The sequence below is a fragment of the Notamacropus eugenii genome, chromosome 1 (genome assembly GCF_028372415.1).
Source record: "Notamacropus eugenii isolate mMacEug1 chromosome 1, mMacEug1.pri_v2, whole genome shotgun sequence".
In the NCBI taxonomy this organism is placed as follows: Eukaryota; Metazoa; Chordata; class Mammalia; order Diprotodontia; family Macropodidae; genus Notamacropus; species Notamacropus eugenii.
Genome location: NC_092872.1, coordinates 133,036,023 through 133,108,111, shown reverse-complemented (window position 1 = coordinate 133,108,111; position 72,089 = coordinate 133,036,023). Strand labels below are relative to the sequence as shown.

At 41.2% G+C, this 72,089-nt stretch overlaps 1 long non-coding RNA gene across 1 annotated transcript; it reads left to right on the top strand.

Moving 5' to 3' along the window:
- Window positions 1-24,332: 24,332 nt before the first annotated feature.
- Window positions 24,333-61,870, top strand: LOC140507260 (uncharacterized). Its single transcript, XR_011968271.1, has 3 exons — window positions 24,333-24,592; window positions 48,849-48,948; window positions 57,848-61,870. It is a non-coding gene; the product is annotated as an uncharacterized lncRNA (long non-coding RNA).
- The last annotated feature ends 10,219 nt before the right edge of the window (window positions 61,871-72,089 follow it).

Genomic DNA, 72,089 nt, shown 5'->3' with positions numbered 1-72,089 from the left:
GTCCGCCTTTTGCGAGCATGTTTATAGAATGCTTACATGCCAACATCTCTTAATCTCTCTGGGGCTCTGGCAAAGAAATAGACAAATATTTATATTCCATGCACACAAGATGGTTCTCATATTGTTTTCATGTTTAACTGATTTCAACTGAACTAAGATGGCTCTTAATGTGGTTACAAGAATTTGCCATTAATTTTCACTTAAAATTGGATCCAGCTCACTACACGTCTGCGACATATTAAAGTTAATAATGATTTGTTTAAAGAATGTGGTGCTGACTGCCGGCTGATTGGCACACATTCACTTGGTGGGACATCAGACTTCTATTATATTTAAACAATAATTAAGCTCAGGATATTACTCCTATTTTGGAGTACTTCAAGCACACCATTTGAGCTGATCAGCCAGGAAAGAGTAGGCAGGGCCCTGAGCAGCAACCACTGGGGACTCCATCGGCCTCTTCCACTGATTTGTCCCTGCCTTAGATATTATTTTAATGGGCTGAGCAAACGATAAAGCAGTTGCCAGTGGGCACAAGGCAGCCAGACCTTCAAGGGTTTTAATCTTTTAGTATTTCCCAACTGCAGCATCCTGACTCTTTGATGTGTTGGGAAGATGTCATTGGGCCCTGCTGTGTTTTCTCAGGCATAGATCTCACAATCTCTTTGCCTGGCATGGGAGGAAAGAGCCCTGGATTTGGAGTCATGAAATCTGGAACTGAGCCTCAGCTTTATTACTTGTCAGCAGTAGATTGAAAGTCTGAGAACTTACTCTACCTGGGGCATGCTTGAACAAGTCATTTCTACTTCTCTAGGGCCTCAGTTTCCTTGACTAGATGATCTCTAACCTCCTTCTAGCTCTAAAGTATGACACTGGAGTGGGGATTAGCTGTGTGATTTGGGGCAAGTTGCTTCCTCTTTCTGGGGAGGAACTTTGGGCCGGGTAGTCTTTAAGGTCCTCCCAGATCTGATGGTCTGGCACTCAGATCTTACAAGGTCAAATTCAGTGAGCGTTCTCCTACCTCACACAACTGCCTCGCTCAAGAAGTCCCTTTTGCCAGAGGAATAAAAAAAAAGGAATTAACAGAGAACTGATTCCAATAATCCTACAAAAATCCTACACTTCCCCTTTTCTAAATCCTTCCTCCATTAATGAATCAGCAGTTGTCAACAGACATATTCAAGGCAATAAAAATGACATGTACATGTTGTCTCTTTGGCAAAGGAGTTTTTAACCTTTTTTTTATCATGATAGTATGGTGAAAATCTTTCCCAAAAATGATATTTTTAAAATTATAAAATACATAAAAGGAAACCAATTATAATTAAATACAATTGCCAAAATATTGTTTTCACAGAAGTTCATGGAACCCAGGTTAAGAACCCTTTTCTCTAGAGACTCATTTAGATTGCTTTCCAGGTAAGGAGACTTTAAGTACCTGTTATAGAAAGGTCTTCTAGCTGGAGACACATGCTCAAAGTGACTTATCCATGGACTAGAATAACTCATCTCATTTGAAATCTTCCTGCCCAAGGGCATCTAAGTCCCATTGAGCAAAAAATCCCAAGGTTCTTCTTGCTTCTGGTCCCATTCCTATATGGCAAGGCAGGTAAGCATCACTTTTAGAAAATTCAATTTGTGAAGTCTGAATTTTCCAGACATATAAATTCAAGGTTGAAAGTCCACATTCTAGAGGGAATACTTTCCAAAATAGCCACAAGGCTTCTTTAAGTGGCTGGCTCCCAGGAGGCCTTCCCATGTATCTTTACAGATTAAGGGAGGCTAATATGAGGAAAGGGTTGGGAGGAAAGGATGGGTAGAGAAGCATAATGTTAGAAGTGGTTGGGAACCACTCTCATTGAAAACCCATCAGCAGTGAAGAGAAAGCACTTTGGAGGATTATAACAGAAGTCACTAGGAAAATCATATTCTACCGAAATTTGACATGCACTCTTCAGGAACAGAAAGTTAAAAGAGTGCTCACTGTTGTTTGAAAGTTTGATGACCCTGAGTCTTTAAACTCATCATGTCCCAACCTGAACTCATGATCTTTCTCCTCAAACCTCCCCCCTCTTAATAACTTCTTTATTACTGTTGAGAACACCAGGACCCTCCGTGTTCCCCAGGCTACCAATCTCTATATCAACCATCAAGGTTGATTCTCTTCATTCTCTTCATTCTCTTTCACCCTCTGTATCCAGTCAGGTGCCAAGCCCTGTTGTTTCTACCTTTGTGACATCTCTCATAGATTCCCTTTTCTTCTCTGACACTGCTACCACCCTGGTACGAATCCTCGTCACCTCATGCCTAGGCTATGGCAATAGCCTGCTGTTTGGTCTTCTTGCCATAAGTCTCTCCTTTTCAAGTTCATCCTCCACTCAACTGTCAAAGGGATCTTCCTAAAGGCCAGATCTGACCATGGCATCCCCCTTCTCCATAAATTCTAGTGCCTTTTTATGACCTCCAGGATCAAATATAAAGTTCTCTGTTTGGCATTCAAAGCCTTTTATAATACGGCCCCACCCCACTACCAGCTTTTTATTCTTCTTATGCCTTTTATACACACACACACACACACACACACACACACACACACACACACACACACACACACACACACACACACTCTTTGATTCAGTGATACTGATCTCCTTGATCTTCTTCAAACTAGACACTCCTCCCAGCTCCAGGCATTTTCACTGGTTGTTTCTCAAGTCGGGAACTCCCTCCCTCCCCATCTGCCCCATCCTGGCTTCCTTGGCTACCTTCAAGTACCAGCTCAAACCCAGCTTCCTAAAGGAAGCCTTCCCTGATTCCTCCTTAATGCCAGCACCTCCCCTCTGTTGAGAATTTCCAATTTATCCTGTACAAAGCTGCTTTGTACCTAATTGTTTTCATGTTTTCTTTCCCATTAGACTTACAGGTCCTCAAGAGCAGGGACTGTCTTTTGCCTTTCTTTGCATCCCTAGTGTCTTAGATCCTCCATGCTTGCCTTTCTATACCACTGTGCTGTAGGGTACGGTGCCTGGCACACGGTGAGAGCTTAATGTTTATTAACTGATGGATCGGTTGAAATGACCATTAGAGATTCATTCTTTTGGCTCTAGAAGGCCTTTCAGTTTTTAGGCATCTCTTTAGAATAGGAACTTTCCTTGGATGAGCCTACAATGAAATGGTCTCTTGAATACTTGAATGGTGGAGCTATAGAATTAAGATTTTTAAAAAATAATTCCATGCTAAAAGGGACCTCAGAAATTAACCTGTCCAAATTTTCCGTGAAGAAAGAACTCCTCCCTAATCTTTGATTGCCTCAGTTTTCCCATCTGTAAAATGGGCTGGAGAAGGAAATGGCAAACTACTCCAGCATCTTTACCAAGAAAACCCCAAATGGGATCACAGAGAGTCAGACATGACTCAGCAACAACAAATGTCCCTGACAATGGCCTATCAGCTTGTGCTAGAATATTTCTATTGATAGGGAACTCACCACTTACCAACTCCACCTTCAGACAACATGCACATGTCATTTTTATTGCCTTGAATACGGCCTTTGACAACTGCTGATTCATTAATGGAGGAAGGATTTAGAAAAGGGCAAATGTGGTAACCATCAGTGGCTTTGCCAGCAAAGAATTATGCTAACACTCATGTTGGGGAGATTTTGGCCAGTAGGCCCAGGTAGAGGGAGGCCTGGCAGGAATCCAAGAACAGAAGAGAGGAAAGCTTGAACCCCCTGGAGCCACCCTAACCCTGCTCCCAAACAAGAGGCAGGATGAGAAGAGCTTAGATGAAGGAAAGACTGGTGGGTGGACTGGCCAGATAACTGGCCTAATTTTCAGTGATGATTCTCACATGTTGGTTATGTTTATCGTTAACATTATCATTAACATCACTAATGTTATCTTTTCCCTTATAATGAATGATCACTTGTCCAACTCCTCATGCCTTAAATCTTAGATGGGGAAAGGGACTAAATGTACACAAAGAGAGACTTCCTAAAGCAGAGCTTCTTAACTATTTTTGTGTCATGTATCCCTTTGGTAATCTAGTGAAGTCTTCTCAGAATGTTTGTAAATTCATAAAATAAAATTCAGTTGCTTTTTGGTTTTTTTAGTCATGTCCAACTTTCCATGACCCCATTTGGGTTTGGGGGATATTTTTGGCAAAGATCCTGAAGTGGTTTTCTGTTTCCTTCTCCAGTTCATTTGACAAATGAGGAAACTGAAACAAAGGAGGTTAAGTGACTTGCCCAGGGTCACACAGCTAATATCTGAGACCAGATTTGAACTCAGGGTCTTCCTGACACCAGACCTAGCACTCTATCCACTGAGCCACCTAGCTGCCTTAAGGAAACAAATCATATTGGAATGTGATGTTCAAAAAAAATTTTTCTTCACCAAGTTCACAGACCCCAGGTTAATTTCTCAGAGGTTGCCACAGTCTAGAGATACAGCATGAAATAGGGAAAGAGTTGGTGGGACTTTAAGCTACCAGAATTGACCTGTTTCATAGAATTTAGGATGGGCTGCTGACTGGTCCCCAAGGATGATCAAAAGATCATCCAAGACCTGTGGAAGCTATGGATTTGGGAGTCTTTTGTTCTTGAACAGATCACACTTTGCCATGTTCTCAGCTGCCAACATCTAAGGTCCCTCCAAGTTCTAAATCCAATAATCAAGAGAGTAAGCTTCTATTAGGTAGCTAGGTGATGGACCTGGAGTCAGGAGTTCAAATCTAGCCTCAGACACTTACTATCTGTGTGACCCTGGACAAGGCACTTTGCCCCATTTGCCTCAGTTTACTCATCTGTCAAATGAACTAGAGAAGGAAATAGCAATTCACTCCAGTACCTATGCAAAAACAAACAAACCCAAATGGGGTCATAAATAGTTGGACACACTGAAAAAAGTAATTCAACAACAACAAAAAGCTTTTATTTGGTACCTAGTACTCGCCATTGTGCTAGACACTGGGAACTCCAACACACACACACACACACACATACACACACACACACTTCGCCTACTACCTTTGCAGGGATCACAGTAGTTGACAGCAAGCTGAAAGCTAGAATGGACATAAAATAAGCCCTTAGAGGAGCTTGGGCAGGGAAAGAGAGAAGGCAAATTATACCTAGTTAAAATTTTTGTTAAGGTCTGAACCAGCTCTGTGGGCCCTTCTACTGAATTACAATGTTCATCAATGCACCACAACACTCACTTGGTCAAAGTCTCTATGAACGTTCATCTTGAGCCTGTACCCCAGGGCTCAAATAAAGTTTTCACCCCAAATGTCTCTCCCCCCAGTTATTCAGACTATTTTATGAAGGAAAAAAGACCGTATTCAGAAAATAGGGACAAGAAATCATTTATTCATCAGTCGGCTTAGCTAGAAATGTACCCCACCAATGACAGCCTGTCCTTTAAAAAACTGTCAAATAGTGGGAGTTTCAGTAATTCAGGCTTTCCCTAAGTAACAAAACATCCATCTAATCAATCAATTAACAGCCATTTATGAAGTATTTTCTATGTTCCAGGCATGTACTAGTACTTGCTATTGAAAAAAAATAAAAACAATACTTGCCCACCAGATGCTTGAATTCTAATAGGGACCATTTACGGATACATAATATCTATATATTACATAAGTAGATGTAAAGTACCTATAGGGGGAACACATTCTACAGCTGCTGGGAGTAGGGATGGGGGAAGGTCAAGGATTCCTAGAAATGAGAGCATTTGAGCTGAATCTTGAAGGAAGCGGAGAAGTCTCAGACACAGAAGGAAGAATAAACAGTCCAGGCATAGGAGACAGCTAGCCAACACAAAGACAAAGAGACAGGAGATGGAGTAATGTGTATAAAGGACAGTTTAGTGGGCCAGAATGTCTGAACCCTAGAATTCGTGGGAGTATTACATAAGTAGATTTGCAAGGTAGGAAAACGTCAGGTTGTGAAGGTTTATAAATGTCAGACAGAAGAGTTCATATTGATCCCAGAGCTGATAGGAAACTAACCAGTGGTCTTTACTAATCAGGAAGTGACATTATCAGACCTGCAATTTGGGGAAATCACTTTAGAGTTATGGGAGAATGAGTTGGAAAGAAGAGATATTTAAGGGAGAAAGGTCAGGTTTAGCTTTAATCCAGGTGAGAGGTGATGATGGTCTGAACTAGAGTAGTGAAACTAGAGAGAAGGCACTGTATATGAAAGATACTGTGGAGACAGAAATGGCAAACTTTAGAAAATGATTGGCAGTGTAGAGTGAGTGAGAATAAGGAGTGGTGGATGACATCAAGGTTGTGAATCTCAGCTGAAAGAATGAAAGTGTCCTGGATAGTAATAGGGAACTTTAGAAGAGAGATAAGTTTTGAGGAAAAGATATTAAGTTCCGTTTTGGATATGCTGAGTTTGAGATATCTATGGAGCTCTGGAATGTCCAATAGGTGGTTGTTGGAGGACTGGAGCTCAGGAAACAGTCTAGGGATAGACAGGAAGGAAGGAAGGAAGGAAGGAAGGAAGGAAGGAAGGAAGGAAGGAAGGAAGGAAGGAAGGGAGGAAGGGAGAAAGGAAGGGAGGAAGGAAAGAGGGAAGGAAGGAAAGAGGGAGGGAAGGAAGGAAAGAGGGAAGGAAGGAAGGAGAGGGAAGGAAGATAGATTAGATAGATGGACAGACAGATAGAAAGAGATGAATAGAAAGATATACAGATATAGATAAAATGATCTGGGAATCATTTTCATAGATATGGTAATTGAGGTCATGAGAGATGATGAGACCACCAAGTAAGATAGTACAAAGAGAAAAGAGAAGAGGTCCCAGTCATTAGTGGACATAACATAGATGAATATTCAGCCTGTATGTGTGCCCCTAGTGTCTTGTTCAGACTAGGAAATGAAGAAATGCTAGTGAATTGATTGACCGGTTGATTGTTAAATACAACTATTGCATCTTCTGACGATCATCTTTTGTAAAGAGTATCTATCCTTATATATTTGTCTTCTGCTAAATACGAAGCCCTCTTGGAGAGGATGCAAGTACACTCTAAGCTGTTCAGAGTCTCCTAGATCTTACTGTGAGTTTCAGGGCATTTCTTGAGATCAGGTTTTGACAGGCACAACAAAAGGAAACTGGGAAACTAATGCAGAGTTAGGAGGGAAGCATCACCACTCCAGAAGAGATCTCTAGAGTGTCTGTTCCTCTCACACCCCAGGAAAGGGCTGCGAGGGCAGGTGCCTCTGAGTTCTAGGATGCGCTAATGTTATTCAGCTACTTTGTGTGTGGATTAAATCAGCTTTGGGGTGCTAGCCTGGAAAACTAACTCCCACTAAAAATGTTGTTTCCATTGGGAGAATGTGCTGATACTGAAAATAAGAGTTGTTTTATATTTTTTGCCTTTGTGTTTTCAGAGCCTAGTACACGACCTGGCATGTAGAGAGGGGTGGGGAAAGGAAGAGAGAACACTATGTGCCAAGCACTGTGCTAGCGACATTTGACAAATCCTCACAACGACCCTTTGCCATTACTATCTATATTTTACAGTTGAGAAAACTGAGCCAAGCAGAGATATTAAGTCACTTGCCCAGGATTTCACAGCAAATAAATGCCTGAGCCTGGATTTGAACTCAGGTCTTCCTGATTGCAGACCCAGTGTTCTACCCACCTCATCACCAGTGCCTCTAAAGCACTTTATAAACACTTATTGCCTGACAGATTGATTAGAAATGGAAGGGTTGGTCTTGCACAAACCCCCTCGTTTTACAGAAGAAGAAACTAATGCTCAAATAAATGAAGTGATTCACCTAAGGTCACACAGATAACAGAAACTATGCTTGCTGACTGCAGACCCTGTGTATTTTCCACTACATTAAAGCTGCCTCAGCCACATGCCTTATTACTTTCCAGGATCCTGCCCTTCTTCCTCCTATCAAAGCTAAAAGCAGGAGAAGGAGATAAAAATGAAATTGGAAGCACACACTCCAAAATTCATTTAATAGATATTTGTTGAGCAACTGGCTCAGGGCTAGGAGAAGAGGAGAAAAAGGCTGGTTTGGTCTGATGGGACAAAAGGCCTTGTAAGGTCAGTGGAGGCCCAGTTGTGAAAAGCCTTAAACACTCTGCTAAGAATTCTAAACGTATTGAACTTCATGGCATTGTGGAGTCAGTCACTGAATGTATTTGAACAGGAGCTGGACATGATCAGAGTTTTAGAAAAATGAATCAGGTATTTATGCCAAAATGGCTACTCCCATGCTAGATGGTGCAAAAGAAAGAAAAAAATCCTGACGTTTACGGCCCTCAAAAAGAACTAGGTACTAGGTAACTTGGTCTTCTTAAAGAAAAACAGAAAGAAACAACCCCCTTAACAACACTGTCATTTCCCTGGCCTTAAAAGGACAGTAAAGACCTACAATTTCCTAAAAATACAAGGGAAATTGGATTCCTGGAAAATATCTAAACATATAGCTGCCCACTGAGTGCCCCCTGGGGAGAAGGTGTGAACAGTCTGTTTCTCCTAGGACTCCATTCAAGACTGGCGACTGCTAGAAGAATTTAAGCAACTTCCTTTTCTTAGGGGAGGCTTTGTATGTGAACATAGCTCTCTCTGCCTGGAGATTCTCTACCAGAGTAAGCTATATGGGTAGGCAGAACTCCCTGCATAGGGGCAGCTGGGTGGCCAGAGGATAGAGTGCCAGACCTGGAACAAGAAAGACTCATCTTTCTGATTTCAAATCTGGCCTCAGACACTTACTAGCTGTGTGACCCCGGGCAAGTCTCTTAACCCTGTTTGCCTCAGTTCCTCATGTATCAAATGGGAAGCCGCTCTACTGTCTTTACCAGAGTATTACAACACTAAAAATGACAGAATACAAAGCTGCCTGCATAGGGTTATTGTGGAAGAGCCAAGAAGCTCCCCTCCTACATGATACAACCCCTAAAGTATGAATACTCAATGGGCTACAGCTACTACAATAGGCTCTACTGTGAAAATAAGGATAAAAAGTGGTGAAGGAAAAGACAGAAGAAATAGAACGAGTGGAGGAAAAGGTAAGACAAGGGACAATAAAGAGGTCACGGCAATAATCACTTAATTGAGCACCTACTATATTCAGATATTGTGCTAAGTGCTGAGGATATTAAAAAAAAAAAAAAAGGCAACGAAAAGTGCCTGTTCTCCAAGAGTCTAATGGGAGAGACAAGGTGCAAAAAACTATGTTTGTTCAAGAGATATACAGGATAAGTGGGAGTTCATCTCAAAGGGAAGGCCCTCGCATTTAGAGGGATCAGGAAAGCCTGCCTGTGAAAAATGGTATTTTGGCTGAGACTTGGAAGGAACCTGAGAGATGGAGATGAGGAGGGAGAGAATTCCAGGCACAGGGGTCAGCCGGTGATAATGCCTGGAATTTGGAGACTGAGTATTGTGGGCTGGTAAAGTATGTTGAAGGGTATCAGATATAAGAAGTCTGTAAAGAAAGGAAGGGCCAGGTTGTAAAGGAAGTCACTGGGGTTTATTGAGAAGTGGGGTGACATGGTCACACATGTACTTTAGGAAGATCAATTTGACAATAGTTTGGAGGATGGACCAGAGTAGAGAGAGAGTTGAGGTTGGGACTTCAACCAGAAGGCTATTGTAACAATCCATTGGTGAGGTGATGAGGGCTGTACCAAGATGGTGGCAGCGTCAGAGGAGAGAAGGTAAAACGTTTATAATAAGGAAGTGATTAAGATAGTTAAGAAAAGGATACAGTCCCAAGGATGAAATCTACCCTAATTTCCAGGCCTAGATAGAAAGGAAAAAGAACAGTAGGGTGAATATTGGCCTCCTCTCCCCATGAAATTATATTTGAGCTAATTCTGAACGTTCCCGTGTCCTGAGCTGAAAGGGTATCCATGGACATAAACAGGACTCACTATCCCTTACATTCCCTTGGACAAGCTAGAGTTTCAGAGAGTCACCAACTTTTTGCAGTGACTCATCATCCCTTTGTTCACTGATGGCAGAACTGACAATATGGTGGTGGGGTAGGAGGATGATTGAGAATCAGAAAAACCGAAGAAATAGATGGAAGACCTACTGTTCCCAGGAGATGCTACAGAAACTTTTCTCTTAGAAATCTTTTTCCCATGAAAGGAGAACAGGTATGGAATATTGGATATATTGTCAGACATGGTTGACGTGTTGGTTTTGTTGAACTGTTTTTTTTTTCCTTTTTTAAATCTTTGTTCCAAGGTAAGTTTCCCTGGGGGGTAGGGCCAGGTATATATGAGTATGTTATATGTAAATGTATCATTCAAGAATGGATATGGTCTTAAAAATAAAAGCTGTCAATACGAAAAGAAAAAGAAAACAAGCAATAGAAAAGCATCTTTTTTCCCCTTTCTCCGTCAGCATCTGCTGTGGGAAGAATGAGAAGGGAGCTGCAGAAGCCAGCCCAGAGCCCACAGGAATGTCAGTTTAGAAGAGTATGGTTGTTTTAGGAGGGCAGAGTAATGTTTCTCATTCTATACACAAAATATGGGAAAGTTGAAGGTGGTTGAAAGGATAGTCCTGCGGGGGAAGGAGGGAGGGAACACGGAAGGAAACAGGATGAGATCTCTCCTTCCCCTGAATGAATGTGGCTTCCTACACCTGTCTTCTCACAAGTCCCCATACTCCCTTGTGTTTTAGTTACCTACGGTCATGATCTCTCTCCCATACGCGGCATCCCAGGTGAGAAATAGCTTGGGTTTGTTGCAAGTTTTCTTTCCTTGGGGTTCTTCTGCATCACCCCCATCCCAAAGAAAAAAAAGAAACAGAAAGTATGCAGCCTAAAGGAATTCCTGTGGATGGAGATTAAAAAAGGTCCTCTTATATTCTGCTATAATGGGGGCCTTTAAAACAAAAGCAGTCAACTGCTTTGAATGAAAACACTCCAGAAGAGGCCCAGAGGACAAATTAGTGCAGTATGCTTGAGACACAGTGAGATTGCAGTACAGTGTAATTGATTGAGGGGTCCAGAATTTGGGGCAGAAGGCACACAGCACAGCGTAATGTCACCCTTCAGTGACCATCAGATTCTAAATGTCATCTGGTGATTGACCAGGAAGTGACAGTTAGGTGATATCGTGGATAGAACACCTGGTCTACAATCAGGAAGACCTGAATTCAAATCTGACCTCAGACACTTACCAGTTGTATGACCATGGGCAAGTCACTTCTGTCTGCCTCAGTTTATCGATCTATAAATCTGGGATCACAATAGCACCCAAGGTGGTTGTGAGCATTAAATGAGGAAACTCAGATAAATCGATTTGCAAACCTCGAAGCATCATATAAATGTGAGCTATGATATGAGAGGAGCTGGGTCAGGGATTACCATAAATCTCATGATCAAACTGTTTTCTTATTCTTCTTTGATTTCTGAAATGGGGGAAGGGAGAAGGGCAGGCTTGCTAGCCTAACTCTGCCAAAGACCTCTGGGTATCACTGTTCCCTTAACAAAGTGAAGTAGAGAATTTAGACATAAAACAGGAGCAACCTCCACTCCTGATGTTTCCGGGAAATGGAGATTTCAGTCCTTCCCCAGAGCACCTGGGGTTGGTCATGCAAGTGTCTTAGTATTATATCTTTTATTTTCTAGCCCATCCTGTAAATATAATCTAACCTATAATATGAAGGGAAGAGAAGGAAACAAAACTTCTCCTAAGTAAGTAAGTGCCTACTATGTCCAGGGCACTGTGCTGAGCACTTTACACATATTCTCTCACCTCACAACAACCTAGGAAGGTAGACGCTATGATTCCCACCACTTTAGAGTTGAGGAAATGACCTGCCCAGGGACACACAGCTGGTACATTTCTGAAGCCAGATTTGAACTTAGATCTGTCTGCCTGACTTCAGGTCCTGGTACTCCATCTCCTGAGCCACCACCCTGCCTGAGAACGGCCTGAATTTTGTATTTACTTGACATTGATATGAGTAGAATCAAGACGGGGGAAGTTAGATGGTTCAATGGACAGAGCACTGGGCTTGGAAGTAGGAAGACTGGTCTTCATGAGTTCAAATCCATGCTCAGACACTTACGAGCTGTGTGACCCTGGGCAAGTCCTGTAACCCTGCGTCCTTTACTTTTCCTCACATGTGAAATGGCAAACCACTCCAGTATCTTTGCCAAGAAAATCCCAAATGGGGTCAGGGAGGGTTGGACACAACTGAAATAACACAACAGTCAAGACAGATTATGACAAACCAAGAAGTTGCTAAAATGAATATTATATATTCCATATATATGCATACATATATAGTATAATATAAAAATGTAAATATATATATACATTTATGTCTATACATACACATAAGCATGAACTCTATGGTGTCAGGCTCGAAACTTCCCCCTCTAATACAATTCTTGCTTTTGAACTTGTTTAGTCATAGCCAATTCTTAGTGACCCCATTTGGGGTCACTTCTTGGCAAAGACACTGGAGTAGTTTGCTATTTCCTTCTCCAGATTGTTTGACAGATGAGGAAAATGAAGCAAACAAGGTTAAGTGACTTGCCCAGTATCGCACAACTAGTAAGTGTCAGGCCAGATTTGAACTCAGGAAGATGAGTCTTCCTGACTCCACTGTGCCACCTAGCTGCCTGTACTAGATGACTTCAGAATTTATGTTGATATTCCCTAAAATACCACAACCTTCCATTACCCAATCTACTTACCCCTCATGCCTCCACTCCTATCTCACCTACATATAGCATATGGGTATATGTCACCCTAAGTGAGAAAAAGGGCCAGGGTCTCCCATTGCATCCTGGGCCATTTCCAGTCATCCCGATGAATATCAGGCCCCTGGACCCAGATGGCTCAGGAGAAGAAGGTGAGATTGGTGACCTTGCACCACCCTCCCTCACTCACATCAAAGTCAGCTGCAAGTAATGTCATCATCTTGATCTCACGGTGCTCTTTGAGCACGAATGACCAGCACAGCAGCAACAACGTGTAGCTGTAGCTAGAGATTCAGAGCTTCATACTCTTGATCTTATCATCATCCGTAACTCTCCTACTTTCTGAACTCCAAAATTCCATTATCCAGTCATAATCTCCTATCTTTCTCTTCCTATGCTTCACTCCTCCTCAACCTATTTGCATCTTCACTGTGACCTCCAACCTCTCCTTCAGTCCCAGTATCTCAAGGCCATCACCCCTACTCTGGCTACACTCTTACACCCCTCCCCCTTAGGAAACTAGGATCACTCCATATTATCCTCAGTCTCCAACCCCTTGCTCACTTGCCCTATTGCTGCTTACACCTTGCCAAACCCCAACCCTGGAGGGCTCTGTCATCTCCCTAATCCATTCTAACTCTCGTACAATTGAATTGAGCTGGAGGAAATCATGTAGCTCTGCTGCTTGGGTCCTTCACAAATCGATGTTCTCTCATTTATTCGGGTCTTCACCGCAGCAAGGCAGTCTTTTTATTCTTCCCTAGTTGATTGTTCCTAATTTATCACCAGTCATCTTGACTTTTGTCCTGCCATTGGACTTCCATGACTCTGGAGGAGAGGGTGAGGCTGACAACTTTGCCCAGCTCAGCCTCACTTAAATCCAATTCACATGCAAGTCAAGACATCACCCTTGTGAAGTCATTGGTCCTCTGAGAGAAAAGGATAGACAGCAAGAGCTGATTGTCCATTCAAGTCTCCAAACCTCTTCCCTTCTTGAGCTTTCCATTGTTTCCCTACCCCTACCTTTCCAGCTGAAGCTTTCATCACCTCGCACTTCACAAAGTCAACCTTGGCCATTCATTCAAAGCAGACTCTTAACATCTGCCCTACTTGTCCCTCACCTTTACCTAATCCCTCACTATCTCCCTCCCCTTTACTCTGATTCACTCTCTGAGGAAGAGCTGACTCCTCTTAACAAAGCCAACGCTACTATAAGTATCCTTGACCCAGTCCTTTCCCTTCTTTTGTTATTAACATCTTTATTTCACACACAAATAAACTGAAATCAAGGAAAGTGAAATGATTTTAACTTTCCCTTCACCCAGGGTCATACAAATGGAAAGGGGAAGTGCCATCTTTCCAACCAACACACTCTGACTCCAGAGTCAACTAACTTCTCACTGTACTCCTTTAACCTACCAAAATGCAAATCTCCCCTGGTCTAGGCAACCTATTAAGTCCTAATCATTTTAAGGTAACTCAATAAATCAACAGGTGTTTACTTATACCTACTCAGTGCTCAGGTCTATGAGCTATAAAGGTCTAAGAACAGTTTCTTCAGGGCCATGTGACCTATTTGAATGAATTTATCAGACTCCTTTCCTTTTTGACCAGAGGGAATCATGTCAGAAAGATGGAGAGAAAGCACTGAAGAAGAGGCGGGGGAAAGAACATGGAAAAGGAAATTCATAAATTAAATTAAAGATTCTACCTTAGGGGTGATATTTAAAAAATAACAGTTGACATTTAAACAATGCTTTACATAGATTATCTCACCCAAGTCTCCCAACAAACCTGTGAGGCAGGTACTACAAGGCATTCTTATCTCCACGCGTTTTTCGTTGATTTTTTCAAAGGAGTAGACCAAGGCCCAGAGTGGTGGAGAAGAAATGTAATGGAGAGATCCATGAACTTGGGGATGGGGAAACCTAAATTTGACTCCTGCTTCAGATACTTACTAGATATAAGACTCGTAGCAAATCACAAACTCAGTTTCTCTCATCTTTAAAATGGGATAGTACTTACCTCACAGAGTTATAAAGGATCAAATAAGATAACGTATGTAAAGCAGGGGTTCTTAACGTGGGACCTGAGAATTTGGATTTTTAAGATATTTTGATAATTATATTTCAATACAATTGGTTTCCTTTGTAATTTTATGTGTTTTATTTTATGCATTTAACAACATTATTCTGAAACGGGGGTCCATAGCTAAACTGGATTGCCAAAGGAATTCACAACAATAACAACAAAATACTTGAGGTCAAGTATTTCCAAATCTTGAAACATCATAGTAATAGAAATTTCTATTATTAAATGATTTACCCAGAGTGGGCATAGGTCACAGTCGGGGGGGAGGGGGTCCGGGGGGCGGGATTCGAACCGAGATCCTCCTGACTTGGTCCCTTAGCCATGATGCAGGTGGTGTTATTTACCTACTGGTTCAGGCATTTCTCTTAATGAAAGAAATTAAATAGTTACATGAGCAGTGGATTAGACCAGCCACGGCTGCCAAGGCACAGGACCTTGGCTAATCCCCTCTTTGGTGTGAGCAATGCCCTTTCCATTTTAACACTGCAGTAAATTCAGGGTCAGCGGGGAGGAAGTCCAGGACCCAGGCAGATAGTTTATTCAAAGGGGTCCATCTACTGGGAAAATTTAGGTAGATCAAACAAGCCTGTTTATTCTTCTCCCACAGCAAACAAAAAACAGGCCTAATTTCCCTTCAAGGCCTCGGGCTAGGATTGGAGAGGAATGATTAAAGTAATGGGAAGACAAATATTTTCCCCGAGAAAATGATAAAACTTGAGGCAGCAAAAGCAAATAGTAACTTCCAAAGGGCGTTGGTGCCTGGAGCTAGACTGTGTCTGTGAGAACCTGGCTGGTGAAACTGGAGGAGGCTTTCTCCAGGATTCCTTAGAAGAGGAGGAGGAGAAGGGAGAGGGAAAGATAGGAGGGGGTGCGGTAAGAGAGAAAGAGGGAGAGAGAGAGAGAGAGAGAGAATAGGGTGAGATGGGTGGAGGCTGAGAAGGAGGTTTGGTAGATAGGGGGTCATCAACAGCCATGTTGGGAGGACAGAAGGGAGGCAGAAAAGTGAGGGTTTGTTCATGGAGACAGCACCAGATCGTCCTAGGAGACTGGGTCATCTCATCTTCTGAATGCCACCATCTTTATTATTATGGTGAACAGAGGAGATGGCCATTTCTGAGTGTGATTACATAGCCCACAACCTGGCCCCAATTTTCCCTTTATATCCTGTCTCCTGATATTCCCTGTACAGGTACCATCTGGTCTGTCCAGGTTGCTCTCCTCCCATAGATCCTTGAGAATAAAAACTCCTTCCTTCCTTTCTTCCTTCCTTCCTTCTTTTCTTCCTTCTACATTTCCTGTAATAAAAACAAAGCAGCTTCAGAACCAGAAAAACTGAATTCATTTCCCACCTTTGAATTCACAGGCTGTGGGACCCTGGGTAAGTCACTTAATTTCTCAATGTTTGGATGAGCAGACAGGCCGCAGTGCTCCCAAGTGTGACCCAAACCAGATTAAGATGTAGCTCCTGACTTTAATGTGTTGCTATATTGATTTTGAAAAAAGAAATATATAAACACGTGTGATTTTCTAAGTCAATATATGGTACACAGGGATTCTTATGTATGGTTATGTGGCCTTCGTTTCTATTTGAGTTTGATACCACTGCTCCAGGCAACTCTAAGCTAATAAGGAAGATCAATGACCTGAACAGGTAGAGGGAGTTTCCTTTTTTACAATTCCCTCCACCAGTGACATCATTCAGAATGGTCCATTCAGAATCCCTATCCTATCCACATTTCTTAGTATGGTGCTTTAATACATGGTATGTTCTAGGTAAATTTTTGCTGATTGATTATCTGATTCTTACTTCTTGTTCTTTGTCCTTTAATCTCGAAAAGGATGGATGAAATCATGAGGGTGTCTTGACTTGCTCATGGATTGGATTGAAGTGAGGCAGAGTTGTACAAAGCCATCAGCCTCCTTCTTTTCTCCAGCCATTGGAGTCCTAGCTCTCCCTCTGTCCTACTCACTCCAGCCCTTGCTCCTTTCTTTACACTGTTCCCTCCATTGCTCCAGCCTTAACTTGAATTCCATCTTTTCGATGAGACCTTTCCTAAGCATCCCAGCCTGTACCAGGTTCTCACTTGATCAGAATTCCTGTTATCACTCAGTGCCTCTTTTACTGGAAGAATCTAGGCATCCCAGAGTCTCAGAGCTGGAAAGAAGCTTAGAAACTGCCTTCCTACCCAAGGCAGAAGTCTCCTCTATGGAATCCCTCTCAGGTTTCCTCCTCTTGAGCACTCCTAATGGTGAACAGCTCACTCTTTGAGATTTTAAGAAAGTCCAAAAGTTAGAAAGTTTTTCCTTAGTTTGAATATAACCTATCCTGCTTATATCTTCCATCTATTAGGCCTAATTCTACCATCCAGAGCAACTGAGAATCATGCATTTTCTTTAGTCCTCCTGTCTCGGTCTTGACTGATTTTGACCTCACTGGTCAATTAAAACCCTCAGGTGCTTTTCATATGAATTGCTGTGAGGCCAGGTCTCCCCTGGCTTCTCATTTGCCAATTGACTTTTGAACCTAAAGCCAGGCTTTTCCATGTTTTGGTTTGGGCTCCTTACTACCAAAAAGGAGAGATTTCATGGGGACCAACTTCCTCATATGGCAACTTACCAAATATTTCCTGACACTGTTCCATCTGGGTTTGTCTTCTCTTTCCAGCTACTATATTGTAAATTCCTTTAGGGTACGAAATATTTCTTCTACTTCTTTGCATGTCTCTCCCACCAACATCCCGTTCCCAAGCCCTAGAATATCACCTACATAATGGTGGTATACTGGCCCTGGAGTCAGAAAGATTTGGGTTCAAGTTGCATCTCCAACACTCACAAATAAGCAAATCACTTAATGTCCCCGAGTCTCGAGGTCTTCATTTATAACATGACAGCAATAAAACACAGTGAGTACTGACCTCACTACAGGTAGGTGATGGACCTTCTCTGTTCCACAAGTTTGTGATCCATAACACCCACGCCAAAGGGTGACATTCTAATATTTTCATTCATAAGTTCATTTGAAGTGAGTTGTATTCTGAGAAGATGAGGCATGAGAAATATAAATTCAAACCAAAATTAAACACTGACTATGTGCAAGGCTCTGTACTAGGATCTAGCAATATCCATTCCTAGAGATTTAAAATCAAATAAATATTATCTTTGTTTCCATGGAGAACATGACAATATACTGCCCTTTCACTCCAGGACTGCTGTGTAGGTCAAAGCTCCCTTCCTTGACCACACTCCTCACTCTCCCATCCCTGTCACTCCTGTAATCCTAATTCTACTTTCACTACCCTTCCATTCTACCCTATGGGACCTCTGATCTATTGTTCACAAACCACCCTTGGTTTTATTTTTGTGTGTTTTTAATTTTTTGATTTAAAAAAAATTCTGCTATTAACAAATAACACCTAAAATGGGCACTTCTAAATAGACAGGTGAACAAAAAAAAAAAAGATGATTGTACACGAAACTACAAAATCTCTATTATATACAGCTTGATTTTCCTTTGAAAAATGTGATAAAATCCAAAATGCAACTTTTGAAGCTGACCTGATTATCTGTGATTCTTTTTGGGTTACCTTTTTTTCCTTAACTGTACATTTTTTTAAATGCCTCAATAATCTCTTTCCTTTTTTAAGGGTGGGAGGTAGGGGACAAAACCCTAGCCCCAGCCCTCCTTCCTCCTTCCACCCCCCACCCCCACCTCACTGTCTTTTTCCTTACACCTGTGTCCTCTTGGAAATTACTTTGTATTTACGTACAGCTAGATCCCGATTAGCCCAAATAATGAATCCTGGGAAGTCATCCCATTATTCTAATTCACACTGCCTATTTCCATTGGGCTGGAACCAATTACCATATTTTACATGTCATTATACTGTGAACAGTGTGAATAGGAATCATGCAGCCTCTTCATATTATTCATTATTTGCACTAATTGGAGTCTAGTGGTATTTTGGATAATTCACATATATTGTTCCCCTGAAAAGAATGTAAACCCCTTGAAGGTGAAGATTTGTTTCCTCTTCGTATATCCTCTTTGTATACCCAACCTAGCTCAGTAGTTATCATATAGACACTTTATAAATTGTTTTTGTTCTTTAGAAAAGGAGAGTTGTCAGCCAATAAATTGTTATTTTTAAATTGTTAAATTGAATTGAAAACAGCCCCTACCCTCAAGGAGCTTATATTCTGCCTGAAGATATGTTTTCATGGAGAAGAGATCAGAAAGTATCTACTGGTTAGTGGTACTATGTTCAAGAAGTCGCTGCTTCCCAAATGAACCACCATAGTGTGATTAATGAAGTGAGTCTTGAAAGCGAAGGAAAGGAGATTCTGATAGTAGAGAGGTCAACCAGTGCCGAGTCAGGATCACGAAAAACTAACTCTGGCTGTGCCACCATTTCCCTGAAGTCCAGTGAGTCAAGGTGCCTTGTGTAATCTGAAAAAACAACGATCGTGGGGCCCAGCACTGTAGTAGGAAGACTGTTAGATGGTCAGAGGATCTAAATTAAAATCCTAGCACCTCCATTGACCTCTGTGACGTTGGTAAATCATTTAACCTCTCTGGTTAAATGTGGGGGTTAGACTAGATTAGCTCTAAGGTACCTTCCAACAACAAAACTACGTTCCCATGACCTTGACTTCAGCCAGCAGAGAGCATACATAGAGTTCCCTATCTATGAGAAATTTAAATTCAAACCAAAATTAAATGCATACAGTCAATAAGGCTGTAGCAGATAACCCTGAAGCAGAAATATGTCATTATACACCCTTTCAAAGTACCCTAAGGATCATAGATTTAAAGCTGAAAAAGACCTTAGAGTTCTTTGAACTCAACTCTCTCATTTTACAGAAAAGGAAATTGAGGCAAAGTCAGCGTAGTACCAAGGGAATCCCCAAACGCTACAGGACTGAAGACAGTTAAGAGTGGCCTTTGTTGGAGTCACTGAGGAAGACTTCTTAGAGCAGGTGATTTGGGGGCATAATGCTGTGGGTGTCCCTGCAAATTCTGAATGAGAGCTCTACAGTCCCTGAACATCTATACTCCAAACCTCAAGCAATAACATCACCTTTGATAGAGCTGATGTTGGCCTTCCCTGCACTGTCCCAGGCAGGCTGAGGGTTCCCCAATGGCTAGAGCAGCCACTTGAATTTAGATAGCCCGCTGTTGTCCAGCAACCATCTCTCCTGCACCCTTCCATCTGATGTCACTTCACAATCCAGTTGTTCCCCAGACTTGACCCATGGAGTCCTGATGAATCTTAATTGTCATCACTGGCTACAATCCCTCCCCTCATTCATGCTTTGGCCTCATTAACTTTCTGGGATGTTTGGGATTCATGCTCCTGCCCACTGACCACTCTGAAAATAATGTGTGCCTGAACACACTGAATTCAATCCCCTAGGCATCTCACGTTAAAGGAATGTGGGCAAGTCCCTTCTTCTTTGCATCTCAGTTTCCTCCTCTGTAAAATGAAGGGATTGGAATAGATGTTCTCACAGGTCCCTTCTGGCTCCTAATATTCTAAGTCTTGGGGCCTCCAACGAATCAGTCACTCACTGGGCCTAAGCAGCAAAACAATGACTTTTTCCATTGCTAGTTCCTGTTAATCCACTCAAGATAAATAAAACTGGTGTGAGTCCATTTGTCATGTGGACTTAATTATTCCAAACTGCATTTGTCTTGGCTGAGAGTGCTAACGTGCTTCATAATATTTGTGATTTACCAAGAAGGATTTAGTACCAAATGTCTCTCAGATGAGAAAAAAAGAAGAAAAGGAAAACATGCTTCCTCTGCAACTCACTGTTCTTGATCCCTCCCAGCCAACATGGGCCATCAAGGACTAGGAGGAGCAAAATCAGGGACAAGGGGTGCCCCGGAAAGGGCTCCTGCTGTGAATAGGATGCTTGTCAACAAAGCATCGCCGCTGGGCCCTCCCAGCCAGGGCTAGCCCCCTGCTTGTTCCAGAAAAAGATGATGTTCGTGGAAAATTGTGGTCAACAAGGACACAGTTTTCTGTTTAACTCCATTACTGGATAATAAACCTCAAGGCCCCGTTCTGTTTAAAAAAGGTCTAGTCCCTGAACCGTGAAAGCCACATGTGAGAGAAAAGGAAAGCAAGGGGAAAGAAATCGGATAGAGATCTCTTAAAAAACAACAACAACCTTCCCTTCTTCCCTCCTCAATATTCTGTAGGATAGATGCAAAAATGAAGCTTTCTTTTTGGGGCTGGGGGCTTCAGTAGAAGGTTCTCTTCTCCATTCTAAATCCTTCTTTGAATTATCTTTAGGTCTTTGACTGGGATCTGAGGCTCTTCTGACCCAGTTTTCTTACCAATTATCGGGATAGGGAACAAACCTATTATTTTTATTGTGATAGGGAATTCCTGAGTGAGGACAGTCCCACTTCTGAGTCAGACTGATATCCCCTCTGCAACTTAGAGAGTTGTCTAGAACACTGAGAGATGAAATTATTTTCTCAGGGTCACACAGCCCGTATGAGCCAGGACTTCCTGGCTTTAAAGCAAGCTCTCTGTTTGTGAAACTATGTAACCTTTCAGGTAGAGAATGAAAGAACCACAGAATCTTAGAGACTCAGGAGGTCCTCTGGTCTTCTCCAACCACCATTAGATGGCAAGCTTTTTGAATGTCTTTTGCTTCTTTTTGTATCCCCAAAGCTTAGCAAAATGTCTGACACATAATGGGCACTAATGTTTACTGAATTATCTTTTGCCCCTTTTTGTATCTCTAGGACTTAGCATGGTGCCTGACGCAGAGTAGGCACTTAGTAATTGCTTATTGACTGACTGATGGATCTCTCACGCAAAGAAGAAATTGCCTTTATGGTATTCCTGATAGAGATAAACACAGGCAAACAGGTAAGTTAGAGAAGAAGGGAAACACAGGGTGGGTCTAGCACCTGACCAACTTCATTTCTCCCCTCCTAGAAAAAGAAACCAACTTCATTCCCTCAAATCATTGTATTAATGTTTCTTGTGAGCCTACAAGGTATAAGGTACTGAGTTATAAGGTACCGTATGGGAAGTACAAAAATGACAAGATCATCTCCATTCTCAAGGACCTTACCCTCAAGGAGGGGAATAAGATCAGCCAGGAACACAGGGGAAGGCACTTATCAGTACAAGGCCATGTGAAGCATACGGGCAGTAAGTGCTCTAAGATTTAGAGCAGATGCAGATCACTTGGGGGCTGTGTACACTTGAGGCTTTGAGTAAAAACGAGGAATTTGAGCTGGGTCTTGAACAATGGGGAGGATTTAAGCCTCAGAAAAGAAAGCCAGAGGCAGCAACCTCAGCAAATGTTTTGCATGCACGGCTAGGATTGGGGCAGGCCCAACACCACCGTGAAACATAAATCCAGTTTCTATCCCAATCATAGAATCAGTTAACGAGCATTTATTAATCACTTACTATCCTCTTGGTACCATGTGAAGTGCTGGGGATGGAAAGAAAAAGAAAAAATAGTCCTTTTTTGTGGGTATTGACATTTCCAGGTAGCATTCTGAAATGTGGTGGGTAGGTGGGTAATACTATCGACCTCTCACTCTCTGAACTCAGGGACTGTCTGTGCCAAAGAAACTTAATGAAATTTCGGGCAGGACCAGCAGACCTCAAAGAAGCTCCCATTACTCTCCCATACCTTTAATTTTCTTTTGAGGTTTTTATGGGAAAGTGTGCATGCCAGGAAACAGCATTTGCTAGATAGGATGCTTGTAAGTCCTAACCCCAGGCCACAGAGGGTGACATGATGAGGAAGTGGGAGGGGGGACAAGGAGGGTAAAGCTCATGGGTAGATATAGCCAGATGAAAAAGAGGGTGAGCTTTTTAAAAGAAAATTTCCTTATTTCTGTAGATTTTTTTGACTCACCCAAGTTCTCCCTGTCCCATCAGTTTTCCTTCTTTCCCTTCACATAATTCTTCACACTGTGGGTTCGTGAGTCTCCCCCACCACCTTCCCCCAGCTCCCACCATCTGGAGCAACCCCAGGGATGCTTAGGCCTCTGAGTCCCCATCTCATGGTAAATTGAGCCCTTCCTCCCTCCTCCCCCTGGCCCCATCAGTGATAAATGGAGCAGAGGCCTCAAGAGGCAAACTTTCTCACTGGGTTTAACAAATCATTGATTTTAAAAATTAATAAACCAACTCAGCCAGGGAGCTTGAGGGACCCGATTCTGTGTACATGACTCCAAGTACTATAAAGAGGCCCAGGGCTTTATTCTGTTGTATCTCCTGGGCATTCTTCCAGCCGGAGCAAGCAGCTGGGGGGCAAGAGGACTGACTGGTGGTTAGGGCTCAGGGGGGTCATGAAGTATTCTGCCCCACCCCCATAAAACATTTTCTCCCCTCCTCTCCAGAGCAAGTACCAAAGTTGACACTTGAAATTTGCTCTCTGAGGTTCTAAGAAAAACCAAGCTCTTGGAGTCAGTCCCTAGAGAATTCACCAGGGCAGATCTCCTCCTCATCCACCTACCCACCCCCACCTCCTTTCTTGCCATTTCCCACACAGCCAGGCCTAGAGTTCATCCAGTATTCATGAAAGAACAGGCTATCAACTCCTGTTCCCCGGACAGCGGGGAGGGGCCTGAGCCAAGGACAGATTGTTATAAATAGGCATGTCTGCCTGGGAGAAGGTCACAGGGACCGGGGAAAACTGCCAGAATTTTAACAAGAGAGAGTAAAATGCAAATGAACTGAGGGCCCCACACTGCACTCTTTCAAGGCAGTGTTAGCAGCAACTGGAGCGGGGGTTGGAGGAAGAGGAGGAGGAGAGAGGAAGAAAAAAAAGAGAGGAAAGTGAGGGGAGGGAATGGGGAGAAGAAAGGGAAGGGGAGAAAGGACAAGGAAGAAATGGGATGGGTGGACAAGGAAGAGAAAGAGGATATGGAGGGGGAAAAGACTAGGAGTACAGAGCGAAAGAAGGAGAGAAGGTGGTGAAAGAGGAAGAGAGAAGGTGGATGAGGAGAAAGGGAGAAGAGAAAGGGGGAAAGAAGAGGGCGAATATAAGAAGAGGGAGGAAGACAGGGAAGCTAGGGAGAAAGAGGGGAAAGTGAAGGAGGAGGTAGAAGGAGGTCAATTGGCCAAGTAGAATCTATTCTAAGAGAAGGGAAGGGGAAAGAGGGAATGGGAAAAGATCAAGCCCAGGGCCAGAAGTGCTCTCCCGAAGCAAAAGGCACTTTTACATGTTATTTATTTATTTTTTAAAGTAGCCTGGCACCTTTCCATCCCTGGGCACTGAGCAGATTCTCCTGCCCTGCAGGGGGGTGGGGGGGCAGCGGGGAAAGACCAGAGAAAATGAGAAGGTCATTCCTCCCCTCTCCCTCTCTGCCTAAGAGGGAAAAATCCAAAACAGGCCCATCCTTGTTCCCAACCCAACCAACCTCCCCCAAACGGCCCCCACCCCGTCTTTTCCCCTTCATTTCCAAGTGCCCTGTTGAAGCAGTCAGAGTACACAAATACTCATAGTTACGCAAATAGCAACTCTCTATTTGCTCTGTTTGCTGAGCCAATATTGACTTTCCAGCCTAACACTGCTGCTATTGAGCCGGGGTTATTCACAATAATGTTTGACTAGCGTTAGAACAGCACCCGGTGATAACAGCCGGCAGAACAGGAAGGACCCCCTTTTGTCTCCCCCTCCCCTGTGCCAGGGCCGGCCCCCTCCCTCCTGCCCTCCGTGGGACACCGCCATCATGACAGAAGGCCCAGCGTGCTGATTTAGTCAAGTACAGAGAAGGCTCAGGCAAGGCGGCTCTGCGCTGTCCAAACAAGCCGAGGTTAGTGTTATTGTTACTCCTGCTAAGTCAACACTCCCAGGGAGCGAGAGCAACCAAAGAAAAAAAGGTTACATGGAGGCTTGTCATTTCAGGGGCGGAGCTCAGGAAGGAGTGACCCTGATTCAGGCCAGAGGTTTCACCTGGGAGCTTTGACTCTGATAAAGGGGTCCACTGTCTATGCACAGACCTTGGGATTCTCGACTCTCCTCCTCCCCACAGCAGCACCAAAGAGGTGCTGAGGTCCTCGTGCATGAAGTGATATAATCAAGGTCACACAGGTAGCAGGGATGACCTTAGACAAGTCACTTATCAGTTTCCTCTTCTATAACATGAGTGTGGTGGGTCTAGATGACCCAAGGATCCTTTTCAGTTCTAAATCTGTGATCCTAGATCATAGGCACTGGGTTAAATAGCATCATGATCTCAGAAAAAGCCAAAGCCAGAAGGAAGCTAAGAAATAATTTTGAGATGGCATAGGATATGTGTAAGGCATGGAAGCATCAGAAGTAAGATGTAGAAGCAAATTTATTGATCTGGAATCTTAGGGCCGGGGTTTGAATTAGAATTTGCTACTTACCAGCTGGGTGATTTAATTAATATACTTTGATAGACTGTGCTAGATTTATGGAAAACCAAGTTATTTCCTTTCTTGGAGACTCAGTTTCCTCCTCTCTAATATATTGGGGTTGAAAGAGTTTGAGATCAGTAAGGTCCTTCCTATGTCATGGGTGTGTGTGTGTGTGTGTGTGTGTGTGTGTGTGTGTGTGTGTGTGTGTGATATTATATATATAGTATTGTAATTGTCATGTCTGACTCTTCATGACTGTGTGGACCATACTGACCATGGAATTTTCTCGGCAAGGATACCGTAGTGATTTCTCATTTCTTCTCCAGTGGATTAAGACACAGGCATTACATGATTTGCCCAGGATCACACAGCTAATAAATATCTAAGGCTGGATTTGAACTGAGATCTTCCTGACTCCAGCCCCAGAGCTCTGAGCCACCCAACTGCCTCCTTTAATTCTTTGCTATAATCCAGTTCTCCTCCCAGTTTTGCTGGACTGGGACTAGACCTATGATTTTACTGTATACCAGTAAGCTCCCAGTATACTAGCAAACCAGGGACTTTCCTGATGAAACTCTTATCTCCTAATGAAAATGAACACTAGCTGTGCAAGAGCCTTGAGAAGTGAAGTGACTTCCTCTGTGTCACCTAGAGAGATTAGACTGATAATGGGACCTGCTCCCTATGTACAGACACTGAGATTCTCTCCTCTCATCTCCCCCTCCAGAGATTGGATTTGAACCCATTTCTGTCTAACTCTGAAACCACTCCTCTTCCCACTGTTCCCCTCTGTTAGTTTTGCAGATGCAGATAATAAAATATTATCAGATCCAGAACCAATCTTCTACATATACAATTATGCAGTATGGAATCAGAGAGCAAAGGACCCCCTCCTCCGATAAAAAATAATAAGCTCCCCCACCTACTTCATTAAAACAAAAATTGCTAGAGGGAGTAGGTCACTTCCCCTGGGCAGGCTCCTGTTTCCTCACCTATAAACAAAGTAGACCAGATACCAGTCCCTTTGGACTCTGATTCCTCTGATCCTTCAACCCTGAGCCTCAGTTTCCTTTTCTTCCTGTGCAAAATGAGAATTTGAACTGGATGACTTCCAGAGAATTCTTCTAGCTCTCAATCTATGACCAGATCATCTTGTAAGGGCGACCAGACCTACACACATGCAACCACTAAAATGAAATCCAGGGCAGCGCAGATCCCAGGGTGAAGCAATATGGTCTATAAATCACAAGAGACATGGGAATTCCTAGAAAGCCAAGATCGACGGGGGCTAGAGTAAAGGGGATGGAGAGGTAGGGAGAGGCTCTCCCCCAGCCAAAAGCAGAGCGGAGCTACTCAAGGAATATACTTTGATCAGTTGTGCTGTTTATGGATATGAGCCCATGGCTTATCCCCAGGTCAATATTAACCAAATTATCATAATTACCCAGGGGCTGTTCTAAAAATTAGTCATAGCCAGCCCTGGTATATTGGGAACACCAAAACAGTGATTTTCTCAAATTGGCCATTCACATTCCCCACTAACTGTTCTCCCTAAAGGCTTTAGAAGTGAGCAGGAAACTCTCCAGGAACATTTCAGACTGTATCCAGGCCATTACATTGAGCCTGGCCATCAAAATTTTGGAACAGAGAGAAGTTTTCTATGGGATGGCATTCAAGAAATAAAAATATATCTTCAATCATTCATCCAAAGTCATCACCCTTTCCCAGGAAGAAGGCAATAATTTTTCAAACCCTACCTCCACATGGTCCCTCCTCTTCCACCAAATATTCTACTCCTTCCTCCTTTTCTGTCTCCTTCAGATCAGGTGACTTCTTCCTATGAGCAGGTTTTAGGTTATTTCTTTCTCCTTTTTTTTAAACTATATCTCACAAAATTAACAGGGCCAGTGTCCCTTAAAGAACAGCCATTTAGTAGGTTATGCTAGCCCCTAACACTCCTCATCTAATAATCGTTCCTCAATTTTTCTCAGTAGGGGCTGTTAGCACATTAATAAAAGACCCATTATTCAGCAAATTTTCTCCCCAGCATAAGGAGGTTAAAAAAAACTACACCCAACCAATATATTTTGGAGTGGGTATGAATCAAAGAACAAATACAAGCTCACAGTCCTTTTGCCAAGCTTAACAATGCATCATTTTCATGTGCTAACAGCCCCTAATGAAGGCAGAAGTCAGAAGTTAGGAAAACAAACCAGCTGATTTGCTAACCAGAATGGAAATGCTAACAGAGCTGTGATATAATGGTTGACTCTTGCTGGGTGTCACCTAGCTGACAGACATTAGGTAAAGTATTCATCAAATTGAATTCAAAAACATTTACCATAAAAGGCATAGTGCTAGGCTAGGTATAATAAGAGAGTATATTTCCTGTCCCAAAAGAATTTATAATCTAGTAAGGAAGTTAAAACAATATACCCCAAAAATATGTTAGTATATTATAAGTAAAAAGAAGAGATACAAAGTAGCATAAGAGAATCAAAGATGGATGGAACACTTCTAGCTACTAAGGATCAAGGAAATCTTCACGTGAAATCTAGCCCTTTTTTAAAAGATTCACACGATAGACAGTAACCCTCAAAGCTCACGTTTTTTATAGAGCTTTGTGGTTTGTAAACATTGTTCTTCATATTAACCCTTGTGAGATAAATAGTGGAATTGTTATTATCCTTATTTTATGGATAAATTAACTGAAGTTCACAGAAGTTAAAGGACTTCCAATGAAGTACTCCCATCATTCCCTGGAGCACTAATGGGTCTCCTCAGTGAACCACAAAACAATGTGGTTCTTTCAGTCACTCCAGGCAATTCTCTGGTGCAAATTGTGTATCTTTTTTAACACCAGTATTCACATTTATGACTAGGAATCATGAAATTCCATGATCTCTGAGGAGGAATCTGAAGGCCCATGGAAAAGATATATGGGATTATCAACAAACTATGATTCCAACATGAGAAGTGGTATAAATAATCATTAAGGACGTAGATGATTGTAAAGAGAGTCAGCAAGCTATGATGGATTCAGAACTGGCCTCAGAACCAGCCAATCCTGGGTTTAAGTCTTCTGGCACATACTGGCTGTATGACCTTGGTCAAGTCTCTTAATTTCTCAGAGCAATAAACAGTTCTCTAAGACTCTAAGTTATAGAGAAGGCACCTGCCTCATACTGGTGGAGGGTATTTCCTCTCCAGGGAATTCCCTATGCTGATAGAAATCACAGGTCTAGTACCTATCTAGAAAAGTGATGGATTATTCATACAGTCGATCAGTCAGTCAACAAGCATTAAGTTTCTAATAAGTCCCAGACACCATGCTAACTGCTGAATGTAGCAAGAATAAGGCACAGCAAATGAGTTTTCACAAATATCCATGAAACAATCAAAAGTCTTAGAGGAAAGGTTCTAGCTGTCCAAAACCAAACTTATCCAAATCCTTTAAAAAAAAAAAAAAGAATTTGAGGGGTTTGAAAGGTTTGGGGGTTTTTTTGCGTTCTTTTTATTGCAAATAAAACTCACTATGACATCTAGGTCCATTAAATGGAGTGTATTAAGTTAATTTTCATTTCTTTATAAAGAAGAAATCCCAAACTTGGATTAACTCCAAACCCAACCTTCCTTGGGCAAGTCTAAAGTATCATGTTAACAGTGGGATTCATGTTCAACTGGCTAGCCCAGTCCAGACAACAGACCTGTCCTTCAGGGAAACGATAAAGTCAATCAGATTGGTCTTTCGAAAGCTTTATCTCTGCCTTCTATACTCATTTCTTTACCCATTCTCTCAGCACTCTCTGACATCCTTCCAATGTGTTTGCTTTGGCTGATACATTCTTCCAAACCTAGTATATTCTTCAGAAACATATCCAGGGCATTCAGAGACAGGTGGGTCCATGAGGCTTCCTGCCTTTCTTACCTGTCTATCACACACCATAAAGAAGGAGTAAAAAGAAGTCAAAAATGTACTGCTTAGAAGTTATTTCATTGCCTTGACCCTGAAAAAGGGGAAAAGTTCTAGGTTTTCCCATAGCAAAACTGAAAACATTTGCCAGGTATACATGGGCAGCAGGCACACCCCCAGCAAAAATCCCAAACATGCCTAAATTGCAGTCAAGGGATATATTCTTAGGTCATATCCTCTGTTTTTGAAGGTGGATTCAATGTTTCGTTAAATATCTTGGTGCAGGGGTGCTGGAAATACAAAGACAAAAATTATGTAGCTCTGGCCCTCAAGGGGTTAACATTATACCAAGGGAGACAATAATTCTTCTGTTTGGAACCTGTGCAAAATCTCTTCCATAACAGTAGTAAACACCCTGAATGAACATATTTCTTTCTGTTTTATGATTTATTTGAAGAAGATAATCAGGTCATTGAAGAAATTTATCTCTGTGGTTTCATCTATCCATGGATCTTCTATAATCTTAGCCCATAAATGGCAGACCTATTATTAAAGGTCCTTTAATGTTTTTTTCTACTGAATCAAATGCTATTTTATCATTAACAAACAATGAACACAATTAAATTTTGTAGGCTCTAGAGTTGTATGGCTATGAAAGCACAATCTATTGTAGAAAACCATCTGCAGAAGGCTGCCTCTTCTCTATTTGTAGTTTCATCAAGGATACTTTTGATGTGCACCAGGACCATTCGCACAGAGATTTTGTGGAGACAAAAAGTAGTTATACGGTTTGGAAGTTGCTGATTTTATTTTATGCACACACACAGATTTTTGCAAGTTTGTCTTCCCCATTAGAGCTCCATTAAATCAAAGGCTATTCTTTTCCCCAATTTTTGTTTCCCCAGCCTGTAGCACAGTGCCTGGTATCTATCAAGTGCTTAATAAATACTTGTTGGCTTGTCAATTTAATTGTATTTGTCACTGTAGGAGATACACAGACTGCTTACTTGAATTGTAATGAAAGTGTCATGTTATTGATCACGTTCATTTTGCATCTGCTCTCCACCCCCAGGAGCCTTTCTGGATGCTCTAAGTATAAGAGGGCTAATAAGTGTTTGTTGAATGAACAATGAACACATGTTCTAATTCAGGTTGTTGAAGACTTGCCTATGATTCCAAGACCTCTTGGGGAGATATGACTAGACAATAGTATGTCTGAAAATGACCTGGGGAGATTTAGAGATTTGCTAGTTCAATAGGAGACAATTGTAGGATATATCAGCCAAGAAAACTAATTTAACCTTGAGGTACAGTAAGAGCGGCATTGCTTCTAGGAATAAGGAGGTGGTCATTCTGCTGTCAGACCACCTAGAGTACTGCGTTCAGTTCTAAGTGTCATATCTTAGGAAGGGCATTGGAAATCTCAGAGGAGAGCAACTGGGATTCTACAATTCCAACTATTTGAGGATTCATTGAAGGAACTTGAGATGTTTCAGCCTTAAGGAAGGGAAGATTTAGGTATGAGGTGAGAGATATTGTCAAGAATTTGAATGGTTATTACACAGAATGGAATTGGAGAAGGGAACAAGCATTTATTAAGTACCTACTACATACCTGAGCTGTCAAAGTGGATAGAGAGCTATACCTGGAGTCAGGAAGGCTCATTTTCCTGATTTCAAGTCTGGCCTTAGGCACTTACTAGCTATGAGACCCTTAGCAAGTCATTTTACTCTGTTTGCCTTAGTTTCCTCATCTGTCGAATGAGCGGGAGAAGAAAATGGCAAACCATTCCAGTATCTTTGCCAAGAAATCCTCAAATGGGGTCCTGAAGAGTAGGACATGACTGAAAAAGAAATGATGAATGTACCAGACACTGTGCTAGGTGCTTTATAGTTGTAGAGGAACTAGACTTTTGCCACCTGGCCTCTGAGGATAGAACCAGAAACAATGTGTGGAAATTAGCAAAGAGGCATATTTGAGCTAGATGCAAAGGTGGAATTCTCTATCTTGGGTGGAAGAACTCTCCCCATCACTGCAGGTCTTCAAACAAGTAATTTTTTGCCTAATTTGTTATAAAGTGAATTACTTTTCAGGTATGGGCTGTACTAGATATTCATTAAAAGTCTTTCCATTTCCCAAATTCTGTAATTCTAGTTAGTTTTCTGTCAAAAGCCCTTACAGGTGATATTTAATTTAGCCTTGTATCTTTCTTCTAGTAGAAATCTGTCAGTTGCCTTCCCGGCACTTAGTGACACAGCCTAACTTCCCAAGAACTAAGATATACTCCCTTTTCCCCCTGACTTTGATGAAGCTTCTCTTTTATCATGGTGGGATTTAAAAAAAAAAAAAAAGGAAAGGAAAATTACATAGGGACATTGGTCTCTGTGTGAAATGTAGGATTACCTTTCCCCAATCTAATCCAACAAACAATCTCTAAAAGATGATATGCACATGAGAAAAGAGAACTCAATACAAACACCCCTATAAATGGAGCTCACTGGAAAGAGATCTTTGAGAGCACAATGCCACCAAAATGATGTTATGTGTCTAGAGAGAGAATGAGAGTGAAGAATTAGGGGAGGTATATACTTCTAGTTCTACTAGGAGGACAGCAATTTATAACTCCAAGCATTCAATAAAGGGATGGCTAGTGGGCCATCCTAGTCAGCTGTTTCTCCCCATTGTAACTTTATTTTTTTTTGATGAGTGAGGAATTCACTTAGGTAAAACTGTACTTAGAATCACAGAATTTAAGTGCTAGAAAAAAACCTCAGATGATCTAGCCTAAATTATGCTTTAAAAGTAATAGCTCCCTAATGCCTCTTTCTCTTTTCTTACTCCTTGGAAGCAAAAGTTCCAAGTAACTTCTTCCAGGCCCGGGGCAACTTTAATGAATGCTAGACCTGGTTTATGCTAGACATTATAATGCTAGACCTAGGTGCTCTAGAACCTAGAATCCTGAAGTTATTTTTTACCTGGTGGATTTATTGTCATAGATTGTTATCTTCATTATTGTCATACTGTTATAATAACTCAAAAGCAGAATCATATAGTAGATAGAAAGTTGGTCTTGAAGCCAGTAAGACCTGAATTCAAGTCACACCCCTGACACATACTGGCTCTATGACTCTAGACAGATTAATCTCCCAGTGCTCTAAGCAACACCTTAAGACTATTAAATTGCAGAGTAGATGCCAACATGCATTGGTAAAATGAATTTTCTCACCTGAGATTTTCATATGTTTATGAAATCACAGATGTAATCCTTACAATTGTCCATATAATAATTCTCCTATAATAATTGAAACAAAATTTGTAGTTTTAAATTGACTTTTAAGATTTGCAAAGCATTTTAGTGATTTTTCTAAAGCACAGGTCCTATCATGTCACTTCCCTAGTCAAACTCCACTGAGTGGCTCTACTGAGCTACTCCGGCACTTTCAGAGACCATCATATCCAAATTCCTCATTTTACAGAGAAAGAATCCAAAGTTCAGCAAGATTAAGTTCCTGTTCCAATAGGAAGCAGGTGAGATTGGCTTTGAACCTTCAGCCACTGATTTCAGATCCAGTGATATTTCTGGGGGATCACAGACTGAATTTTAGAGGAGATGGGACTTTAGATTGATTGACTGGTTGCTTGATTGGTTTTGAGGTTTTGATTTTTTCCTTTTTTTTATCACTTTCACTTACCATTGGCTCTCTCCTACCCCTCAACCCTACCAGAACTCTAATAAGTATAGTCAAGAAAAACATAGCAATGCCTTGGCTGGGCCTGAAGATTTATTCCTTATTGCATGACTCTAGTTCACCTTCTCTCTGCCAAGAGGCAGGAAGCCATCCTGAAGTCACATTTGGTCCCTGAAGTGATCAGAATTCTATCAGTCTGGTTTACCTTTACGTTATTATGCAGCTAGGTGGTGCAATGGATAGAGCACCAGTGAGGAGGACCTGAGTTCAAATCTCATCTCAGACACTTGACACTCACTAGCTGTGTGACCTTGGGCAAGTCACTTAACCCCAATTGCTTCATCCTGGGTTATCTCCAGTCATCCTGATGAATATCTGGTCACTGGATTCAGATGGCTCTGGAGGAGAAGTGAGGCTGGTGACCTGCACTGCCCTCCCTCACTCAAAACAAAGTTAAGTGCAAGTCATATCATTATTTCTTTGATGGCATGGTCTTCTTTGGCAACAAAGCACAAACACACACACACTCATTATTATGGTCATTGTGTGAATTGTTCTCTGGTTCTTACTTTGCTTGGCATTAGTCCATACATGTCTTCCCAAGTTTCTCTGAATTTTTCATATTTATCACGGGGGGAGGGGAGAAGGGAAATAAGCATTTATTAAGTAGCCACTATGTGCCAAGCATTGTGTTATGTGCATTACAAAATTATCTCATTTGATTCCCATGGCAAATAAAAATGATTTCGAAAGACAAAGTTGTGGGGTAAATAAAAATCAGTTTTATCAATCACGGCCAGCAAATGATTGACAAATAGGACTTGTTATCCTTATCCTCTCAATGATCAAAGAGGATGCATAACCACTTCTTGAGGTTTATAAGCCCCTTATATAGAACACTAGAGGTGTTCCAGCAGGTAGCAATCAACTCTGATTGAATAACAATTAATGAGAGGTGGATTTTACAAAGAGAAGTGAACTTGCTCCAATGAGGGGCTGAAAGTGACATCAAGTCACTCTTAGACAGAGAGACACAATCCCTATCTCCAGACCACCCTCAGCCTTGGGCAATCTAGGTGAAGGATCTATTTCCCCTCAAGTTTGATTGAGTGGAATTCACTTTAGATTAGAGATTCCTTGTAAGGTTGGGTGGGGCCTGACAAAGACTGAAGAGAGTAATTTCAGTCTCATTCAGGAGATTGGAAAGTCAAGACAAGAGACCAGGGAACTCTGGATCTCTCCAAATCATTGTTTATTAATAATCATTTCTCTCACTCCTCACAAGAACCCTGGGAGGTAGGTGCTATTACTATCCCCATTTTATAGTTAGGGAAACAAGACAGACAGAGGATAGTGATTTGCCCAGGGTCATTGAGCTAGTCTGGGATTAAATTCAAATTCAGATCTTCCTCACTCCAGGCCCTGTACTCTATCCACTGCACCATCTAGCTGTCTTTACTGGCACAATAACGTTGAATTATGTTCATATGCCAAAATTTGTTCAGCCATTCTCCAAAGGATGGACACCTTTTTTGGTGTGTGTGTAGAATCTTTCCCTTATACCTAGTAATATCATCTGGTCCATGTGTATGTGCAGTTCAATGACTTTTTTTTAGTTTGGGATGAGATTTAAAAACCAAGAGAGAGGGAATATGGCAAACAAGAGAAGGAAACACTGAACCCTATAGTTCTATTAAAGAGACATAGGATTCAATGCAGAAAAAGGCCTCAGGGACTGCTCTGTGGGATCTGTGCCACAGGTTGTCCACCCCCACCCTAAGAAGTGAGGATTGATTAGAGCTTCTTAAGGGAGGAGTAGGGAAGCAGTCATTTGATGTTTCTAAGTAGGAACCTACTCCTGGGGATTTGCATTTTAGCAAAGATCAAAGTCTTCCACAAAAAAAAAAAAAAGATAGAGCTCTGAAGTCAGAGGTACTTTAAATTATAGCGTGTAGCAGTGACTACAGTAATGCAAATGAGAAGAACAAAAAAATTCCTAATGCTTTGTAATTACAGTGACCGATCTTGACTCTACAAAAGAGATAAGGAAATCCACCTCCTGTCTTTTCTTCGAGAGGTGGGAATCTGTGGACTTGGACCACTGTGTACCATGTTAGACGTAGTCACTCTGTCAGTTGGTTTTGACTAATTATTTTTCTTTGTCACAAGGGAGGACCAACTGGGAGAGCAAGTTATACACAGAAATGACTGTGATGTAAAACCAAAAGGCATCATTAAGACTTTTTTTAAATGCTACATAGGAAGTAGTCATTTATAAAGTTATAATTTATAAATTAATCAATAAGGTATTTAGAAATAAATTATTTCTAAATAAGACTAATCCATAGTGGGAAGGTAGATGAAGAAGAAAAGAAGGGAAAAAATAAGAGATATAAAAGAAAGGAGGGCAGAGACAGAGAGAAACATAGGGTCTACTACATAAGTAGAAGTGGTTTCCCATGCAATGTGACTGAAGGAGCTCCAGGAAGGACTCCTACCCCCAATACCTCCCCTGCCAAAGTGCTTGAAATCTCATTCCTTTGGGCTTATGAGATTAATAAACAATTTACAACTATGGTTTATATGCTTTCAGGTCCCAATGGTTCCACATATTACTATCTTATTTTGTTAAGCAGTACTCCTTTGCCCTTCGGTCCTTTGAAAACATAAGCCACACATGCAGGAATATGGGGGGGAAGCAATCCCTATCACCTCCATATTAACAAGTTTATCAAATTTCTTTCTTCCCTTAGAGGGAGACTATAGAAAACTCAAAAAAAAAAAAGAGTACTTTGGGAATGTGGGAGAAAATACTGTTAAAGAAGGAAAAGGAGTTAGGAAAGGGAGATTGGCATGATGCCTTTCAGATTAAAAACAAAAATGTTGGAGATATGAGAGGTCTTGGTGATACCTAGCCCAACACCCTCTTTTTACAAGTGAAACTGTGTGAAGTGAATTCACTTACCTAAGGTCACATTATTAGCTAGTGATAGGCCCAGAAAGCAGTTGGCTTTTAACTCTTAGAGAAAACTTCAGTAGTTCCTACATCTCCAATAATAAATACAGAGGTTATTCATGATAGGTAAAAGTAAGGTAAGGAAACAATCATAATAGTACAAGGATAAAGATAGGATATTATAAGTATATATTATATATTAGGATATTATAAGTATATGTGTATGTGTATATATACACACACATACACACATATATACACATACATATTATACACTCTTCTGTGGGACAGTACCATTCTTCATGTTCATTTTATTTTATTTTCTCTTAAATATAGTTAATTTTCAGGGTATGAGGTTTGGGGTCAGGGGGTGGGTTATATGTTATCATAACTGGGAAAGCTTGAAGTGAAAAAAGCATTGCAAGGCAAGAAGGCTCATGAACCAGAACCTTCACACCTTAAGAGGGGAGATGATGGAGAAGGCTGCATTGCTCATAGCCTCAACAAAATGTGTCTTCAAAAAAGAAAAATAGGAAAGAAAAAGAACGGGAAGTTGGGGGTCACTTGATCTGCTTTACAAAGTTGATGTTCAGGCATTTCAGTCATGTCTAACTCTTCCTGACCCAAGTTGAGGTTTTCTTGGCAAAGGTCATCATTTCTCTGATGGCATGGTCTTCTTCAGCAACGAAGGACAAATACACACACTGCACTGGTCCATCATTTCCTCCTCTGGCTCATTTTCAAGAAGAGGAAACTGAGGCAAACGGGATTCTTGCCTAGGGTAACACAGTTAGTAAGTGTCTGAGACCAGATTTGAACTCAGAAAGATGAGTCTTCTTAATTTCAAATGCTCTGCTGTATGCATTATGGCACCACCTACTTGCCTTAGTTGCTGTAGCTGGGGAGGTAGTAGGTGGATAGAAGGAAGTCTACTGGATACAGAGTGAATTAAGTAGAACTGGGGAAATTATGTCACACGCTAAGCAAATAAAAACCTAAAGACATGAAGTAGAAAGAAGACTGAAATTTGGAGTTACAGAGCCCACATTCAAGCCCTAGCTCTGCCATTTACTCCCTGTATGAACCTAGGTGAATTACCACTCTAGGTTTCAATTTCCTCCACTATACAATAGGGGGATTTAGACTTGATGACCTTTCAGCTCCAGATTTAGGATTCTATGACAAAAAAAAAAAATTTAAGGGCAAACACCGTGTGTGGAATGACCGATCGTGGCTTAGAGGAGGGTAGGAGGCCATGCACTACCCTCCTTTGGTTGAATAGATAGGGGATTAGGGATGTGGAATGTTACCACCTTGGCGCTGATTGATTTTTCTTAGCTATTTTTCTTTTCTTTTCTTTTTTACAGTAGAAGACTGGCTAGAGGGGCAGACCTACAACTGCTCTATAAAGCAGGGCATATTCAGAAAAGACTGTGATATAAAGCCAAAAGTAATCAATAAAACACACAAATGAATAAAGGAAGAAGTAAATAAAACTCCCAAATAGATAGATAAATGGATGAACAGATAAATAAAAAAGTGAATAAATAAAGGGGGAATAGACAGATAAATAGATAAACAAATGAATAAGCAAATGGGTGAATAAATAGATAGACAAATGGATGAATGAATGAATGCACTGGACAGTCAGTCAGAACAACTCTCTCAGATTCCCACTAACTAGTTTTGTGATCTTGGGTAAATCTCTTCTGGGTCATAGTTTCTCCACAAGTAAAACGAGGTGACTTAGATGACTTTCTAATATCTATACCTTTCAGTTCTTGTATCATACAACTCCACGATTCTATGAAAGAACCGCATGGATGGCGCATCAATAGCTGTGTCCAGGACTACTCAGGGGCAATATAGCATAGTGGAAACAGCACTGGTTTTGGATTAATGAGGTCTGGGTTCCAATCGCAGCTCCAGCGCTCTGCCCCCAATCTGTGGACTTTGGATAAGTCCTTTACCTCTCTCTATCTCATCTGTAAAAGGAGAGTCATGGCCTACATGACTTTGAAGTCTCTTGGAGTTCTAAATCTTTGCTCACAGGTTGTATACTCCCAAGGGAGATGGAGCCAGTCATTTAAGAGCCCACAGACTGGAGGATCTGGGACCAGGCAACTGAGGTACAATATTATAATAGAAGAAAACAACAATACAATGCAAAATAAGAATAAATAATCTCTGCTCTACCTCTCAGAGAAATGAAAGCCTGCTAAAGGTAAAATCCTCAGTAACATCTTTTTGGAAAATAGACAGTAATCGTGGGCAGTGTTGGATCAGAGACGGTTCCAAAAGGTTGGAGAATGAATGGGATGAGAATTTACAGATGCCTCCCAAGAGAGTTTGGAATGGAGTTTGAAAAGAAACTAAGGTATCTAAAATACTCTGCAAAGTTTATAATGCTATGTACATCATTTGTTATTATTTATTATTATGCTAGAAGCAATAGGGAGCCATAGAAGTTGTTTGAGGAGGAGAATGGTATGATCAATGAGAACTGCACTTTAAAAAGATTGTTTTGGTAGCTTTATGGAAGCAGGGTTGGAAATGGGAAGTACTGAAATTAAAGAACCTAATTAAAAGGCTCCATGAGAGGGGCAGCTTGGTGGCACAATGGGTAGAGCACTGGTCCTGGAGTCAGGAGGACTTGAGTTCAAATCTGACTTCAGACACTTACTAGCTGTATGACCCTGGGGCAAGTCACTTAATCCTAATTGCCTCAAATAAAAGAAAAAAAAGACTCCATGAATAGTCTCCATGAAAGATGATAAGGACCTATGTGAGTGGAGAAAGGGGGATGGATTGAGAGATGTTATTGAGATATATGAAGACAGAATGATCAACTGAATGTATGGTAGAAGGAGAAGGGAAAGCCAAGGATAATTCCAAAGTGAGAACCTGGGTGATGGGAACGATAATAGTAACTTTGATAGAAGAAGGGACTTTTTACTTTGTTTATGGATGGACAGAATCAGAATCCAAACAGGCCAGAATGATGAAACAAATCTAAAAAGTTGATAGTAGACCTAGAGAAATGTGAATATATAAACTATACTGGTATATGCTAGGGGAAGGTCTGATTAGACAATGTCCATGTGCAAAAGTTCTACAGGGTTTGGTGGACTCTGAACTCAATAAAAGTCAACAGTTAGAGATGCCACTCAAAATCTTGGGCTACGCTAGTAGAGTCCTAGTGTCCAGAACAAGGGAGTTCACTATCCTTCCATCCTCTGCCCTGCTTAGATCATGTTTGGAGAACTTTGCCCAATGACAAAGTTTAGGAAGGGCAATTGACAAACTAGACATTGTCCAGATGAAATCAACCAGGCTGGTGAGAAGACTGAGGACCTTAGCTATCACATGAGGACTGATTGAAATACTAGAGATATTTAACCACCAGAGGAGAAGATTGGGGGGCAATATGACAGTTGTCCTCCAAATATTTGCAGGTATGTCCTGTGGGGAAGGGAGTAGACTCATTCTTCTTGACCCCCATGACTAAATGAAGTTGTGGGGACTGGAACAGTAAAGGGTCAACAGTCCGGATGGGAGAGAGGTGTGAGCCCATTCAGCTTTGCCCTAAACAAATACTTTTCTACATTCCCATCAGCAGCAAGAGCAGGAGTTAATAAAGTTTGCAAAGCTTGGCTACTTTTGCTTTCAGTTTTTAGGAATGAGAGCAAAGGGTAGAAATTGCAAAGACGGAAATTTAGATTTGAGGTCAAGAAAAACTTCCTGACAATTGTTCAGTCATGTTCCACTCTTCATGACCCCATTTGGGGTTTTCTTGGCAAAGATACTGGAGGAGTTTGCCATTTCCTTCTCCAGCTCATTTTGTGATGAGGAAACTGAGGCAAACAGGGTGAAATGAGTTGACCAGAGTCACACAGCAAGTAAGTGTCTGAGGCTAGATTTGAACTCAGAAAAATGAGTATTCCTGACTCCAGTGGTTCCTATCCACTGAACCACCTAGCTACGGTGTCCAAACACAGGATGGGCTGCTTTAGAAGGTAGTGGGTTCCCTGTCACTGGAGGTCTTCAGGCAGAGAAGTTGATCTATTGGTCAGCAGAGTTAAAGAAAGGATTCTTACTAAGCCTCAGATTGGTCTAGAGGGACCCTGAGGTCCCATTATAACTTCGAGATTCTGTGATTCTTAAGTGTTATGATCTTAGTCTAATTCTCTTTCCATAAAGACCAACTTCCTCTCTTAGATCTTCATTCCCTTAAGACTTATCCCTCTTCAAATATACATTTCTCCAGGAGAATGAACCCTTTCAACTATTATCAGTCAGTCACACCTTAGCATGAAATAAGGATCTGAGACAGGTTTTAATAAAGGAATAAAAATGGTTTGAGGGCACTGGGAGCAGGGAGAGGGGAGCCATAGGAGATAAGGGAGGGGTCCTTGTGTATTTAGGAAATATACACCTACCTAGATTTGCCCTGACAGCCAAGGGCTCCCCAACAGATGGGAGGGAGGGCCCTGCTCAGGCCTGAGGCTCAGGAAAAAAAAAATAAAAGAATCTGGAAGGCTTCCCAGATTATCCATCTGACCTCCTAATTTATCCCTCAGAGAATGGAACTGAGCAGAAAACATGAGGATGAGGGAAGAGTGTTGGCGGAGGTGGTGTGTGTGTGTGTGTGTGTGTGTGTGTGTGTGTGTGTGTGTGTGTGTGTGTGTGTGTGTGTGTGTGTGTGTGTGTAATGGAGATGGGGGTGGATGGATTTTTTAATTGCCTTGTTCATCTGTTCTCCCTGGATGGTATATATAGAGCGCTGTTCTTCCATCCTACCCCTGGCCCCCCACTCACATATAAGCATTGAGATTCTGTTGTGATTTATTTTCACATTAGACTTCCCAGAGCAAATCAAAACTCAAAACTCAAAACAAAGAAGCAAATGTGTCACCCAGTTAGGGTCTTGTCCCTTTCTTTACTTACAGACAAAAGACCCTAGTGGAAATGTCCTTTCCCTTCCAACATGACAGCTCCCATTCCTCTTCGGACACACTTACTATCCCTGGAACTGAGCGAGCCATTCATTACCCTGAGCTTCAGATTTTCCATCTGTAAAATGGCCATAATGATAACCCACATCTATAGGGTACTTTAGAGTTTACAGAGCGCTTTCCTCACAACAACCTAGGAAGACAAGTAGCATATATTATCCACATTTTACAGATAAGGAAACAGGCTGGGAAAAGGTTGGGCAGTTACAAAGAATTCAAACTCAGGGATTCTGACTCGAGCCCAGGACTCTTTCAACTCTCCTTTAACTTCCCCTTACAACCTTGTCCATTCCCCTACCACATCATTTAAGGTAGTTTCCCTTTAGGCTTCAAAAATCATGGTTTTCAAATAGGGGCCCTGAGAGGGCCTTCATTCCATTTATAACCAAGAAAGTTCTTAGGAGGACACTCCAATTTTATTAGACTATTAGATCTGGGAAATACCTTGTAAGGTATCAACTAGTTCCACTCTTTTATTTATTTATTTTTTTAAAGAAGACTTTTGTCCTTGTATCCCCAGGCTCAGTATTGTGCCAACACTTAGTAGGGGTTTAGTAAATTTTTCTTAATTGATTGATTGGTTGTTTCAGGGCCTTTCAGTAAACACTAAAATAAGTGTTCTGGTGAAAGAGACAATTGCTGTTTGTCCTTTCTCAAACATGACCATGACATCAGAAAGATTATACCATGAAGTGTAAGTGAATTGGATTTAAGTGAGGGAGGGCTGTGCAAAGTCATCAGCCTGACTTTCTCCTCCAGAGTCATCTGGGTCCATTGGCCAGATATAGATCAGTATGACTAGAGATGGCTACTGAGAGAGACAGTAAACCAGAAACAGTCAGAGACAGAGACTTAGACACAAACTCAGAGAGACAAGCAGGCAGAAAGTGACTGGCCCCTAGCTAGGCAGCACTTCAAGGTGTGGACTGGGATTGGGTACTTGTTGAGACTACTGAGGTCTCCTCCCTTCCCCACCCTAATTCTACCTTACCCATTTCCTTTAGATTTGAAACTCTAGACAGATGAATAGACTTGCCTCAGGTCACATAGCAAATTGGTTACAACTGGAACTGCCAGCCAGATCTCTTGGCTAATTGGCCAATGTTCTTTCCACCACTCTAAATCAGTTCTCCTTTGCTAGTTTAAGACTATTAGGTTTCAACTGTTCTCCAAAAACTGATTAGTGTTTCAAATCTGACTTTCAAATATAATAGGTTAAGCAATTAACTGTAGCAGGTCTATGCCCTAGTGTTCCAAGACTTGGGAGGTAGGGGGTTCTCTCTCACTGGAGGTCTTCAAGCAGAGGCCAGATGAGGCAGCAGCATTGGAGAAGGGAAGTGTTGTAGAGTCAATACCAATTGTTCCAGATGCCTTTCTCATTGCCCTCCCCTGTTTTTTTTGCCTCCTCCATGGAAGTCTTCCTTTGTTTCTATGTAGCCCAACCAACCATTCACTAGTGAGTTGCTTTCATTCTTGAAGATATCTATCATGCTCAGAATATGACCCCAGAAAAATTGTGAAAGTTGGCAAAATTCCTCTTTAACCTCCCCATTCTGAGAACTCTACCCCTACCCAGAAGCTAATTTGTATTCCCTTCCCTTGTTGACAAAAGCAATCCCAGTTTCAAAGCATTCTGTGGATTCTGTGAGGCTATCATTTAAACAAACCATAGTTTACAAGACTCTGTCAATGTGTTTGCTTAAACTAGTTGGCCAGGAGATATTATCAGTTTAAAGTAGAGGTACAGTAAAAAAAAAAGTCTGTTTATAATAGTTCCCACCTAAATCTGGAACCCAGTCTAGCACAAATGCTCATGCTATGGGTGGGGAAAATGGACACATTAAGGAACAAGTTTGGAGGGACACATGTCGAGGAAAGATATATGACCAGGATACATTCTGGAGGGGCACATCTACAAGGGAAACATATGTCCAGGGTATACAGGTGGAGGGGCAACTCACACTTTCAACACTGTAGGTCATCAGTGTGTTCTGCTGGTATCATTGTGTATTCCCAGAAGGCCGGCTACTCTCTGAGTGCAGCACATTGCTCCTGATAGATGTTGTAGTAGATTGAGCCTGAGTGAGCTGGTCCCCTGGTAGTTTACACCCTATGTTGTAATGAAATGAGACACTCATAGGTCATTCAATAGTCAACAAAAAGAAGTTTATTTAACCAAAGTTTAGAAAGGATATTCCAACAATACAGCACTCAGCTTAAGTAGATGAGGCCTTCTACTCCCATCCCTTCCTTCCACGTAGAAATGCCTCTCCTCATTTCCCTCCCAACTATACCAGTTTGAGGCTTCTTAGACTTCTCTGGCAGAACTCATTTTTGGTTTTCTTTAGTATCTCTACTACATCCCACACACAGTGCCTGGAAAACAGTAGGGGCTCAATAAACATTTATTGACTATTGACTCTGGTCAGCAAGGAAAAGAGTTTTCATTTATACAGGCTTGGGTTACCTGTCAATTCTGAAGGGCCCTCTCCACTCAGGTAGCCTTTTTTTTTGCCCCTAGAGGATTAGGAAGCCACGTCAAAATGGCCTGAAACTGCTGCATCAACAGCTTGTGGATTGGGCCATTCTGGTCTTAGTGGCAACTTCCTTGGCTTTTAGGAAAAGAATTGGCTTAAACTACATGTTAGAGGAAGGAAACCCTGGCTATCATAGCTCCTCAGATCTCACATGGTAGCTACTAGGCAGCATTATACTGATTTTGCACCCCATATCTCCACTAAATGTGTCTCTGTAAGCCATTCATGGTCATTACCAGGCTGGCTTTGCTGGGTACATGGTTGTGGGGATTCTTTGTACTTCTACCTTCTGGCTTCAGCTGGGGTCCTCCACTGAGGTGCTACTTCATTCAGATGAAAAGAGGAGTGGACTCTGCCATCTCTGTTTAAGGTTGGAGCCCAGAGGTTTAAACTTTGGCTTTTCTTTGGAGGTAAATCCTTCGGATTCATTTCCTATCAAGCTAGCAAAAACCTTTACCTGTTTTTATTTCTATAAGGGGAGGGCAATCTTTTAGTTTCTAGAACCATAGGCATATTCAGTTATTTTTTTTCTCTCTAGAAGGAAAGTTTTCACTTTCAGGTGCCAAACTCTTAAAACACAGAAGAGTCAGCTAGCTAAGCAGTACCCACAGACATTTAATCTGTCTTTGAAATTTACTTCCTTCTGACAAGAGGTTCCACACCCTTATTTCAAGCCTCTATTTGACCTAGAGCTAGAAAGTCTTTAAAACTCCCAACTAACCTTTGATTGTCAAACTATACCCTTTTGGAAACATTTCAGGGGCTAACTATTAAAAAAAAACCACTGATGGAGGAGCCAAGATGGCAGAGTAGAAAGATGCACATACACTAGCTCTTCCCCCATAGCCCATAAAATACCTGTGAAGAAAGACTCTCAATAAATTCTAGAGCAGCAGAATCCACAGAACAACAGAGTGGAGATTTCCACCCAGGGTGACCTGAAAGGCCAATGGGAAAGGTCAGTCATACAGGCAGAGCAGAGCCCAACACCACACCACACCACAGCTGGGAGGAGGACCTGATCAGGCCTCAGGGATAGAATCCCCAGCAGCAGTAGTGGTGGTTTGCAGATCCCTCAACTCACAGGCATGAAAGATCAGTGAGAGGGTTTTTTCAGCTGACCCAGAAGGGAGCAGGGTCTTCCCGTAGCTCCGGTCTGAGGCAGCAGCAGAGGCCCCATCATGCTCCAGCAGTTCCCATCTTAGCCCATATCCATTGTTGGATGGTAAAACCATTAAGGGCACTGAGCAGCTGATCTATACCTCAGCCCTGTGTGGTGGCCCTGCCCCCACCTCATGCTCCTGGAGGAATTGAGCACCTGATCTTCATCTCACACTGAATGTTGGCCCTGCCCCCACAAAATCGAGAAGCTTATCTGAATCTCAGCCACCAGTGCTGGCTTGGTGGAACTGGAGGCCAGGTGGCTGTGGAGAGGGAAATCTATTACTCACAGATTCGGGGCACAAAAGTTTCTGGTTGCTCCAAGACCAGTGTACATGGTTGACTGTACTACCTTGGAGGAACTGAGATCTTACAGATCCCCAGAGTATACCCTACTCTTGACCAAGGACCCAAAAGTCAAGTAGTTGGTTGGGAAAATGCCCAAAAATGGGAAAAAAATAAGACCACCGAAGGTTACTTTCTTGGTGAGTAGATATCTTCTCTCATCCTTTCAGATGAGGAAGACAAATGCTTACCATCAGGGAAAGACATAAAAGTCAAGGTTTCTGTATCCCAAACATCCAAAATAAATATACCATGGGCTCAGGCCTTGGAAGAGCTCAAAAAGGATTTTGAAAATCAAGTAAGAGAGGTGGAGGAAAATTGGGAAGAGAAATGAGAGAGATGCAAGAAAAGCATGAAAATTAAGTCAACAACATGCTAAAGGAGACTCCAAAAAATGCTGAAGAAAATAACACCCTTAAAAATAGGCTAACTCAATTGGCAAAAGACGTTCAAAAAGCCAATGAGGAGAAGGATGCTTTAAAAAGCAGAATTAGCCAAAAAGAAAAGGAGGTTCAAAAGCTCACTGAAGAAAGTAGTTATTTAAAAATTAGAATGGAACAGATGGAAACTAATGACTTTATGAGAAACCAAGAAATCACAAAACAAAACCAAAAGAATGAAAAAATGGAAGATAATGTGAAATATCTCATTGGAAAAACAACTGACCTGGAAAATAGATCCAGGAGAGACAATTTAAAAATTATGGGCCTACCTGAAAGCCATGATCAAAAAAAGAGCCTAGACATCATCTTTCATGAAATTATCAAGGAAAACTGCCCTGATATTCTACAACCAGAGGACAAAATAAGTATTCAAGGAATCCACATATCACTGCCTGAAAGAGATCCAAAAAGAGAAACTCCTAGGAACATTGTGGCCAAATTCCAGAGTTCCCTGTCAAGGAGAAAAATTTTCAAGCAGCTAGAAAGAAACAATTCAAGTATTGTGGAAATACAATCAGGATAACACAAGATCTAGCAACTTTCTACATTAAGGGATTCGAAGGGATCAAATATGATATTCCAGAAGTCAAAGGAACTAAGACTAAAACCAAGAATCACCTACCCAGAAAAACTGAGTATAATACTTCAGGGGAAAAAATGGTCTTTCAATGAAATAGAGGACTTTCAAGCATTCTTGATGAAAAGACCAGAGCTGAAAAGAAAATTTGACTTTCACACACAAGAATCAAAAGAAACATGAAAAGGTGAACAAGAAAGAGAAATCATAAAGGATTTACTAAAGTTGAACTGTTTACATTCCTACATGGAAAGATAATATTTGTAACTCTTGAAACATTTTTCAGCATCTGGGTAGTTGGTGGGGATTACACACACACACACACACACACACACACACACACACACACACAAACACAAACACACACACATAGAGAGAGAGAGAGCACAGAGTGAGTGGAATAGGATATCTTAAAAAATGAAATTGAGGGGTGAAAGAGGAATATATTGGGAGGAGAAAGGGAGAAATAGAATGGGGCAAATCATCTCTCATAAAAGAGGCAAGAAAAAGACTTTTCAATGGAGGGGAAAAGGGGAGAGGTGAGAGAAAAAACGTGAAGGTTACTCTCATCACATTTGACTCAAGGAATAAAATGCACACTCATTTTGGTATGAAAACCTATCTTACAATACAGGAAAGTGGGGGAGAAGGGGATAAGCAGGGTGGGGGGGATGATGGAAGGGAGGGCAATGGGAGGAGGGAGCAATTTGAAGTCAACACTGTTGGGGAGGGACAGGATCAAAAGAGAGAATAGAAGCAATGGGGGGCAGGATAGGATGGAGGGAAATGTAGTTAGTCTTACACAACACAACTATTATGGAAGTCATTTGCAAAACTACACATATATGGCCTATATTGAATTGCTTGCCTTCCCAGTGGGGATGGGTGGGGAGGGAAGAAGGAGGGAAGAGAAGTTAGAACTCAAAGTTTTAGAAACAACTATTGAGTATTGTTCCTGTAAACAATTGGGAAATAAGAAATACAGGTAATAGGGTATAGAAATTTATCTTGCCCTACAGGACAGAAGAGAAGATGGGGATAAGGGAAGGGAGGGATGTTAGAGAAGAGGGTAGATTGGTGATAGGGGTAATTAGAATGCTTGCATTTTAGGAAGGGAAGAGATCGGGAGAAAATTTGGAACTCAAAATTTTGTGAAAATGAATGTTGAAAACTTAAAATAAACAAATAAATTTTTTTAAAAAAATTTAAAAACCCACCAAGGGCAGTCTGGATCTTCAGTCTCTCAATATTTTGAGCTCTGAAAGCAAGCAAGGAACAAAAACTTCTATTTAGAGCTAGTTACCTTCAAGCAATACCCTTTACCTCAATCTTTTGTTCTGATTCCTGCTAGCAGCAAATTTTCCTTTGTTTGAGCCTCCCCAAAGTTACTCTAATTCTGATCTCTGAATGGGTAATGACAAGTCCTGTTCCTAAGAGTTTCGGACATCAGCCAGTGAATTAAGGAGGGTGACTTTTAAAATCTTTGAAATCCTATGTGCTGCCTACATACTGATCCTGAATGTATCCCCCCAGGGCCCCTGACCAGACATAGAACATTAAGTTCCAGACAAAGACCATAAAGCTGACTATAGTGGGAATGGGGGATTCTGATGTCAATTGGACCAATATTTGATTCTTAGGACAGTACAGTCAGATCACAAACATGATCCCCATCCTCACAAAACTTAGTATCCAGTTAGGTAAATAAAACCAACCCAGAAGACATAATATGGGCACCATTTAGAGAAAGATTAGAATCGTATGCTAATAAAAGTTGGGCAGGCTTTCAATGCTTCAAGAATTCAGATAAGGTCATCTTATGGGGGTGATAACCACCATGCTCCCCACAAAAGGGGTCTCTGAGGCCATCCCATCCAATCCTCTCATTTTATAGGTGAGGAAACTGAGGCCCAGAGAAGTTAAGTGACTTATCCAACATCACACAGCTAGTAAGCATCAGAAGCAGGATTTGAACCCAGCTCCTTTGACTTCAGTGCCAACGTTCTTTCCACCATGCCACATACCTCTCCCCCAAGAGTAAGTTATGTGTTTAGACTCTGTGGATTAGAACCTCCATTTTAAGAAGGATAATCAGGCCAGACATGTCTGTATTCTTCTACTTGCTATGCTTCTGTCTCTCCCAGACTTTTTCTACCATGTCTCCCCTCCTCATCTTCTTGAGTCCCTACTTTGTAGTTCCCTTTTATGTATTGTCTTCCTGTGTTGGGCTACAAGCTTCCTGAGGGCAAGAACTAGCTTTCTTTCTGTTTCTGTTTGGATTCCAGGTCTTAGCACAGTGCCTGGCACATAGGCAACATTTAATAAATGCTTGTTGATTGATTCACTGACCTGACAGAGAAGGAAGGAGTTGCGCTAGGGCTGTATTTCTACACCAGCAAAAAAGGATTAGTTTCACAAAACCCTGGGGGACCATACTTTCTACACAGGCCTTGATGGATACCTGCAGAAACATGCACACAACCACTGGAAAAGCAGCCCAACCCCCTTGACCTCCTATGAAAAGTTCATTCCTTTGATTTTGGAACAGCCCACCTTGTCTATCTTCCTCTTCACCAGGCATCTGGAGTTGTGCTGAGTGTGATGAGACTCCCCTCTGGTTAGCACAGATGTGACAAAACAATAAGGATGCCTGGAATAATATTATCATTCAGGTCAAAACACTTCACCATGTTTAAACAATTATCTTTCATAATTAGCTACAATGGAAATGGAACAAACCCTCTGTGGTTTTGAAATCGCAGAGATAGCTCTATTTGGATGGAACGTAGTTGTCTGGGACAAGTGTGCACAACCCTAGGAGCTTCCTTCTCATTCTCTTCCCTCTCCCCACCCCATACACACACACATACACATACACACATGCATACACACACACATACATGTACACACACATGCACACACACATACACACACACACCCCTCCCCAGACACTGCTAGAAACAGACTATGCTGTTAAAGCTTCATATTCTATATTCACCACCATTCCTCCTTGAGAACAAAGCTCTTAGTTGCTTATCTGTCTTTTTTCTAGTAGCCCTCAAGGATGAACTCAGTATGTTTCAGTGAAAAGGGCTCTGTATCTGGAATCAGGGATCCTGGAGTCAAATCTGCCTCTATTTGTGTGACCTTAGGTAAGTCATTTACCTTCCCCAGGCCTCTGTTTTATCATCTGCAAAATGAGGGAGTTGGAGTAAATGTCCTCTAAGATCCTTTCCAGGAGCAAATAGGTGGTTCAGTGCATAGAGTGCCAGCCCTGGAGTTAGAAAGACTCATCTTCCTGAGTTTAAACCTTGTCTCAGACATTTAGCTGTGTGACCTTGGCAAGTCACTTAATCCTGTTTGCTGCCTCAGTTTCCTCATTTGTAAAATGAACTAGAGAAAGAAATGGCAAACCACTCCCTCTCCTTCCAAACTACCAGGGGATATTTTCCACAAAGAAAGCCAGGCCTATGGCCAGAGGGAGGGCCAAGCACATCAAGGGGAAAGAGGCATCCTCATCAAATTCAATTCAGCAAAGACTGTCTTTGATGCAAACCCCAGCTCAGCCCTTCCTCTGCAGCTCATACCCACTCTGACCCCAAATGCCCATCATAGGTCCCATCCCCACAGATCTCCATTCTTCAATATGAAGGAGGCAAGAGTTCAAGATATCGAAGGTGGAGCCTGTGCCAGAGGTGTTTGACCTTGGCAACAGCAACAGTGACAACAACAAATCTATTAAAAAATGCAAATGAAAAAATCCCTAATGGTGAAATTCCAGAATCTAAAACAGGTGAGAAAGAGAAACATGGCTCAGCCACCAACTTTCTGGGCGACCTTGGTCAAGGCCCTTGCCTCATTTTCTTCATCTCAGGATCCTCCAATGTTCATCCTCTGCGATGTTATAACTAACAAAGGAGGTGTATACCATACACCTTTCAGGGTCATGGTCAATGGGAGCCAGGACCTGCTCCCTCATCAACAACAACAGCTACAGTGGAGAATGAGGGATGTAAAGGCAGGTAAAGGAGGTCTGGCAGCACCTGAGGTAGGCTCTGAAATCTCTGAAAGCTGCTCCTCTCCCTCCCTTCTCCCCCTCCTTTTCCCCTCCTCTTCCTCCTCCTCTTCTCTGTCTCCAGGGACTGGCAGCAGCCTGCCACCAAGTTTGAGAAAGACACCAGCTTCCCAGCTGGCCATGTCAGTCCTGGGGGAGGATGGCGGGGGAGGGAGCTGGGGTCTCTGCCAAGAGAGATAGTGAACATTCTCACACATGGTACTTATTCTTGGATCACCCAGGAGAGCAATTCCCTTTGCTGAGGCAGCCCACTGCTGCTAACAGCTTCTGGCTCCCAGGCTTGTGCTCAGCTGAGGGTCAGAGCTGCTTACTGAGGGCAAAACCTAAATCTTTCTATCCATTCTTCCCACGGAGCTTTGCGCAGAGTCAGAACTTCATAGCTGCTTACTGACAAAAGATCAAATATATGATAAAGAAAAATTCATACAATTTGGGGTTCATCAATGCTTTAAAATTCTCCATCTCCTAAACTGGATAGAATTGTTTGATTGGGGGGGAGGGAGGTCATTTTTGAACTTGAACTTGGAGAATTTCTGAATTGTCTGCTTTTAGATAATAGGTAGTTAAAGAAGAGGTATGTCTTAAACCAAACTTTAAATTCTAAATAAAAAGATTCCGAATATTCCTCTCAGAAAGGCTTCTTATTTCTACTTTAAATAGAGTTGCAAGTCAATGCAAAACAGAGGAAAATATCATCTTCTAAATACCAGCTCAAATTGTTCAAAGTGAACACAAAGAATGACCCGCCCAGCCTCTCGTCCTTCTGTGGATCTACGATCTTCTCAATGTGTATACCACCTCCACAGCTGAAACTTGATTTTGTTGTTGTTCAGTTGTTTCAGTCATGTCTGACTCTTGTGACCCCATTTGGGGTCATCCTTGGCAAAGACACTGGCGTGGTTTGCCATTTCCTTCTCCAGCTCCTTCGACAGATAAGGAAACTGAGACAAACAGAGATAAGTGACTTTCCCAGGGTCATACCATTAGTAAGTGTCTGAGGCCAGATTTGAACTCAGGAAGATGAGTCTTCCTGACTCCAGGCCCAACATTCTACCCACTATACCACCTAGTTACTCCAGAGACAAAACTAATCAAGGTCAAATTGAGCGTTCTGATACCTGAGGTTCACAATTTCAGGGCGGAAAGGAGATATCCTTTCCATGCAAGCATGCTTCTCCTTTTTGATGACTACTGTCTCTAAACCTCACCTCATGGGCTTTGCCAACACAACACAAACCACCTCAGAGTTACCAGTGACCCTCTGGAAGTACAAGAGTTGAGTAAGGATGCAGAGATGTTAGAAATTCAAAACAAGGAAGGAATAGACATGGTATAGCTAGTCTGAAGGAACTGACCAAGCAGACAACCTAAGACACATGTATGGATGGACCTTTGAGTGATAGATCACCTGCTGAAGAGAAGTCTCTTAACAAGACCACCCTCACAAGTCAATGCGAGACTCCCTTTCTGTTGGTTGGTGTGCCATAGCTGCTGGTTCACAAAAGCAGCATCCTTGGGACAGAAAGTTGTCTTGGTAAATAGCACATTGGACTTGGGAGTCAGGAAGAACACAAATCACAGCCTATCTCATCCACTGCGTAGACTTGGGAAGTAACTTAGCTTATCTCAGTCTCAGTTTTCTCATCTGTAAAATGGGGATAATAATAGCACCTATATATGTCAAACATTTTGCAAACCTTAAAATGCTATATAAGCATTAGCTATCATTATTATTAATCTTTCTTAATCCCCTTCTCAGTGAAACCTTCCCTAATTCTCCCAGTCTATATTAATCTATCCTTCCTTTGGACTCATGGATTTATGGGCTATAATTTTCATTTCCCACTTCTCATATCTTGCTTTATATGGTCATCTGAATATTACATCATTTCTCTAATATAACTTCTAGAAACTCCTTGAGGGTAGATCCTATGTCTTATATATTCCTATATGTCTTCCCAAAGTGTCAAGTGTTGAGCACATACTAGATTCTTGAAATTAATTGATTTTTCTGTTCAAGACTCTATGGACTTAAAATTAGAACTGTTTGAGACGCTAAGACTCTAGAACTAGAAAAGCTTCCTTTCTCTTGATTGTATTTGATTATCCTAATTTCCCATCCCTAGTTCTTCCCCTGGGGCTTCTGCCCACTCACCAGACAGATGGATGCAATGCCTGAGTTGGGAGCAAGAGAGAGTGGAGAAGGAGAAACTTGGGGGTTTGCTGCCTCACTTTAGTTTTTTTTCCTTGCCTTTCAGTCTCTTACAATTAAGTAAATATCCAATCTAACTCATCATGCTGATCCTCATATATAGAAATTCTTAAGGTGCCAGTGAATAAAAATTATGCGCTGGGGTCTTTTTTTTGGTCTTGTAGTATTACAGAACTATATAGGACAGGAATTTACAGACTAGCAGAATGAGAAAACACACACATGAAAACACAAATGGTGCAAAGGAAATCAAGAGACCTGGATTGCAACCCCACCAATCAGCTATTTCCCTTCTCTAGCCCCTAATTTTCTCATCTGTAAAATGGGATCTGAATACAATAGAGAGTTGGTCTCAGAATCAGGTAGTTGGGAGTTTTAATCCTTACTCTGACATGTACTGGCTATGTAAATTTATAATATTTCTATCATTATACGTAATCGTTCAAAGCTACTCAAAATGGATCAACAATTATCTTGGCCCCTGAGCATGATATGGCTGTGGTGTTAAAGTAGCAACCCCTCTGAAACCAATCTCTAAACTTACCTTGCATTTATGGTTTCAATTCCCCAGAGGGGTTGCTACAATTCTTAAGAGTGATTCCTGAGGGGCTGAGGGTTCTAACCCTGTAGACCCTGAGCCCGAACTGGTGTGTTCCATATTACCAATCAATCAGATGGCCTATGTTAACTTTTAACAAAAAGCATTTATAATCACTCAATGTAGCACAGTTTTTGTGACTATTTATTGATCAAGAGTGATCCTGATGCCCCATCAACCATATCAAAAGAACCCACAATTGGCATGGATCTTGGCATGACTTTTTAGAGTGTGAGAGTCTTAAATCATGACAAAAGTAGAGCTGATTGTTAATAACTAAGAAAACAGAATCACCCCTAAGCTACATTGTCTTCACCAACACAGAATACTTGGTTGATGATGCTGCAAATAATCAAGTGGCGATGATTCCCACAACATAATTTTTGAAAGCAAGCATTTGACTGGTTAAAGATATGATGATGCCGTTGTACAGTCTGAACAAAGGAAACTAGAAAAGCTTTTATCCTGAAGAAGTATCTTCTACCATCTTAACGAAGATAAAAGAAATTGCTGGGGGTTATCTTGGGAAGACTATTATAAACGCTATAGTCATGGTACCAGCTTGCTGCAATGATTTCCAATGTCAGATCACCAAAGATACTCAAACCACTACCAGTCTTAATGTGTTCTGAGTCATCAATGAGCCAAGAATTTCTGCTATTGCTTTTGGTTGGTGCTGAGATTATCGGGGTTGATCTTTGATTTCAATGGTGGTTTTGATGACTCCATCCTTTCCAGTGAAGACAGTATTTTTAATTTATACTATAATATCAATGTTATTTTTAAAAAGAACAAATTTTAAGACTTTTACAAACTGAGGAAGAATGAAAGGAACAGATCTAAGAGAACAATTTATACAATAATAACAATACTATAAAAAGAAAAACTTTGAAATCTCTAAGAACTATGATGATCATCCATGACTCTAGAAGATCAACAGTGAATCACCATCTCCTGAAAGATAAGTGATGAATTATGATCATAGAAGGAGATAAATATTTTTTGAGAACCGTAAATGAAGGAATTTATTTGGCTTGACTATGCACATTTGTTGCAGGGAATTTCTTTTTCTTTTCACTGAGGTGGGTAATAAGTGGGCAAGAAAATAGATCTATGTTTATTAAAAAATAAAACTTTAATACAAAAAAATTTTAAGGTATCATCTTTGAAATCAAATTCGTTGAGCAGAGAGGACATTAACAACCACACAGTCAACCATTTCATTGCTGATTTCAAGTATATGCATAAGGAAGATTTCAGTGACAACAGGAGGGTTGTCCACCACTTCTACCCTGCTTGTGAATAAGCAAAACTCAGCCTCTCCTCCAGGATCCCAGTCAATATTGTGATTGACACTGATACCCAGGTTGACACTGATACACTATATGAAGGTACTAACTTCTGTATCTGTCATCTGTACCTACACTGTACCTAAGAGATACCAAGGTACATAATAAGTCAAAGATTTGTGGCATCATCTTGGTAAGTGGTTCCATTTAGCTCTCCAGGATCCAAGAACATCTGCACACCATCTTCATTGACAAGGAGTTAAACACAAGCAACAATCCTAAAGAAACTGTTTCTAATGAGACAGGTATTCAAGCTGCCAACCTGTCAGGGACAAATCTGAGAATGTTCAAGACTGGGTGCTGTTGGATATGATTTCTCTCTCCCTTGATATTGAAACTCCTGGCAGAATTACAATAATTTTGACCAAATACAATAAATACCACCATCCCCACCAAGCAGATCTTTATGACTTACTCAGAAAATCATCTTGATGTCCAGGCTTATGAAAGTGAGAGAGAAATTATAAAGCATATCAACTACTTGGCACCTTGGAGCTCAGGAGAATCATCAACTGCTCCCCAGGGTATTCTTCAGAATTGAGTAATCTTTGACATTTATGCAAATGGAATCCTCAGTGTATCTGCTGTGCCCAAGAGAGTGTCAAAGAGAATAAAATCACCATCACCAGTGGCAAAGGTCAACTGAGCAAAGGAGACATTGAGTACCCGGTCTGGAAAGCAAAGAAACAAAAGACTGAATATACGAAGCGGAGAGTCAAGGTGTCTTCCAAGAACTCATTTGCATCATACGTTCTCAAAATGACAGCTAAGTGGATAATGAGAAACCCTGAGGCAAAATTGGTGAGGAAGACCTTGACAAATGCAATGAAATAATCAGCTGGCTCAGTAAGAACTAGACTGCTGAGAAGCAAGAATTTGAGTATCAGAAGAACCTGAGGTCTGCAACCCTGTCACTACTAAGCTGCATCCGAGTTCAAGGGGCATGCCTGGGGGATTCCCAGGTGGTAGAGCTGCCCATCTAGAAGGGCTTCTTCTGGCTACACCATTAAAGAGGTCAACTAAATGCTGGAGAAGAGAAAGCATTTCATACAGCTTGTCAAAGATTGAAGGACCCAAATTTATAGCCAAGACTAGGGGCAGTGGCAGTTTGAGTAAAAAAAAAAAAAATGCCAAAAAAAGCTGCTCTTTCAATTTCAGTCATTTTCAATACTTGAATGTATTTAGAGGAAGAGAAGTGAAACAGTGCATTTTATCAGTAATATAAACAAGTGAAAATGCAATTCCTGTCCTAGAGGAGTAAAAATCTATTTAAAAGTTGGCACAAAAAAAAAAACCCGACCAAAAAACCAACGGGCATTTACTAAGCTGATATATCAAGAATAATTGGTATAAAACACTCTCTCAGAGGCTGATACTTAAACCTCATCAGAACATAAAGCAATTTGAAGAACTATTGATAGGTATTTTTCATTTCAACTCAACTCTGCATTGTCTAAACAATGACTAGTCTACTGTCATCTGACCAGGCTTAAGTCAGTCTTCTTCTTGGTGGTCATATTTGCCAAGATTGTTAGAGCTGTTGCTAAGGAAGACTCTTCTTATAGCTAGTCAGTCACAGCCAAGGAGACTCAAGACCTCTGGACCTCTCCTATGTGCAAGGTTGCTGCTAAGTCTGGACAGATCCACCTCAGGGAATATAGTTCTTCACCCAAGTTGGAAAGAGAATAAACTCGAAAGAGGGAGGCTGAACCCAAGCCCAGCATTACCTAGATGGGAGAAGGACTGCCATGTGCTCATGGCTACATAGTGGGTAAAGATGGGGAATTAGGAGAGTCACTCCTTCCGTCTATCCCTTATAGGGCTTAAAATAATCCTAACACAATTCAGACAAGGTAGCAGAGAGATCCCTGAGGTAGGGGACACTCCCTTCTAAATATCTACTGAGTCAAGCGCTCTTCCTGATCAGTGCCCAGCTAGGGGATTTAATAATATTAACAACTAACAATTATTTTATATCTAATATTATATATTTATATTTATTTACATAATTATATTTTATTATATATTAAATAATTTTATATAATATATATGACTATATATTATATTTTTATAATATTATAAAACAAAGCTTTCCAATTATTATCCAATTATCCAGTCAGTACTTAGCACATCGCCTGGTACATGGTAGGTGCTTAATAAATGTTTGCTTACTTATTGATTTATTATCTCATTTGATCCTCACAACAACTCTGGAAGGTAGGTACTATTATTATCTCCATTTTAAGTTGGGGCAAATAGAGGTTATGTGAGGCTGAATTTGAACTCAGGTCTTCTTGTCTCCAGGTTCAGCACTTTATTCACTGTGCCACTTAACTGACTTTTAGTCATATTCATAATAATAGCTAACAAGTATATAGCACTTACTACGCGCCAACCATTGTGCTGAGTGCTTTAACAATTGTTCTCTCATTTGACCCCTGGATGGTAGGTGCTATTATTAATCTCCATTTTACAAATGAGGAAACTGAGGCAAACAAAGGTTAAGTGATTTGCCATGGTCACACAGCTAATAAGTGTCCAAGGCTAGATTTGAACTCAGGTGTTCTTGACTCTCCACTGTGCCACCTTGCTGTCATATTAGTGCACGAGTTGTTCAGAACTCAATCACACAGGACTGGAAGCAGGCTCCAAAGCTTCCATGTGATGCACCAAAATCAGCATGAGCACCTTGGAACATGCTCCATGGGATGGCCCTTACTACTCTCTTACGAGGCATCGTTCTTTAGGAAGAAGAATGGGGGGGCACATTGGGAGATGTAGGTAATTTAAAAACAAGATACAAAAATAAAAATGTATTTTTAGAAATAATATCTTCCATTTAACAGTGTAAGATCTATGCACAGCCTCAAGAAAAAGATGAGAAAATTCACCACCTTTCTTAGACTACAAAGATAGAGAGAGGATTATGGGGGTGGAATATTACATGTAATGTCAGATACATTCTGTGTGTTGATTAGTTTGGCTCACCTGCTTTTTAAAATATTTCTTTCTTATTTTTTATTACAATGAATGACTCATGAGTAGGGGAAGGTGGAGGGATACACTTGAAAATTAATAATAATAGCTAACATTTATATAGCACTTAATGGTTTACAAAGTACTTTACACATATTATTTCACTGGAGCCTCACAACATCCCCATGAGAGAGGTATCCCCATTTTACAGATGAAAAAATTAAGGCAGAGGGCAATGATTTGCCCAGGGTCACACAGTAAATCCCAAAGCAAGGTTTGAACTCAGGTCTGCCTGATTTGAGTTCAATACTCTGTATTTAGGATTTTATTCGTATAAAGAACTCTCTGGTAAGGAAACTCCATCTTCAATTATAGTCTTAGAGAGTTGCCTAGAAAAGGGGTAGAGATTTATTCTGTGAAGTTTGAATTCAAAGAACCACGCAGTCAAAGGGGGCCACATGTGGGCTGCAGATTCCCCACCCCCAGTCTACAGCACTGAGAGGTTAGGTGATTTAGCCAGGATTACACAACCAGTATGTGCCAAAGCAGAGACTTAAACCCAGATCTCCCCAGCTCCAAGGGTAGCTCTCCCTTCGCCATGCCACGCTGGATTTCTGTGAAGATAAAATGAAGGTAATATAAAAACAGAGGGATCCAAAAATTTAAAACATCTTAAACTTTACATATACATATATGTATGTCTATAACACACTTATGCATGAATGTGTATGTGTGTGTGTATGTGTGTGTGTGTGTGTGTGTGTGTGTGTGTGTGTGTGTGTGTGTGTATAAAATCTCGTTTGTTCTTAACCATGCTGTGAATCTCATCCCTATTTTACAGGTGAGGAAACTGCTTCAGAGAGTCCAAGTAATTTTCCTGAACTCACACCATAAACATTTGGTGGGGTAGGATTCAAATTTAGGACTTCTAATCCCAGGCCAGGGATATTTTGTCCACTGCTCCATACTATATCTAATATTCTATGATTCTAGGAATTTTAAGCTACTAAAAAAATAACATCTACTGCTGGAATATACCTTGAAAGGCTCACCCAAAATAAAACTAATAAAAATGAGCTATCCAAGGATTTTTCAAAAAAACTAGAAACAACCTAAACGTCCAACAGTAGGGGAACAGTTCAATAAAGTCTGGTACATTCCTATAACGGAACATTATAAACACCATTAAGACCAAAACATATGAGCAACGCAAAGAAATCAAGAGAAATCTCCACTCAAAACTCAACAAAGAGGAACCACAGTAAAGACAATGGTAGAAGAGGAAAAGACGTTGAAAAGGAATGGACAAAGAAGCCTGATAAAAACTCAGAGGGAGTGACTAAAAAAGGCTTATACATGGTGTATTGAAAGTAAATATTAAATGTTACTAAGCCAGTTTAGTTTATGGTATTGATAGTCCATGTGAAGTTTTTAATTAAAACATTTTTAAAGAAAAATAATATCCGCAAGGTTTACTCTCTAAATGGTCATACAGGGTCTCTGGTTAATAATAAAAGCCAGCTTATTTTAGCCAATTTTCGCTTCAGAGTTTGCAAAATACTTTACATTTTTCAATTTACTTGATCATCACAACAACCCCGGGAAGCAGTTTCTATGTTATTATCCCTGTTTTATAGATGAGCAAACCGAGGCAGACAGCGGTTAAGTGACTTGCACAGAGTCACGCAGCTGTGGCAAGATTTGAATTTATGTCTTCCTGATTCCCAAGTCCAGCACTCATGACACCACCTACATGATCTTCAAGGTTGTCCTAGCCAGTGCTGTTGTTTTATAGTCCTATGTTTTGACAACAATTCAAAGATGGTTTTTATGAACCCTCGTCATATCACTAAGAGATATCTATCTCAACAAAAGATTACTGTAATGGACTTGGCCTGTAGAGGCTGTGCTGTTATAATGAGAGTAGGTCACAGCTGCCTGAGCCATCAATAATGATACCTTCTATTTTACTGGCCCTTTAAGTTTTTAAAGTGTTCTCACACCTAAGTATCTTACTTTATCCTCCTAAATCCCTGCAAGGTAGATAGTACAGGTGTAATTATTGTCCCTTTTACATATGAGGAAACAGGATCAAAGCTACCCAGTAAATCAATGCCAGAGCTGGGACTGGAAGCCGGGCCTCCTGACTCCCTGTCCAGAACTATAACCATGGCTTAAGTTGGCCCAAGTTGAAGAAAACCCCCAGCTCTGAAAAGGCAAAAAAAACCCAAACCAGCAGCTCCTTCCCTTTCTCTGTTCCTCTCTCAGCTCCTGCCAGGCTCTCAGGGAGGCCTGGGGCCTGGAGAGTGGGCAGGGTTCCAGAAGGTTCACCTTCCCTGACAGTTAGTGATCAAAGGGACACTGATAGTTCTCTCTCTCTCTCTCTCTCTCTCTCTCTCTCTCTCTCTCTCTCTCTCTCACACACACACACACACACACACACACACACACACACACACACACACACACACACACACACACACACACACACACACACACCCCAGGGGGCCAAAGAGAATCAATGACCTTCCTCTATCATCTCTTTTCTTTCTGAAGATTATGCAATTCCCTGGGGTCAGTATGCCCCACAGAAAGCAGACTTTGACACTAGCTCAGTATAAACACATCCTGGACAAGAGAGGTGGAAATTCAATGGGTTCTTAGAATTCACATAGTTCACTTCCCTAGTGTGAGTGATATGGAGGGCGAGGGGAGATGTAGAGAGAGGAAAAAGGGAGAAAGAGAGAGAGTTGAAAAGAGGGGGGAAGAGAGAAGGACAGAGACAGAGAAAGAGAAAGGAGGGAGAGAGAAAGAGAGAGGAGAGAAGCAGAGAGATGAACAAAGGGGAGAAAAGGAGAGAGAGGCAGAGAGAGAGAAAGAGAGTGAGGAGAGAGGGAGAAAGAGAGAGATGAAAAGGGGGAGAGGAGAGAAAGAGAGAGAGAAGGTGGGAGAAAGAGAAAGAGAGAGAGAGGAAAAAGGGGGAGTAGGACAGGGAGTCACATTCCAAACCAGTGGTGGCACTGAGATGACATCTTCCATCCCTAGGAAACTCTGCCCTAGAGGTCAGCCCCCTCGCTCCCTGTCCCTCATTCCATAATCCCTCCTAGGCCAGGGGAAAATCAATTGACATCTGGTTTCTTTCTGAAAGAGTCTCACCTTAAATGACCGAATTGCAAAACCCTAACTGTTCTACTAGCAAACAAGCACCAAGCCGGTCACACTACTTCATACGTATTTGTTGAATGAATGAAAGAAAGGTTGGCTCCATGGATGAATGGGTGAAGAAATGATAACCCTTTGTATCTGTACAACACTTATACCTCCCAAGGACTTCTTATAAGCAGGAGCTCATTTAAGAAGAGTACTTCGCATTTCTATACAGTCCTAAGATTTACATGGTACTTGCCTCAAAACAACCCTGTGAGGTCCTTATACAAGTAGTATTGTTTTCATTTCAGGAGATGAGCAAACTGAGGTCCGGAGAGCTTAAACCACAGCTGTATGAAGTCTTCCAGGACCCCTCCCCAGTGTGGCTCCATTCCAAAGCTGCCTTGGGTCCATTTTTCATAGATTGTGGGTGTCCTTACACATGCAACTGTACCTTCTCTGCACACTCATCTACCTCTAAAAAGATGCTTGACAGTAGGGATTGTTCTACTTGTGTGTTTGTGTTCCCCGCACCTAGTACACAATAAGTACTTTACACGCTGATTAACTGATTGATTGACTGGCCAGGGTTAGAGGACTAGCCTATGTCGTTGGGAAGATTTCTAGTGCAGTGTTCTTTATACCACACCATGCTGTGCCTAACTATCCCCATTTTAAAGATGAGGAAACTGAGACTGTGAGAGGTTTTGATTCTTCCAAGTTGACAAAGCAAGTCATGGGTAGTGTTGGAATTAGAAATGGGAGGGGAGGAGAGGGGAGGGGAGGGGAAAGGATGGGAGAGGACCTCAAAAGTCATTTGGTTCAACCTTCTTATTTTACAAATGAGCAAACTGAGGGTCAGACCAGTTAAGCAGCACTTGCCCATGGTTACAAAGTCAGTAATTGGCCAAGTCAGAATCTCACAAGATCTCAAAGATGGGAAGGCCTTCCAAGTCCATCTAGGTTAACCCATACCTGACCAAGAATCTCTTCTCTATAGCATCCCTAACAAGTGTTCATCAAGCTTTAAGACTGCCAATTGTAAGGGGCTTGGGAATAGGGAGAAGGGAACATTGTGGTTGAGACTACTTCCCAAGAAATAAAAGCCCATTCTATTTGGGGGTACTCCTAATTATAAGGAAGTTTTTCTCTTATATCAAGTCTTCATTTCCCTAATATTCCTCTTGACAACTCTTATTATCCATTGCTCAGAAGGCAGCAGAATATTCATCGTGGCAACTTTAAAGACTTGAAATAAGTTAGCATATCCCCATTGTCTTTTCATCTCCAGGTTACATCAAAAGGGACATAATCACAAGGACCTTCACCATCCTGGATAATTTCTTCTTGCCACTTTCTAGCTTATCAATACCCTTTCTAAAATGTGGTCCCCTAAACTTAACATGGTACTCCAAGGTGGATGGACCAAGGCAGAGTACAGTGGGGACTGCACCTCCCTAGTCCTGTTTTATATTCATCCCAATACTCTAGAGCAGTGGTGAAGCCAAACAGAAAAGGGGGCCACTAAACCCTAAATAAGGACCCCTGTGGGTCACATATTGACTTAGAAAAATCACACATTTTTATAGATTTCTTTTTTCCTTAATACCTCAACACATTAAAATCAGACAGGAGCTACATTTTAATCTGGCTTGGGTCACACTAGGGATTGTTAAAGGCAGCATGAGACCTGTTGCTTTTGGGGGATGGTCTTGGGGGGTATTTCGAGGCAATTGGGCTTAAGGGACTTGTCCAGGGTCACACAGCCAGTAAGTATCTGAAAGCAGATTTGAGCTCAAATCCTCCTGACTCCAGGAGGAGTGCCCCTATTTTTTCCAGGGGGTGGAGGGGTTGTGGTCAGCATGTTTAACACCTCTCCTCTAACCTATTAAAATCTCTCTGAATTTTGAATCTATTATTCTGTATTTTAGCTAGACTTCCCAATTTTGTGTCATCTATAACTCTTTCTGTACATGTATATAGAAAAATGTTAAATAGCACAAAATCAAACTGATCTTTAGGGAAGCCACACTTCACTGGAGAGACCTCCTTCCACGTTGACGTTGACCCAATAATGATTTATAGTCTGGGTTTATCCACCCAGCTGATTCTGAATTCAACTAATTGACCTATTTATTTTCTAACCCATATCCTCCTTTCTGTCTTTCCACAATAATAACCTGACTTTGTCAAATGCTTTATTTAAATCTAGGTAAACTTTATGTATAGCTTTTGATTGATCAACCAGTCTAGTAACACTGTCAGAAATGAGATAAAGCTGATGTGACCTGTCTTTGAGGAAGACATGATGATTCTTTATGATTACTGCTTCCCTTTCTAGATGCTTGCTATCCATCCCTTCCGTAATGCTTTCTAGAATTTTTCTAGGAATTTAAATCCAGCTCACCAGACTTAAGTCTACATGCTCCATTCTCTTCCCTTCTATTGAAAATTAGAAAAGCATTTGTCTTTCTCAAGCCCTGAAGAACTTGCCCAGTTGTCCAGTCTTTCAAAGGTCAACCAGTGGCTCAGCAGTCATGGTTGCCAATTCTTCCAGTATCTGAGGCTGGTACTGGGCCTGGTGACCCAAACTCCTTAAAGACAGTTAGGTACTACCTTACTATATATGTATGTATCTTTCTTGTCAACTCCCTAATGGATATTTTGGTTCTAAATTTGGTTCTAAATTATTTAGACTGGAAAGGTTTATTCTCCATGGCAGAGAAAATAGAAGCAAATGCTCCTGTCTTCAAAAAAGTAGATCGACTTTTCTCATTTGGGCACAGTCTGAGTAACTGCAAGTTTTTAGTGATTTACTAATCTGACTCTGTGGGGAAACCCTGGAGCTAGCCACCCTGCCTGAAAAAAAATAATATTATTCTCATTTTACAGAAACGGAAATTGAGGCTCAGAGGACTAAAATAACCTTCCTAGAGTCACACAACTAGTAAAGGGTAGAGTCAAGATTTGAATACAGGTCTCTTGAATTTAAATCCAGTGCTTTTATTACACATCTAGGAAGCAAACATTTTAGACAGGGACGTTGGCTGAGAGGTGTCATGATACAAGGAAAGGTGCTGGGTTTTGAACCAGAGAATCTTGAGTTCATATTCTAGTTTTGCTTCTTACTACCTGGGTCATCTTGAGAAGTCACCTAGCTTCCATTTCCTCATCTTTAAAATGATGGGGTTAGATTAGATGGGCCCTATATTTTGTCTTTACTGGCTCTGATCCTGCTTAGATGTTTGGTCTCGTTCCATGGCAGCTTTCTAAATCTAGATAAGAATCAGAAATTCCCTGTCCCTTTGATTTTTTATTTTTGACATCCCCAGAAGCTGATAGACACCCAGTCTTCCAGAACCACAATACCCTATTCCCTTTTACTTCATTATCTGGCCTTAAGAGCAGAGCTGTAACAAGGGTAAAACAAATGAGGGATTTGTTTTGCTCGCACAAAACTGAAGGGCACAGAAAAATATATAAAATAGGCATCTACTATCCCATGGCCACCATGTCATTAAGTCATTGGAGGGCAGGGAGACACAATTCTATAGTTTTGGTTCTTGGGCAAATTTACCTAGTTGTGATGTTGCCTGGGAGTAATCAAGACTAACCTCCTTGAGATTCTCACGGTTCAGGAGCCAAAAACAACAGTCCCGAAGTGAATGAATGCACATCTGATACGTAAAGAGACCAGGGACGTTAGGAGAGGGAAATGTCTCTTTCCATAATCTCAGTTGCCTTGGATTAGATATAGGGTAGGGTGAAGAGAAACTACAGCTTTGTACAGAGCCACCCCCACCTCCCCCACCCGCAAGGGGATGCCCAACAGTTGAGGAATGGCTGAACAGATTGTAGTATATGATTGGGATAGAATACTATTATATAAGCAATGATGAGCAGGATGGTTTCAGAAAAATCCATAAATACTTGCATGCACTGATGCAAAGTGAAGTGAGCAAAACCAGAAGAATGTTGTACAGTTACAGCAATGTTGTCATGATGATCAACTGGGAAGGACTTGGTTAGCTCTCTAATCAATTCAATGATCCAAGACAAATCCAAAGGACTCGTAATGCAAAAAGCTGTCTGCTTCCAGAAAGAGAATTGATGAACTCTGAGTGCAGACAGAAACATATTCCTCTCCCCTGCCCCTGCTTTCTTTATTTTGGGGGTGTTCTTTTCTTTTTTGCCACATGGCTAACACGGAAATCTGTTTTGCATAACTTCATACAGGTATAATGGGTATAATATTGCTTGCCTCCTCAACTGGTGAGGGAGGGGCTGAAAGAGGAAATGGAGATAGGAAGAGAATTTGGAACTGAAAATTTTTTTTAGGTGGATTTTAAAATTTTAAAAAGAAATCCCCCAAGAACTGGATCTCAGCCTGAGGGCAACTAACCTCACTGCAACAACCCTACCTCTCCCAGAGCCCTTAGGAAAAATTCTCCGTATGGGATATGACTGTTTTAAGCTACCCAGGGAGAAGGACACCACCAGTAACTTAGATTAGGGACTGAGGAACACGTTATAGTTGCAGAGAATCTAGAGGAAGCACCAGTCATCGTTCTCATTCGCTTCTCTTTCATATCAAGATTCTTCCTAGCATGGTCACAACCATGGGAAAGTCACTACATTTCTCTGTGCCCTAATTTTCTCAACCACAAAGTGAAAATAATAATACTAATAGCACATTCCTTGAAGTGTAGCTCCAGCCTCACAGGGGCACATATGGAAGTGTATATTTGTATAAGAGTTACTCTTTGACCAACCTCCCAGCAGCCTACATTGTTCAAAATAAAATCACAAGGTGTTCATGAGATGTTGAACTACAAAGACACTTTTATGACCTGATCCCTTTGTGTGGTAGGACACTCTTCTCTCATTGAATCAGAAGGGACAATCTCTGTTGGTCGGTTGCTGATGGGCAAGCCTTTTGTGATGAACTTTAAAAGAAAGTCAGTCTGAGGCAGTCAGAGCTGAGAGCAGGTATAGACACCAACAAATGGAGGACTTGCCATCCTCTCTGATCCTCATGACCTCTCAGGTCTTCCCAAAATAAGAACTATGTTCCAGAGATGAAGACATTTTAGCTGTCTCCATGGTCTAGGGCACCAAGAACCCTAAAGAGGTAAAAATTGAATGAACTAATAATAGAGTAGAGTAGCTAGGAGATGCAGTGGATAGAATGCTCATCCTACAGTCAGGGAAACCCGAGTTCAAATCTGGCCTCTGACACTTACTAACTGTATGACCCTGGACAAGTCACTTAACCCTGTTTCCCTCAGTTTACTCAACTATCAAATGAGCTGGAGAAGGAAATGGCAAACCACTCTAGTATCTTTGTCAAGAGAACCCCAAATGATGTTTTCTAAATGACTGAAACAATTGAACAAAAAAAAAAATAAATCAAAGAAAGCTAATCCCTAAACTCTCATTCCATCCCTTTCACCACTGTCCACCATTCAGGCAGGGCCATAGAACTGATCCAGAGCTTGCAGAAGAACAAATCTTTACCACTCTCTCCTCCCAGTGCTGGGGGAAACCAAGAAGAGGAAGCTTGAACGAGGAAACTGGGTCAGGACAATTACTATGTCAGTCAATGACTATGTCAGTGACTATATCATGTTCCACTAAGCTCAAGGGAAAGAGCTCAGTATCCTGTGGAGGCCAGTTCTGTCCTCTCAATAATTCACTTGGAGCAAAGACAGATCAGTGAAATGTGAATTGCCTTGAGAGAAAGGAGCTTTGAGATTCAGCACCCAGGGAAACAACTATCAGAGGGCAAGGTGTCAGAAGATGAACAATAGGGAAAAATGAGGAAAAAGATTGAAACTACCGAAGACCTCAGGAGGAAGAAAATTTATACTCTTGGGTGTGAAAAAGGAAAAAAAAAAAACAAGGAAGATATTGATACCATAAAGGAATATGGTCTCTAGAACAGGTAAAAGAGTCCAAGTCATCTACAAATGAACATTACAAAAGAAAATAAATCAACACTTGACAAGGCAGAATAACCTCAGATTCTCAAGAGAATATGAAACCATAGCAGAATGTTCCTGAACAATTTAAAAGAGAAATAAGAACTACGAAAGTCATTTTAATGGCCTGCATAGAAGAAATAATTGTCAGAATAGAAAAATGTGAATCTGTGGTGGTAAGTCTCACCATAGAAACAAAAGAGAGAATAACTGATTGAGGATGAAATTATACAGGAGGGAAATATAGTTTGAAAGAAGAAAAGCAAAAGGCAATTAAAAACCAGAACACCATAATACAAGAAATAGTACAAGAAAACTGTCCAGAACTTCAGAACACAGCAAACAAAGTGCCGATTGAAAGATTCTACAAATCACTTCAAGTGGGGGAAAAAAATCCTGTGCTGCAAACTCCAATTTAATTCAAGTGACAAACAACAAAATCTGCAAATTTACAGGAGTTTTCTTCTTCAAATATAAAGGAAAAGAAATTCAAATAACTCTGTAACCACCAGAAACCACAGGAGGGAGTAGAACAATGGAATATGTTCCTAAGAGCAAAGGAGTTGCTACCCAAAGTAATGTACAATGTTAATCTGAGCCTAACCATTAATGAAAAAACGTAGACTTCAATTTTAAAAAGTATTCAAAGCATTTCTAAAAAGAAAACCAGACCTGAACTTTTGTATCTCAACTACCCCAAATAACAGAAATCCAAGAAGGGTAAACAAATATAACAATTAAGGCCAACAATGACAAAATAAAAATAGAGAGGCAGACCATTAAGAGGATTTTGTAAAAGTACACAATAAGATTAGGGTTGACACAGAAGTCAAGTAGAAGGTTGAGAACCAGTCCTGAAATATCATGGATTAACCTCAGAGAAGCCATAGAATGAGACTCCATCAGGAGCAGTGAGGAAGAAATTCGTCTCTCTCTCTTTCCCCCTTGCCACTATCAGCCAGGGTAGCTAGCAATGAATTTACTTGCTCAAAAAGGGACAACCCATCCAGCCATTGTAGTCAGTTGGAAAGAGTGTAAGGCTTATTTAAGGGTGTAGAGATACCCACTCCAAAGAAACACAGATACTGAGAGTCTGTCACATGAGGGAGGACACATCTTTTAGAAGAATGATCTCTGAGAGCATAGAATGGTGACGACTATGGACCCAACAAAGATCTAGACAACTGAGAGTTGGGTTACAGAGAGAACCATACAAGGATGGATAGGCCTTCTTGGTCCTGCAGTTTTAGAACTGTGAATTGTCTTAGCGCTTATGTTCCTTACACATGCACTTCACTCTCATTAAATTCTAAGCTTGCACTCACTCTCCCCATGGACATTGCATGTATTTGTGAGTGAGAGTCCCCCTGGATTTCTGGGAAGGTAGAGAACAATGTTTTTCATAGCGGCTATCCCCATTTGAGTAAATGCCTTTGCTAAGCACTAATTTGTTCTATTTTCTGGCTGTTTATAGTGAACTCAGCATTGGGGCTCATGAGTTATAGAGTTAGGGATAAAGTCTAACACTGGTATTAATAGCTATCTTCTGGGGACCCAACCTATCCTTCTTCCTATCCTGAAAACAGCTGATTCCAAGGTACGGAGTGCAAGTTGTGGAAGTATCCCAGAAGGATACTACATATGTAAGTTGCATTACAAACTTTAATATATCCACATAAGAAACATCAAATGAATGATCAATTTTTTTGGCTAAACTATGACATATATACGCTTATGGAATGCATCCATCAGTATCTATACCTTGGACGGAAACTACAAATGGGCAGTAAGTTAGGCCAAGAATAAAAAAGAAGGATAGTGACCTGAAAATCCTGTGGGAAACTGAAGAACTCTTTTAATGGTCTCAAACTTCTCCTGGAACCAAAGGTCTATCTCTTTCATACCAGAATTTTACCAGTGTTGCTGTATGACTATGAGTCACGAAGCACAACAATCTTCAAAGAACTAAAATTAAATACCACAAAGAAGGGGATAGAGAAGTGCATGGCAGGTACAACATACCTCATAAGAAACTCTGAAGGACAGAAAAGAATGTTGCCAAAGAAATATATAATCAAAAAAAATAAATGGGCTGATCATGAAAAGGGTGAAGGATAACCTCAAGATAACTTGTGAGCTCAATTGATTGGTATCCTTGAAATTTAAAGAAAAAATGAGGAAGGCCTCCAGCACATTGTATGGACTCCTGGTGGTGAACTTATGAGAAGATATGTACAGGAATATAAATGTCATTACCATTGTTTATGTTATCAACTCCTCTGACACTTCTACCTCCACCTTTCTCCATCATTTGCAAAATTCTAGAACAACTCTTACAACTTAGCTTCATTGTCTCTAGAGACAGTCCCCAATTAAATACACTTTTCCTGAAGCTTCAGTGCTGTTTCAATGCCTTTGTATTCACCATGCCTTAGACCAAGAGCTTCATGCTTATCTATAAGATAGACATCATAGCATTTATCTCATACAGAGATTTCATGGGGAGTCTCCTGGGGTCCTGATCAGATGGATTTTCCATTATATCTGTGAGATACATATCCCTGATAGTAATCGATCAACTCAGCCCCTGAATTGGGGAATTCCCTGGGCCTGAGGGAACAAGTGATGTTCTGGAAGGATATTACTTCTTGGTTATTCTTGAGTCTTGTAGGTTTTAGGAGAATTCAGGACGACATGTCCTTTACGTGCCCTGAACTGATATTTGACTAATTTCAAATGGCATCTTTCTAAGAACATATAAATGGTCCACACAGACATGCTAATTGTATAATAACTGTAGGTGAGAGAGGCCCATGTGACAAGATTAAGGATCCAGAAGAGAAAGATTTTGGGAGACTCAGAGATCTGCCTTATAAAGTCTCTAAAAATGAGAGGTATCAGATGAATGAGATTAAATGATTTTCTCCAACGGAAACATCTGATGATACTGGACATAGAACAATACGGCACACAGAACAACAGCTGGAATTTGTAAAGTGGCAGATTTTGACTTGAAATCAGGAGTGGGTCAAAAGACTCGCGGGGCTATTTCCAAAGACCAGATTACTCCTTATGGAGAGGGTTGTAGAAAGGGTTAATTCTTTGTCCAGTGCCTGGTATATATGAAGCACTTAATAAATATTTGCTGATTGATTGATTTACTGATTGCTCTTCAGGTACAGGTTGGACTAGGTAGCCCCTGAGATTGGATGATTCAGTATGATCTGCAATCAGACAAAGGATTGTTGTTGACTGATCTGGACAGAGCTCATATCCAGAGAGTCACTTGACCATCCTTGGTTTGTTCCAGCTCCAATCACCTCCTTACAACCCAGGGGAAGATTGCGAAATGGGAAAAGTGTGTACTTAGGACACCTGTCTTCCCTTTCCCCTATTTTCAGCAACTCCTTCTAGAAAAGCAGAAATGAAAAGGATCTGATCACTGGTCCCCCCTGAAGTATTAGAGATCTTGCATCACCTCTCAGGAATTTGCATTTTTAAAAGAGGAGTCTTAACTGGAAGAAATTCATCTCTAATGATGGAGTCTCAGGCATTGTAGCTCTTAGATTCATAGACTTTTTGAAGTGGAAGGGTCCTTAAAGGCCAGCTATTCCCAAGGGCTTCCATGGCATGGGCTCCTTCGGCAGTCTGGTGAAGCCTACGGATGCCTTTCTCAGAATAACATTTTGAATGTCTAAAATCCACAGCATTGGGAGAAAACCAATTATATTGAAACAATTATAAAAAAAATTTTAATAAGTTCAAAGACCCTTCCCCCAAAAGAATTATTGAAATTCAAGGTCCTTCTTCTACAGATGAAGAACCTAAGTGCTGGTTAATGGAAGAGACATGTCCAAAATAATGAAAAGCGAAGTGGGCAGAACCAAGAGAACACTGTGAACAGTAACAGCAATATTGTTTTAAGAAAGACTTTGAGCAACGAAATCATTTTGACTATTACAAATACGCAAATGAAAACTAAAGGTTGTATGAAGAAAGACACTATCTGCATCCAGAGAAAAACTGACAAACAGAAGTATGTATAGAATAATTTTACATATGTATAAATATGTGTGTATGTGTGTGTGATAGTAGTGGGGGTAGGGGTGGGGAAAGGGAAGAAAAAAGGGGAAAAATTACATGATAACCTGTATATTTGTATATTTGTTGTATGTTTGGAGGGAACAGCATGTTGTACACTATAGATCTGCAGTTTCATATGCAATCATTTTTTTTATTGTACTCTATTATGGAAATACTTGTTTTGTTCTGTGAATTGAAAACAAAATAAATTTTTAAAAAAGGAATAGACTTGTCTGGTGTGAATTCAGTTAGTGATATAAATATTACTTGCAGCCAGTGAAATAAATACTGGGGTGGAGGAGGGGAGAGGAGGACCTCCCCCCAAACATCTCCCCAATCACATCCATTCCACATTTTGGAGTATCTCTGTATTTGCCCAATATAAGATGCAAAGGCAGCCTGGTTCAAGTGGGGAAAGTGAGGGATCTGCATGCAGTCAGGATATTGGTTCAAATCCCACCATTGTCTTGCTTAGCCCCGAAGTGACTATGAACAAGTCACTTAACCACCTTGGTCTCCAGTTGGCTCATCTATAAAAGAAAGGAATTGCAGTAGATGGTCCTCCAGGGTCTCTTCCAACTCTCCATTCATGATCCTCCCTCTCCAGGTGGTTGTTTGTAAAACGCTTTGCAAATCTGAAAGCACTAAATCAACAGAAGCTATTATCATGAGTTAGAAAAGATATAAACCAGACCTGCCTGATGGTAGTTCCAACCAGGAAGTGCTTTTGTGAATGAAAATAACCTGGGGGGCAGGAGAGAGAGAGTGTGGGGAAGGCCATAATCTATTTCATTTGAGTTTGGGTAAAGTCCAGGTCAAGTTTGAATGGCTTTTCAGTAACCTCGCTTTTTACATGATCTAAAGAAATGTGAATATTGCGTATATGTCTATGTCTGTATACACACCTGGAGTATATAAAGCATGGACCCATGATGAAGACTGGCCCTCCCCCAAACGGTGGGTCTGTCAAGCTGTTTGCAATGCTTCTGCTCCACCATTCTACTTCTCCTTACCCTATCAGAAACCCTTTCCCTAGCATTATTTGCCCCTCTTAGCAGAACCTACTGTCAGCTCATCCTTCATTCTTACAAGTCTATCAGTGACTGAAAAGAGCTAATCCCTGGCTAGGGTATACATTTTAACTTTAGGATAAAGGGATGAATTTTTAATGGTGGGATTTAAAACAATATGTCAAGAACTATTTGGGTAGACTTGAAGGCCTTCTCTAAGCTCTTGTAATCACATTCTGGGACAAGGGTGGGGAACCTGCCGCCTCAAGGCCACATGTGGCCCTCTGGGTCCTCAAGTGCAGCCCATTGAATCCAATTCAAGCAAGGTCTGCACTTGAGGACCTAGAGGGCCATATGTGGCCTCAAGGCCTCAGGTTCCTCACCCCTGGTCTAGGAGTATAAAGAAACATGCCGACTTGACAGAAACTTGAGCCTGTTGGAAACAATTTCTTGGTCATGGGGAATTCTTAATCAGTTGAATTTAGCAGGCATTTGTTGTATTTCCTATGTGCAAGTACATACATAGTGTATGTACTATATGGTACATACAAGGGGGAGAAAAGACAAAAGTGAACCTGGATCCCTGCCCTAGCCCCATCCTGGGCCCTTGTTTTATTTTATATAAAGTATCTAAAATCAGAAAATACATTTCTTCATTCATACATTCATCTATGTAGCCAATATTTGTTAAGCACATACTGGGTATAGAGCATTGGAGAAAGATGCAAAGATTAAGTAAGATGTGGTCTTTGTGGAACTAAGAGTCTGGATTCAAAAGGAGTAGAATAAAGTGCTCGGTGAGCTCCAAGCAGGGATGGGACAGAGGGTTTCCTTCCCAGGCCAAAGGATCATCAGATCATAG